Here is a 72,089-nt window from a genome sequence, read left to right on the forward strand (position 1 = left end):
AATTATTCTGAAACATTTTCCTAGTACCAGATCACTTGAAGTGCTCAGCTGTGAGTATTTAAAGATAAAGTTTGGAGGAAAGGGGTGTCTGAAGCTGATGTCACTTTTCCATAAATGTATTCAACCATTTAGTACTATAGTAGCTTGGGACTGATATAACTCAACAATAAAGAAATTTATTAAATAGTCCTGTAAAGCTGTTGTTTTATTTATAAATAAATGGAACACTTATTTAACAAATTTGTTCAAATAAATGCGCTGATGTAAATAACGTCTAGTGTTATGTTGTGAACATTAAATAGGGCAACAGGTTTCAGTTTTGCATTGGGAATAAAAATTACAAGGGAAAAATTCCAAGTTTTGTGAATGTTCTCAGTCTGCACAAGTGGCCACATAAAACTATTCCCCTTGACATGAATATCAATGTATTTGGGTGCAGATTTGTAATTTCTTTCATAAGGGCTGAAAAGCAGTACTTGATATTGTTTTGAAGGCTGAAAGGAGATGTAATGGGTACAGATAATGATCATAAATTTTCGAGCTATGGAGTTCTAAAGATTCCAGCTGTTGGAGGGCTAATTACTGCTAAAACATCAGTAGCTGCAGCAGTATTGTTTTCATATCATAAACTATGTTTTTTAACAAACTTGATCCAGCACAATATTTACATATGCAATATTGGAAAAGTACTAGTTTCATGGTTATCCATTACAGACTATGATTATTTCAGTGGCATCTCTGTATACTGCAGTGGATGAATAATGCCAGTTTTTGAAAAGAATTAACATTTATTTTGGTGTAAGTAGGTGTATTTACTGCAGAAATGTGTGCTAATACATGTTTTTAATACTGTGATAAATAAGGTACAGCTTACTATTTCACATTTTAATTAAATCTACAGTTATTAGGTACTGAAAGTCTAAAACTAAGGCAAATCAAAAGCCATATGTAATCCTTCACATCTCATTTGAATGGCTCCACTTATTGTATTTATTGTCTTCATGCTTATTTTTATTCCTTCTTACACTCATTCATCCTCAGAGGCACTAAAAATGATTCACAAATAATACGCTAGATATGCATATCATTTTTATTTCTTTAACCACCAACTGTTGACATTGTACTCTTTCATAACAAATATTTCTCACAAAAACCTTAAGAATGTAGTCAGCTTATTTACCTTCTCATTGTAGCTCATCACTTCAACAACATACTCATTCATTCATTCCTCATATGCTTCATTATTCATTAATAACAGATAAATATTCTTAGACAACAAAATATAATCCCCATCAAACATCAACATAATAATAATGTGGTTCAAAATGGCTCTGAGCACTATGGGACTTAACATCTATGGTCATCAGTCCCCTAGAACTTAGAACTACTTAAACCTAACTAACCTAAGGACATCACACAACACCCAGTCATCACGAGGCAGAGAAAATCCTTGACCCCGCTGGGAATCGAACCCGGGAAATAATGTGGTGCCACCTGGCACTTACACTCCATAACCACCAATAATATCATCCTCAAATTCATCACCTAGCATCATTAATCATTTCTATATATGACTTACCTCCTTCATTTAACCTAAATATTAAATCATTCACGCTCATCATACATTCATGCATTCTCATTCATACTGCTACATTCCTGTGACATACAGTGTTCAATCATTGTCTTCTCATCAGAGTGCCTCGAAAAATCAATTAGTTGTTTCTCGCGTCCATCGGCCGTCGTAATTTAATATATTATTATTGTTATTATTATTATTTTGATTGTTGCCAACTTACGTGGTGGGCCTTAATAAAAATGATATTTCATTTAATTTTGATTTTACGATTAAATGCTTTCCTGAAGTTCTCCTTTTTATCAATATTAATTACAAATTATTTGTTGCATTAATGAATGTTAGACTCGCTGAATCTTAAAACATGAGCATATAAGCTGAACAATGTAATAAATTTTTCATATTAATTTCCTCGGCTAGTCAGCTCACTTTAAAGCAAAAGATCTTTAGTTATTAATTACAATTGCGGCCCACACACGCGCGAGAGTATTTTTTCTTAACTCCGTTAACCATTGCCACGTAGTCGGAGTCCTGGCTCTGGCTCTCGGCTACGGTACTGAAAATAAGAATCTTAAAGCTACGTATTTCTGCAACTTCGTGCGGCTGTGGAGAAAAATTAAGATTATGTTAATAGCGGGCGAGTATTTCGCTTCCGCTAATTTTTCATAAGTTAATATCGCCACGTAATGGCGTCGTTGGCTGCATCGGCAGCTGCGATTGTTGAACTGTAAATTACTTGAATGCAGGCTAATTCAAAGAAGGTGGACATGAAATCAGGATCACCTCTTACAAATTAAAAGTGCACAATAATGTTAAATCAGTATATATATAATCTGTTTGACTCATACAAATATGCTTACTTTTGCCAGCACTCGCAAGATGTCCGTCTATACACAATCATGACAAGAGAAGAAGTGAAGACGACTAAAAAAAAAATTAACAGAAGAGTGTATCTTGTCGTCTCTTTATATCACTTTGTTATATTTCTTTGCATTGCATTTCTTTGCATTTCTTGACAGAGAAATTATAATTTTGCGGCTACATGATAAAAATATATTATTCAATTTTTAAATGTCTCTTCTTTATAAATACTGTTTTTTAAGTCTTTTCGTAATATAGCACTGGGGACGCTATATGTTCTCTCATCCTAACATTTATAGTTGCCAATAGCCATTGCGTGTGTAGTTTCTACTCTTATTCAAACATTCCTGCTCATTTAGTGTGGTTACTCACCTGTACATCCTTTGCTGTTCTTAATATATATTTATGACTTGCCATTCTATTCACGAAAATGCAAAACTGGAACTTTTTGCCGATGATACAAGTATAGCTATCCCTCCCAATAGACAAGAATTAACTGATGAAATTGCAAACAATGTTTTTCAGAAAATCATTAAGTGGTTCTCTGCAACTGGGCTCTCATTAACTTTGACAAAATACAGTATATACAGTTCCACACAATAAATGGAATGACACCATTAATAAATATAGACTTCGATCAGAAATCGGTAGGTAAGGTAGAATATTCAAATTTTCTAGGTGTATGTATCGACGAGGGGTTGAACTGGAAAAAACACACTGAAGATCTGCTGAAAAGTTTGAGTTCAGCTACTTATGCTACTAGGGTCATTGCAAATTTTGGCGATATACATCTTAGTAAATTAGCTTACCGTGCCTATTTTCGTTCTCTGCTTTCGTATGGCATCATATTCTGGGGTAACTCATCATTGAGTAAAAGAGTGTTCATTGCACAAAAGCGTGTAATCAGAATAATTGCTGGAACTCATCCAAGATCATCCAGCAGACACTTATTTAAAGAGCTAGGGATCTTCACTGTAGCCTCACAATATATATATATTCACTTATGAAATTTGTTATTAACAATCCGAACGAATTCAAAAGCAATTGCAGTGTGCAGGGCTACAACACTAGGAGAAAGGATGATCTTCACTACCCAAGGTTAAATCTAACTTTGGCTCATAAAGGGGTAAATTATGCTGCCACAAAAGTCTTTGGTCACTTACCTAATAGCATCAAAAGTCTGACAGATAACCATATAGCATTTAAAAGGAAATTAAAAGAATTTCTGAATGGCAACTCCTACTCATTAGATGAATTTTTGGATATAGTAAGTAAGTAATTTCCCCACCCCCACAAAAAAATTAATTTAAGTGTGTGTAATGTAATATCTTTAATAGACACCTTTTATTAACCTGACACATTCCACATCATTATGAAGTGTCATATTCATGATCTATGGAACAAGTACTCATCTAATCTCTCTAATCTACAGTTGGGTATGATTTGTAATTTCTTCTGTCACTAATTCATAATAGCTGAACTAATCCAAGATGGGAAAGAGTTGGTGTAACATACTCTGAGTCTGCAAAATGCATTCTAGTTGGCAAAATGAAAAGCAGATAACCTTGTGATTTATAACTCATAAATGAAGACTTTTGAGGTTTTAGGAAAAAAGTTGTTAATAAAGAGCTTACCTGGATTCTTGTTTCACTTATATGAAGAAAAAAATCACTTTCTTATTCCTGATACAGGTATTACCGAAAAAGTTTCATATAAATTATCAGTGAGCTATTCATTCATTTACTATGATGTTGTTCTCCATAGGAAACATGTCTAATAGGATACACCAGATTTTGGCTGCCTACAACACTATTGAAATTTTAAATCTAAGTAGTATAACCAGATAAGCTTCAGTTTCTTCATATGTAACAGTAAATCTCATTCAGAACAGTAATTCATATCATGGTAAAATATTGGTTGTCACTGTAAGGGCTTAACATGATTACTAAGTATATATTCATCTCTCGCCTCCTTCCTCCCCCCCCCCCCTCCCCGCAAACACACACACACACATACACCATCAAAAAATAAGCAAGCCTAGCCTAACCAAAATCCTGAAGGAAAATTTCTTATCAATTTCATGTTAAGTCACCTCTGACTTGGCTGCCTGATTCTCTAAAATTCTAGTCATCAGCATAAATAAGTCACAAACACAACAAAAAATAGTTTGGGTGTAACAGGTGACTGTTTACATTATTTGGTTGTTAAGACAGAACTACACTGTGAAGAGACTTTTTATTTAATCAACTTATACATAGAAGTGCTTCCAAACTGTGTAACAAACAGCACTGTTCACGATGTATCACTATTAATATTTTCACACACTTGATCCCTTTCTAGATCAGACACTATTCTGTAAATTTCGTCTTTAGCTTGTATTTGCCGCAATGGGGACAACCTTTTTATACTGGCACATATCCCTGAAAGAAAACTGTCAATGTGATCTTTCTTTGGCTGTGTCGCTAGAATATAATTCATCAGAGAAGCAGATGCAGAGTCTGTAATTCTCTTATTGCCACTTTGACTACGCTTTTGCATGACAGGCCTGCTTGTCTCTGACCTCAAATCACTGTTATTTTCAATGTCCGGAATAGGTGATGACACCTCGCTGTTTGATTCATCCTCTGAACAAATATCAACAGTTATATTAGAAACGGTTTCCCGCTCCAGCATGTACGGGCGCAGGAAAGCCGTAATCTCCTCATACTTCCATGGCTTCTTGGGTATGGCAGCTTGTCCACTCTTTGTTTTTTTAATAACACATTTTCTAAATTGGTCTCTCAGTGACACCCATCGTCGCTTGCATTCAGGGCCTGAAATAAGACAACATATACAGCTGTTAATAGAGTGCATGGAGTAGTCTAACGCTTTTTCAAAAAATAATTAGGGACTTCCCAAACTTTTAACGGGGACATAAACACGGTTTGCTTTCATTTATTTTTACAACAGCTTCCCAATAATATGAGGTACTTTTCATTTCCTATGCTGTTAATCAGCACATAGGCAATAGACACCATTTCTTGGAAATCATCCAGGTTTCTATAAAAACATACTTTTGTTCAAAAATTTTCATGAGTAAACACTCTCTACAATATGTTCAATTACAGCCTACACAAAGCTGAAGAAACTTTGTAAGCCTTATCTAGTAATGTACAAAACTGCTAACAAACATATTTGTATCCTGTGATCTTTTTCTAGCTCCAAATATATATCAGAATAAGGTAAGAGATTCTTTACATACTAGGTACAAGAATGACTGTCCATTTATTTCCTTTTCACATGAATCACTGTAGTAAGTGATTGTATAGTCTATCATCCCATTAAAAGGTTTTTTGGTAATTACCCAGTCACAATGTGTCTGTTTTACATAAAAGAAGTGTTGTTTCATTCTGATCAAACGTATAGAGCAATAACACTTTTGTAATTTAAAGAATACGAGTGGCCCAAGTGCATTGCCAGATTTTCTATATGGTGTGTTATTTACATAAATATTAAATTAGTGCAATATTTCGAAATTATAGCAACAGTGTTGCATTAGATACGATATATTTTACTTTGAGGCTTTATACACTGCACAGCACAAAAGTGTCTGCTAAATTACTTTGTGCTACTCCCTCAGATAAATACTGGAAATATACAGCCCAATAAAACTGACTGGAACTATTCTCCGTTACGTGTATACAGCATCCACGTGCAGTACATAATTTAAAGATCCTAAAATGCTAGGTGCACGTCAATACAACATAAATTCGGTCAACACCAGTGTATTTACGTTGCTGGAGTTTGTAAGTTTTAAAAAACACCTTGTACATAATATAATGTTTTTACCGTGGAACGCTGCACACGGTACTCCACTCAAATATTCATCGTTGTAGCGAAAACTTTCGCACATACTAACTACGTACCACTTAACAATCCTTAGTAGAAAGTAAAATTAAATTGCGTTTCATTTACCTGGACGCCCCACCTCTTCTCCAATTTCCTTCCACAGTGTTTCTTTCCAAACGGAATCACTATATCTCCTATCAGTCATATTATATAGCTCTGAATGAGAACGAACTAATTCAATCAAATACTCGTCGAACTCCATTATCTAAACAAAATAATAAATACAATAGAAAACACCGGAACTTACTTGTAATTAGAATAAATAACAAAGAGAAACTCGGAACTATAAAAAATTTATTCTTACATGTTAGGTACAAGCAAAGTTTTTGAACCACATCTACCTAACCTCACTCTTTCCAAAATATATAAACAGGGGCCGAATAAAAACATGGAGGCAGTCCTTCGAAAACCAGAGATTTACATCACGTCAACTCACCGTCATGACGGGAAACATTCTCCGAAAGAATGCGTGACGTTGACGTGACGGAGACGTTCCGGGACGCTGACGTCGAGTGTAAACACAGCCATTAGAAACACAGGGAAGAATGTTTTGACGTGACGGACGTGACGGAGACGTTCCGTTAACTGTGAATCGACCTTAAATCGAATAAGAAACGAGGCGACAGTTCCGTAAAGACAGGCTGTCAAGCAAGAAACGGCGTGAACACGAGCCGCGCACGGCTCAACCAGCCTAGCAACAGAAAAGTCTATCCTCGAAACAGTCCGACTGCACCAAGGGAAACAACCTTTCTTTGTGGGAGGTTGAAATACAGCTTCGCCGGTGGATCACGATCTTACTGTCTTAGTGGATGGTAAAACTGTTGACCTGTGCAGCTCTGGCGCCGACATTTATAGCGGCCGGTAGCGGAATACTAGCGGCACTGTTTTCTGTTCACGTGTGTGGCAGACGCGAACAGGTCCCATGCAAGAACCGGCCTCTGCTAGCGCTGTTGCCGCCTTGGTGTCGTCCGCTACTGAGACAGGGGGAGTCCTGACACTGAGGCATGCAGGGGCCATGTACTCTGTACGCGCGCCCGACGTGCTCGAATGGTTGCCTATTGCTTTTGCGAAAGTCGCCGGTATAACACTGCTCATGTTTGAATTTCATGTTCATGTTTGTCTTTCAATCAATAGATCTTATTGTATTACTCCACGTCAAAATTTTCTCTGTAGAACTACACAATACCCCTACATTTCTACCCGTCATTATTACAAAGCGCAAATAATAATGTCTTTTCATGCGAAGTTTAACCAGCTCAAAACGGGTGAACTGGGGCCGAATTAATTCAGAATCTTTCCTTGCATGTAAGTGATGTGCATCCTCATGAGTGTAGTATGCATCAGAGCTTCACTATGGTTCTGCCTTGCATGTCAGTTAGCGATACCTATACGCAACGACTGGCTAACTTCCACAAGTGCCAAGTGATAGTTCATACTTAGTAATGTGTTTGTGAAAAGTAAGAGCAGCTAAAGACAGGAAATCATACTACTTCCAAGGTGATGTAGAAGGATAGTTCTTTATACAGCGCACAAAGACAGGTGTATATATTTGATGTACACTCATGCTCATAAATTAAGGATATTGCTGATACATGGTCAAACAACGCTCTGATGGGCGGTTTGCGGGATTCAACCACCTCGGGGTATGACCATGCGGTGCATTTGACCTGTGGTCGTCGCACGGTGGAGCTGGCAGCAGTCCACATGCGCAGAGGCCTGTTGGTGCATGTCAGGGTACGGCGCAGCAAGTAAGTGTGCAGACGTTTTCATACGTGCTAATGGTGACTGTGTGTCGAAAATGGCTCAAAGAACACATATTGATGACTCTATGAGGGGTAGAATATGAGGGCGACTGGAGGCTGGTCAAACACAGCACGTCGTAGCACGGGCCCTCCGTATGCCAGAAAGTGTGATCTCCTGATTATGGCAACGATTCCAGCAGACAGGAAAGGTGTCTAGGCGATACAGTACGGGACGTCCACAGTGTACAACACCACAAGAAGATCGATATCACGCCATCAGTGCCCGCAGACGGCCACGGAGTACTGCAGGTAGCCTTGCTCGGGACCTTATGCAGTCACTGGAACAGTTGTCTCCAGATACACAGTCTACAGATGACTGAACAGACATGGTTCATTCGCTCCGAGACCTGCAAGGTGTATTCCACTGACCGTTGCTCACAGGAGAGCCCGTAAAGCCTGGTGTCAAGAACACAGTACATGGTCATTGGAACAGTGGTCCTAGGTTATGTTCACGGACGAGTCCAAGTATAGTCTGAACAGTGATTCTCGCCGGGTTTTCATCTGGCATGAATCAGGAACCAGAAACCAACCCCTTAATGTCCTTGAAAGGAACCTGTATGGAGGTCGTGGTTTGATGGTGTGGGGTGGGATTATGATTGCTGCACGTACACCAATGCATGTCTTTGACAGACGAACTGTAACAGGACGTCATTTTGCACCAGTATGTCCGCCTTTTCAGGGGTGCAGTGGGTCCCACCTTCCTCCTGATGGATGAGTACCTTGAAACAGAAGATATCAGGCGAATGGAGTTGCCTGCCTGTCCTCCAGACCTAAAACCCATCGAGCACGTCTGGAATGCTGTCGGTCGACGTATCCCTGCACGTCTTCAAACCCCTACATCACTTCAGGAGCTCCAACAGGCACTGGCGCAAGAATAGGAGACTATACCCCAGCAGCTGCTCGACCACATGATCCAGAGTATGCCAACCTGTTGTGCGGCCTGTGTACGTGTGCATGGTGATCATATCCCATACTGATGTCGGGGTACATGCGCAGGAAACAGTGGCGCTATGTAGCAAGTGTGTTTCGGGACGGTTTTCTCAACTTACCAGCAATACTGCGGACTTACGGATCTGTGTCCTGTGTGTTCCCTATGTGCCTATGCTATTAGCGCCTGTTTTGTGTAGTGCCACGTTGTTTCGCACGACATTCTGCAATTATCCTTAATTTATGAGCGTGGGTGTATAATGCTACGTGAGCCATACCTAAAAAGGGGAATCGGAAGCAGCTGCTGGTAGTGAGCTGAGAAAAGAGAGCCTTTCTAATATAAAAAGTAGTTTACATTCATAGCAGTTTTTTTTTTTTTTTGTAAAGCCTGTAAAAGACAATCTTTTAACAAACATAGCATCAATTTGCGTACCAGAAGTACTGATGACACATTCAAAACTATTTGACTATAGCACGGTTGTTAATGCGTGCTTTCTGATAGCTAGTGAGTCCTTGTTTTCCACATTTAAAAACAAGACGGAGACACTACCAGCCATCGGAGGCATTCCTCTGTCAAGACCTGATGTTGCAACAAAAATGGAATTAATTGGAGAAATTATTAAAGATCAACTGATAAAAGATTTTCAATCTTGCTTGTGTTCCTCATGTAGACGGAGTCGCTTCACCTCGAGTTATGATTTCTGTAAGATAGATAGTTTCCGGTTTTTGTGTAGAAGAAGACTTGCTTACGATTTTGACAATGAAAGACACTACACGAGGAGAAGTTTTTTACAGTGCATTCAAATACTTCATTTCTGAATATGATTTACCAGTTCAGAAACTTGCTTGCATTATTACAGTTGAGCGCTTTGCCTGGTGGGCAACCACAAAGGATTTGTAACATTGTGTGGGAACGATGAACCTTTCGCGGCTTTCAATTAATACCACTGCATTGTGCATCAGCAAGCGCTTTGTGAACATGTTTTGAAAGTGGTACCTCTTTTGAGTATTCTCACAAAATCGGTGAATTCAGTTCGCTAACAGTTCTACAGGGAGAAAAGTTTAGAGTGCTAATAAGGGAATCGGACATCCAGTATGGAGACCTGCTGTTGCACACAGAGGTTCGATGACTTGAGTAGAAGTATGGTTCTAAACAGATTTAGAGAATTCCTGTCACCGATGAAATCTTTTGTGTCTGAAAGAAAGGTAAGTTACTCACAAAATATGTTGAGTTAATTGTTGGATCTAGGATTTGATCTGATGTGACAGTTGAAATAAATGATTTAAACAAATTACTTCAAAGAAAAAACCCAACTGTCATAACTCTTATGTCTTCTATACAGTGTTTCTTGCAAAAACTTGACCTTTGGATAGCGAAGTTACTGAAGTTAAATGTTAAACATTTTCCTCAAATGCAATCAAACTGTCGCATCAACAAACATCATTTGATCAGGAAGCCGCAAAGAAGTATTGGGTCAATATCATAGCACTGAAGATGGAGTCTGAAAACCGACTTTCAGATTTCAAGGTAATTGAACCTGCTCTAGCTTTCACAGCTCAACTTTCCCAAAAAGTGGATGTGGAGCATATTTCAAGTGACATATGCACGCTTTTCTCTTGTAATGAGAACGAACATGAAGAGGAAATATTTCTATTTGAAAACGACATTTTCTTAAGGTCAGACTACAGTGAAGACAACTTGTGCATAATAATGAATTTAAATGTTATCCTAACATTGTAAAAGTGGTATCGTATGTTTTATGGTTTTTGGATCAACTTATTTATGTGAAGCAGCGTTTTCAACTGTGAACAGAGTGAAATCTAACACGGAAGGTGTGAGGTCGCAAGTTCAGTCTTTAGTAAGGCTCATTTGAAAATGTTGCATTAACAATTATGGCAGGAAAAATATTAGCTACTAATTGCTCACCAGATGCATCAGAAGGCGACAGAAAATTAGTGCGAGATCAACCTCCTATGGGATGTAAGTATTAAACTTCACAAAATGGGCATCATCGACATTCAATAAATGTTCAAAATAAACCATTAATTTTCATCATGTACACTGAATGAGACATGGCGCGCCACAGTGACCACAAAGATTCGCATCATTAAGATCGAAGGCGAACTCCTTGGGTGCTATAAACCGTGCAGGATGTTCAGCTAGATATACTCTCTTAAAGAATGCGTGGAGAAACATATTAGTTTAACGAGATGATGACAACTGATAGAATGTGATGGCATGCATCTGAATTCGAAACAGTCTGCGCGACTGCTACGGTCGCAGGTTCGAATCCTGCCTCGGGCGTGGATGTATGTGATGTCCTTAGGTTAGTTAGGTTTAACTAGTTCTAAGTTCTAGGGGACTAATGAACTCAGAAGTTGAGTCCCATAGTGCTCAGAGCCATTTGAACCAAACAGTCTGTCGTGGTGTTTATCGTGAAACTGGCTATCTTTAAGGAGTAGCTGCAGAAAGTGTGGTAACCTGTTTTATGGGCACGGGAAAAAACAAACAAGTGGCCAAAGACAGTGGTCATACCATAGTTGTAGTTCTCTTACGCCCATTTTCCCGCTTTCGCTTGCTGTGACATAAATACAGTTATTCTCTACTGCCCTTGCAAGGTCACGCGCATGAGAAAGAATCATAGGGAGGAGATGACCTCCAACTTCTCGCAGCACAATGAATAACTTTCCAGCCAATTTACCATCCAGATTAACGGTCGGCATAATTGTATACGAATCTGTTAAGGCACTTATGTTACTTGATTTTGATACAACTCCCTGGTACCTCTCGTTTCGACGGTTCCTTTCGTATGCATGTCCTATTTAAATCACGATTGATCAAAGTTGAAAACAAATTCCTTACTAAATGATGGGATAAGTTTGTTTATTTCATCCACAATTTTTCGGGCTGCGGCCACAGTTTGCTGTGCATCGTCAGCTTGACGCTTCGTTTGAAATTTCATTACCTTACGTCTTCCAATTTAATTGCACTATTACAAGATATGCACCGCTACACTGATTCCCTTGAAATCACTGTAATCTACTAGTATGTAGCGCGCTGTTTGATGTACATGACGTAGTAGGCCACTATCATACATATCCTGTAAACTATATCGAGCGTGCTTGAAACGCGTAAACAAGTGCGCCTTATCCTCTCTTTAACATCCGTAGTGTTTCTTATGCACGATAGGGTCATATTTCTGCGGACTAATCCGAAATATTTCCGTCATCGCTTTTTTACTATGCTGCGGGCGATCTTTCATGCACGCAATTGTATTTAGTACCCGCTCCTTGGACAACGATTGTCCTTAACTGGCAGGCTGGGGTGGCCGAGAGGTTCTAGGCGCTACAGTCTGGAACCGCGCGTCCTCTACGGTCACGGGTTCGAATCCTGCATCGGGCATGGATGTGTGTGATGTCCTTAGGTTAGTTAGGTTTAAGTAGTTCTAAGTTCTAGAGGCTGATGACCTCAGATGTTAAGTCCCACTGTGCTCAGAGCCATTTGAACCTTTTTTTTTTTTTTTTTTTGTCCTTAACTGCTTTTCATTGGAGGCTCAATTTGTGGCGCCTGTCCGACAAGAATAATAAACTACATGGTTGGACAACTGTTTCAGTATAACTTCCACTTATTATGCTCGCATCGTCATCATTGTGTTCCTCATGCACATTGTCCGCACAGTGGAGCATACCCGTCATCACACATTCCACTGACTCATCTTGTAGAAACGTTATTATTTCATCTGTAACTTCTTTGCGAAATCCCTTGGGTTCCTTCCTAACGAAATGACAACTTCTGCAACTGTTGTTTTAGATATAATGCAATGTTTTCTTTTTTTATCGTTGCTATTGCTCTGCTTTGTATCATACCACTAGCACTGTGGCACTGTTGCGAGTTATTCGTCTAGTAAGCCGTTCAACTATGCTCTGTAGCCTCAAGCTGTGCTCACCATTGGATACCTCCAGTCCCGCCCCCTGTTGCCATTAGCAGCCAATATTGGAGTTGCATGGTAGGCAATATGTGGGGCGTCTAACACCATAAACATCACTAGCTTTTTGTGATCTTTTTGCTTTGTAAGTGTAGAAATCAACTGACTGATTCTCATCTTTCAGAATGTGTAAGGTTGACTCTGACAAATTATTCACCAGATGATCATAAACTTGCCAATAGATTTGTTTTTGAGGAGGGTTCGCCTTGAGCAAAACACAATTTTTTTCTTTTATTTTTGTGTTTTCTTCAAGGCAGACCTTCTTCAAAAACAAATCTATTTGTAAGCACACAGCCAGAAGACCTTCAGCCTCAAAACTTGGCTGTAATAAGCAAAGCCATGTATCTCAGTAAACTCTTTTCCAGCATTTTCAATGTCGTATATTTTAATTTTTTCACATGAGCATTATCTTGAAAACTGAGGAGGAGGCCTACAACATTTGATGGAGACAAGATTGGCTTTTACGTATTTTGTATAATTAAAATGGTTCATTCCGGATATAGTGTTGTTTTGTGCCTACACCTTTCTGAATTTTCAAGTTACTATATCTCTAAGCTGTTTGTAGTAGATCTCAAGACTAAAAAGGTTGACCAACCCTTTTCTAAACAAACACTAGCCACTTTAATTCTGATGCTTCATCCTTTCGTACAAAATCTAATATAGTATTTTTTTTCCTTGCAAGTATTTTCTCTAGTCCGCTCGTAATGACTCGTTCATTCTGGCACTTTTTAAAATCAAAATCCATGTATGGAACACTGTAACTTTTGCTTGTCGACATTTCCTTGTACCCCCATCACCTTCTCTGTCCGCACTCTCACACCCTTTTCCGTTTTCACTGTTGTACTGTGCAGTGGGTACATCGATGGTTTCTTTGGTAGCGACATACCCGCTACTGCGAAGGTCTTTGGTGCCCGACTCGGGAACTGTGTTCGCCGGCTCGTGGAAGTGTGGCGGGAGGTGTTTATGAGAGGCCTGGGGAGAGCGACTCGGAAGAACGGGCAGAAAGGGAGAGAGAGAAATTCGGAAATTTGTGGTAAGCTCTTATTGGACCAAACTGCTGATGCCATCGGTCGCTAAGCTTACACAATATTTAAACTAACTTACGCTAAAGGACGACACAAACACTCATGCTGAGAGAGACAACCGTTGGGAAGTTAACGGTCGCGGTTGAAATTTGTGTATCGTGCTGCTACGGTACGTGTAATTGCCCTTGTTTCCTGACGGTTATGCTTGGCTGGTTCGTTGTTCCTGTTCATACACCGCTCGGAGTAGCCGCGCAACCTAGCGCCTTGTCACGGTTCGCGTGGCTGCCCCTGTCGGAGGTTCGAGTCCTCCCTCTGGCATGGTTGTGTGTGTCGTCCTTAGCGTAAGTTAGTGTAAGTTAGATTAATTAATGTTTAAGCCTAGGGACCGATTACCTCAGCAGTTTGGTCCCTTAGGAACGTACCACAAATTTACAACTTTACCTATCCTTATGTGGCACTAAGAATAGCTGAGGAATAGTATCTTTCGAAACTGAAGGCAGCAAAACCTGAGCTGCAGTAGTGGAAATCAGTATAAAAGCGTGGATATTTTTAGGAAAATTAACAGTGTCGGTTGGAATAGTTGTGCATGGTGTATATGCAATGGTATGAGATCTAGCATACCGACAAATGCGGTTAAATGCTACCGCATTTGACTAAACATCAACGATTCAGTTGGTAGAGGGTGGGACTCGGTAAAAAGGCAATCAGATCTGTGCGGTGTTAATGTGTATGCACGTGCCTCTGCTACAGATAGTAAACAGACCTCATTAGTGACAGTGCGTGTTGTATTCATAAATCACTACTGTGACAATGCCACGCGGAAAACAGTTATCGTTTGATTAAGAAACAAAACTCGGTGCATACAGGCAAATGGGACTGTCTAACTGTCGAATCGCGAACAAGTTGAACCGTTCAAGTACAGTGATTGATAATTTCGCTGAATGGCGAGCACGATTTGGACAGAAAGGAAAATGCGGGCAAAGTATAAAATTATTTAAGGCACCGAAACGATTGGGTTTCCGCGGAGGAATGGCTACAAACTGTTACTTTTCACAATTTGTTTCTTATTTACCGTTGCCAGTAACTGCCAGACGTGTACGACAAATTTTGCCGTATGACAGATACCTTACATTCAAGAAACGACTGCAGGAAATTAGTCTAACACCCAAATATAAACATGCTAGATTTGTGTTTGCAGAAAAATATGTGTTATAGACTTCAGAATGCGGTAAAGTGATTTTCAGTGACGAGAAAAGGTTTAATTTGGATGCGCCAGATGGATTTCAATATCACTGGCATAACCTGAGAACAGAGCAGCAGGTAAGACCGGGCATAAACTTTGGTGGTGGAAGTGTTATGATTTGGGTAGACTTCTGCGCTAAAGGCAAATCACGCGTTGCTTGTCTGCACACTAGAATGAACTCTAAGATGTAGACCGTGATGCTAGAGGCGGAACTGATGAGTAAGTATGAGGATGTAGGCAGTATGTATGAGGATGTAGGGGATGAAAGTCTAATGTTTCAATAAGATAATGCATCTGTGCATATTTCTGCTACAACCAAAATGTGGTTCTAAGATAATGGTATCGATCACTTGTCGTGGCCAGCACGTAGCCCGGATTTGAACACCGTGGAAAACCTTTGTGAATACTTACAAGGCTTGTTTATCGCAAATGGAAGGCAATTTGAGGCTGTATGTGGGTTGAAAAGAGCGATACGAGAAGGGTGGGCGATAATTTCACTGCAAGAACTACATATCCTAACAAAATGAGAGCTGAAGAGAACTTTTGAAGTAATTAGAAAGAACTGATGTTGGACAAAGTACCATTAAGCGACAACACGATAGTGAGTGCCTTTATACCAATTTCCAACCAGAAAACGCAAATGCCTTATTTTGTTACTCGTGTTATGAAAGGAACTACACAATTCCGTCATGATTGTTTATATCTTATACGTATGTACTGCTTTCATAATAAATTCGAGACATGCGTGTTTCAGATACAGTAGTATTATTTCCCTGCCTTTCTACTGATTTCCATTACTGCAGTGCTGCCTTTCCACTCACCACCGGAGTCACGCCGTAGCGTAAGTCTGTATGGAGCTCAGGTGCGGCACAATCATACGTCTTAATTAGCTCAGGAACTGTGTCTAATCTGACTTTCAGCTACAACTAGAACGCATTCTGTTGTCACCTGTGGTACTGAAGTGTGTTCTGTACTAACTGTTGCCATAACTGCAGGTGACGTTTATCCAAATTGTCCTAAAGATAATGTCGGCTCCAGTGTGTATTCCACGCTCGTGGCAACTGCTAAAGCTTGCATTACCATTTAATTTGGTGGTGTACTGAAATGTGCCGGTTAAACTATATCGGAAAAGATGATGAATTTTGTTTGATCTTGCTTACTAAACCCTGTCGTCTGGGTTTACTTAAGGCAGTTCAGGGTAAACGCTCAAATGCTGACTTTGTGATTCTAACCATGAGATCCTTATGGCTCCAATTAATGTGATTACCTGCATCACTGCTGAGATTAGTTTTGGAGCCACACAAATAGGTCCTTGATGGTTTTAGCATAACTGGGTGTTCCATGCTGTTTTACTTGCGTACTAGTACGAACCACTGGACTCATTCTACTTAGTGTGCGTGTGAGCTAAGGAACATTTTTTTTAAAGTTTTATTAAGTTGAGCTAAGGAACATTGCTTTAAAAAAATGTTTTATTAAGTCTTTTGCCTGCTGATGTGATTCGTGTCATGAGTAACTGATTGCACTTCCGCAATTCATTTAAATAAGTTCTGACAGCCTGCTTAGGCCGTATCGACTATATTATATATAAAAATCTGCGTTGGTAATCTTACTTTTTTTTTAATATAGAAATGTAATTCCAACGCTAAGCTTGTGCAGATGAAATTCCGGAATTTGTGACCAGTCGGGCTTTGTAGTTTTACTGTATCTCTAAATAGTGTTACATTGATATAATAAAGCATTCCATTTCGAACTTAAAAAATTAATTATTAGTAATTGTGCTGTTATTTACTAGTCAATACTGCAGACTAAATTATAACGGTGTGAAGCCATGCTAAACATATATAATTAGTTCCTTGATGGTACTGTGAATTAATGTTGTCTGTCTCGATGATGATAATTGGAACAACATATTTTAATGATTATAATGTTCTGATTCATCCGTGAATGTAGCTGCACGGATTTTTTAGGAAATTTTAGAGTAATATCAACTTGCTAGGAGATACAGCGGCTGTGTACTGTGATGTGAGGCCGCTTTTGAATTTTCTGTAATGTTGTGCAAATTGTTGCTTTATGTTGAGGTTGGTTGTGGAAGTCAGCTTCCATGTAAACTCACTTATCTGTGATCATTGCACTTCTATACTCGAGACACACTATCTATAAACAATGAATTTCTTCTTTAGAGGACTTTTCAAGCAAAAGCAAAAATACATTTAGCAAGGAACTTTTTAAAATTTTTTGGAAATTGTAATTTGTTAAGATTTAACTTGTCTGAAGGTGCTGGCTGCAGTTTATGTAAACGTCTTAAGTATTTGGTAGATTGCGTGTTGTGAACATTGTGTTGATGGAAAAATAAATGTTCGCTGTCATGTTGTTGTTTGTTCTTAGCAGCACCTTACCACTCCCCTCACCCGCTGTCCTGCCATTTCAGTTATTAGTAAAATTAATGATATTAAGAGCAAGTTGTCACGGCTTTCTGCGAGGATATTCTCCGCGATCACTTTTCACACTCGCACTGCGACGTAACAACGTGCGCTATTTTGAACTGGTACGTGAGTGTACTTAATCAGGTGAAATATTCCGTTCTCGCTACGGAAAGACAAACACTTCGCCTGGTCGAATAGCGCTCATCATTTCACAAAGTGTGCTGAAGCACTTGGAGAAGGCCGATTACTGGTGTTTGGACCTTTGTATTTGCTCACGACATACTGGTGAGGTTGTTTGCAAACTTTGTGTTTATGTCAGTCCTAAGCTGTGTTCTTATACGTAGACTGATGAACATAGGATGCATCAACAAACTGCACAGGTTCTCTACTGATACCTCCCCCTGCCACACCATTTACCTTACCTTCGTCTTTCGCAAGGTCTTCGAATCCATTTATTCTCGACCTATTCATCAATGCCTGAATCAACACAACTTCCTTCCCCTTAATCAGTGTGGTTTGCATCCCATCGTCTCTCTTGATGACCAGTTCCTGAACCTCGCACATCTACTATCCCTCCAGCTCAACACTTGTAAATCGGATTTTTTTTCCTCCCTCGATCTAGAGAAAGTCTACGACCGTGGACGGCATTCCCATCCACTTTTCGAACTCGACGCAATTCCTGCTACCTATATCCACCTTACTGCATCCTTCCTAATACCTCATCCTTTGTTACCATTAACAATACCAGTTGCCAAACCTTCCATCCCACTGCAGGTGTGTCCCAAGGCTTCGTCTCCTCCTCCATCTCCTCTACATGGCCGATATGTCCAAACCACATCCACCGGTCCATCATCGTCAGTATGCTGATAACACCGCTTTTATCGCCCCCTATCCAACACTCGAGAAATTCCAGCGGTCCCTCCAAATCCACGTCAAACAGTTTGTCCCCTGGTGTAATCAAAGACTCTTCAAGATCAACCCCTCCAGAACTCGAATTATAGGACGAACCATCTGCACTTACTGCCCCCACGACTTCTACCTTATGTGAGGTGTGCATGTCACCTTGGTCATTACAGAATTGTTAAATTCTTACTTTTATGTATCGATATGCACGAACCTAAGACCAAGCCATGCTAATCCGCGACCTTTGGTTGTGTTGTTACACAGAGAACAGTCACAAAATAAAAAACCCGCAATTTTGGTCATTGTGTCGACGTCTCTTTGGACCAGCCACACTCATTTCAGGCGTTTCCGTGCATGTACTCTTCGGCGTTCATCTCGTTGCAACGCAGCAATAGTCCGCCGTTACTGTACAGAGTGGCGAAGTTAAAAGTAGCCGGCCTCCCCTTTGAATATAAATACAATATTTCGACTCTGAAATAGAGTAAACAGCTACAAACATGGACAGTTTGTTTTTCAATAATCGATTGTTAGCGTTCTTGTGTCAGCATTTCAGTTTATTTCATCAGTGAGTTTAGACGTCTCTCTTTACGGTCTGCAGAATGACTTTCTCGATGGAAGGAAACTGTGGAAACATACATGAAAACAGGTTCGATTAAGGAAAGTCGCGAAATTTTTGGGTTCAAGTATCCGAATAGAGGACTACCAGCAATGAGAGCAGTACAGGCTCTGTATAAAAGCTGGAGCACCTACGGTTCTGTGGAAAATGTAAAATGGCGAAGAATTCCTTCAGTTCGCGCGATGGAAGTATCGCAGACATTCGACAAAGAATTATTCAGACAACAGAGAAGTATACAAGTAAACTGGCCCAAGAGGCGCATGTAGCTAAGAGGAGTTGCCAGCGAATACTGAAAAGTCTTAATTTGAAGCCGTGTCGTGTGGCAGGTGTGCACCAGTTTCCGGAGAATGACAGTCAGAAACCTGAAGTTTACTGCACGTGCTTTCGAATAACATCAACGATGGTTTGTTACACCCTTTCCATTACATCATGAGTGATGAAGAATGGTTTCATCTTTCCAGTCATGTGAATTTACAGAACACAGGGTACTTGGCAACTTAGAACTCTAACATTGAGTGTCAGCGACCACTACATGATGAAAAAATCGGCGTTTGGTGCGGTGTAACAGGAACGCACATCATTTGACCGATATTTTTTGACACTGTTTTCAACATTGTTACACATATGGAAATTTACGATAAATTTTGTGCTCAAGCAGACCATTGGAACGCCAGACCTAAAATCATGTTGTCACAAGAGTGATGAAAATTCCTGACTTTAACAAGGGTAATTTTTCTGCACCAGATACGTGCGGCGTAGGACACGCCAGGGTAGCCGAGAGCCCAAATGTGCTGCTTCCTGGACTCGGGTAGGTGCGCCGGCCCTGGATCCAATCCGCCTGGCAGATTAACGACGAGGGCCACTATGTCGGTCAGCCTGGATGTGGTTTTTAGGCGGTTTTCCACATCCCGCTAGGTGAATACCGGGCTGGTTCCCACGTTTCCCCTCAGTTAGACGACTAGCAGCCTTTTGAGAACGTTCGCACAATTTCATGACTTACACTAGACACAGACAGCTGGGGTACACTTATTCCGCCCTGGGGGGTTTGGGGTGGCGGCAGGAAGGGCATCCAACCACCCTCTGCCACTAACATTGCCAAATCCGTCACAACAAGGCCGACCCTGCGTTCAAGCGGCACAAAGGCCCAAAGGAAAGATGTGCGGCGTAAAAGCGCACTGCTCGGATTTCACTATGTAGTTAAATACTGAAGCCTTTGAAGGTATTACAGTCAGTCGTCTGGTAACCTCCGAACTGCTTCCATATGGAACTCCGAGGAATGCGGTACGTTTCAGTGTTGCTGCGTTGATAACGAGCCGATCAGCAATAGAATCTCAAGCCACCAAAAAGTCCACCATTTCCTCCTCTTATAAGACGTGCTGTTCCGCGTTTCACCATCACTCGGAAGTGACGTGTGATGCATTAGTTCCAGCTTAAATGTCTTGTTATTCTCGTGACAAATCCCTTAACTTGGCTCCAGATCAATTCTGTTGGGTGCAGATAGCAGTTGTACGGTGACAACTGTAAAAATGCAGTATTTGTACAATGTGCTCAACTACGTGAAAATTGTTTTCCGTGTTTCTAAGATGCTTATCACTCTGACTCGTGTGAGACCACATCTATTCTACGAAACCATAGGCATATTCAGACAAAGAGTATTTTATTTTTTTCATTTTTCTACAAAAAATTTAACTATTTAATGTTTTCTTAACTTCAAAATCTTTAGCAGTCTTTTATAATATATCGATAATTAAGAATGTGTATTTGCAATGAAAAGCAGAATTCTGCGTTTGATATGTGATTAGTAACTAGAAGACGCTCATTTTTCTATAAAAAGTGATGGTTAATTACCACATATTTGATAAATTTCATATTCAAATGATTTAGGTATTCAAACTGAACAAAAAGAAATTGTAGATCACAACGGAATTGGAACCGCCAGTCAGATGTACACCCGGTTGCCAACCTACGACCTCACCGATTTTATTACGAATATAATTCAGATACGGTCCCATATTTTTAGTACATCCTGTTTCTCTAAAAACGTCAAATCTGATTTTTTCTCTGTAATGTTGTGAAAAACATTAAGAACACTTGTTTCTAGCCATTAACGGTGTTCCGCGCGCGTGTTTCACTACGAAGCAGGAAGCAGTGTCATCCATTTTCGCGGTACACATGAACAGCGAGACAATCAGAGCACAAGTAGCCCTTACAGACATTGTGTACACGATTTTTGAAATAAAAATTACACAGCTGAAGTATGATTAACAAAAACGTTGATGGCTGTTGATACATCAGAAAGTCTTAAAGTTTCATGTACAGTGACATAGTAATAAGACATCTAATACACAATTTGGGGCTACTTCCAAGAGCGGAACAACACCAGGTACGAGAGATACGGCTGCTGACCAGTCATCGCTCTCGTGTTTGTTCGCATCAGGTTTATTCTTATAATGAACTAAGTATAATACCTGTGAATGGTTTTAATCCTTTTTTCGTGTGGTACTCTACGTTGTTTGCTCCCAACCTCTCATATACAGGGTGGTCCATTGATAGTGACCGATCCAAATATCTCACGAAATAAGCGTCAAACAAAAAAACTATAAAGAACGAAACTGGTCTAGCTTGAAGGGGGAAACCAGATAGCGCTTTGGTTGGCCCGCTAGATGGCGCTGCCATAGGTCAAACGGATATCAACTGCGTTTTGTTAAATAGGACCCTCATTTTTATTACACATTCATGTAGTACGTAAAGAAATATGAATGTTTTAGTTGCACCACTTTTTTCGCTTTGTGATAGATGGCGCTGTAATAGTCACAAACATATGGTTCACAATTTTAGACGAACATTTGGTAACAGGTAGGTTTTTTAAATTAAAGTACAGAACGTAGGTACGTTCGAACATTTTATTTCGGTTGTTCCAATGTGACACATGTACCTTTGTAAATTTATCATTTCTGAGAAGCTGAGAAGCTGTTACAGCGTGATTACCTGTAAATACCACATTAATGTAGTAAATGCTCAAAATGATGCCCATCAACCTGAATGCATTTGGCAATACGTGTAACGACATTCCTCTCAACAGCGAGTAGTTCGCCTTCCGTAATGTTCGCACTTACATTGACAATGCGCTGACGCATGTTGTCAGGCGTTGTCGGTGGATCACGATAGCAAATATCCTTCAACTTTCCCCACAGAAAGAAATCCGGGGACGTCAGATCCGGTGAACGTGTGGGCCATGGTATGGTGCTTCGACGACCGATCCACCTGTCGTGAAATATGCTATTCAATACCGCTTCAACCCCACGCGAGCTATGTGTCGGACATCCATTATGTTGGAAGTACATCGCCATTCTGTCATGCAATGAAACATCTTGTAGTCACATCGGTAGAACATTATGTAGGAAATCAGCATACATTGCACCATTTAGATTGCCACCGATAAAATGGGGGCCAATTACCCTTCCTTCCATAATGCCGCACCATACATTAACCCGCGAAGGTCGCTGATGTTCCACTTGTCGCAGGCATCGTGCATTTTCCGTTGCCCAATAGTGCATATTATGGCGGTTTACGTTACTGCTGTTGGTGAATGACGCTTCGTCGCTAAACAGAAAGCGTGCAAAAAATCTATCATCGTCCCGTAATTTCTCTTGTGCCCAGTGGCATAACTGAACACGGTGTTTAAAGAGTCCCGATTCTCGCTCAGTTTGTCTTTTACTGATGTGCGGATTAGCCGCGACAGCAGCTAAAACACCTACTTGGGCATCATCATTTGTTGCAGGTCGTGGTTGACGTTTCACATTTGGCTGAACACTTCCTGTTTCCTTAAATAACGTAACTATCCGGCGAACGGTCCGGACACTTGGATGATGTCGTCCGGGATACCGAGCACCATACATAGCATACGCCCGTTGGGCATTTTGATCACAATAGCCATACATCAACACGATATCGATCTTTTCCGCAATTGGTAAACGGTCCATTTTAACATGGCAGCGCTATCTAGCGGGCCAGCCACAGCGCCATCTGGTTTTCCCCTTCAAGTTAGATGAGTTTAGTTCTTTGTAGTTTTTTCGTTTGACGCTTATTTCGTGAGATATTTGGCCCGGTCACTATCAATGGACCACCCTGTATTTGACACCTTTCTTAATCCTTTACTTATAGCGAGTATTAGTGTTTAAAAGCTTCTTTCGTATGTGCTCTAGGATAGCTTGAAAATGACCATGTTGTCGAAATTCGCCGGCAGCAGAAAATGAAATAAGTTCATAAATGTAGGCTCTGCAGAATAATGCCTTCTTTCAACCTTTTTTAGGGGAACTGTAGACCCCAGTTAAAAGAAAACTGTTCTGAAATAAAAATTTGTAGAACATGAGTACCAGTCGTTACTGAGCATCTCTCATTCACTGTGTGAAATGTCACTTACGCTCTGAAATTTTGGTTGCGTAGGAGGTGAAACGAACTCCATGCTTCATTATTCCGAATCACTTTATACTCATATATTTTAAAATATCAAATTATCCATAAATTCGGCCAGATCAGCACAACGTATTTACCAAACTCGTAACATCCACTAGTATCATCCTGAAACTGCTGAGACAATGGACTGAGTAAGAGTACGCGAACCAGCTCCCTCTCTTTCCGATGTGACCTGAATTCAACATTGTACCACACGTAATGGGCGAAACGTAGGCACCGCCATCTTCACAAGCGTTTTTACGAACCAATAGCTCAGCTGCAGGTTGCGACATGTTAGATCTCTTTTTCCCCGTCACTAATACAAGTGCTAACGATATGACTGAGCAAAAAACGTAACGGATAACCTTTCTTGGAGAGTTGATAAAGACAGTCTTCATTCCTCACGTGGCGTTCAAAATATTTCAGTAACTGTAAGGTAAACTAGTTTATCAGGTGTATGCAGTGATATGTAAACAAGGTTCTTAGTGATAAGACAGAGAAGGAAAATGTGTTAAACGAAGGAGGAAACAAGAGAGTGTTGCTAAATCCCCTCTTATCGGTTAATTGCATTTGGTACAGAGGTCATTACAAAATATGTCTAAGAGGAAGATCCAAAGGACATCGTGATCGATGATGTAAACTCTTTCGGAATGTCCCCTTAATATGCGTTATTGACGGGGATGTCCCTCAACGCTTGTCTGCTGTTTCCACTGATTGTGCATCGCGATTAAATCGACGCTGGCGCAGACTGTCAAAACTGAATGAAATATTATTTCATAAGGAGACCCTGGAATTAATTCGTATGGTACGTCTCCAAAACAATCACTTTATCTTTGCACGAGTTGAAATCTTCTAGGCCATAATCCGATAGGGATGAGAGAAGAAGAGGAAAAAAGAAAGAAAGTGACTCGCATGGAAACAGAGTATGTGTACAATTTTGGGAATGTGTAATACCTATTATCTGCGGTGTTTCATAATGGCTGTCATCGGGTTTCTCAATCAAGAAAAACTACATCGCGCAAGGTGAAGTTGATTTACGGCGCGGAGTCGTAATTTATAGAACTCTAGTTTTAACCTGCTTCAGGTGCTGATGTTTTTTGTTTGAACCGAGCGGAATTCGAGTCAACGTTATTACCAAAAGACGTTTATGTAGAATTTCTGTTGAGAGAATTACAGAACGACAGCAATGGAATGAGCGTTGATAATAGAAACATACACCGTCTTTGTGAGCAAAGTAAATTTATTCGCCATCTCATGACTCCTTTAGGGAGCACGCACTCACTCGCTCTCTGACATGAAACGTACAGTATAAGAAAAGATATTAAAAAGCATACATTGCAACAACGCATTCAGTAACAGTATCGGTGCACAAACTGATATAGGTAGTTCTATGAGGTACAAAGAACGCAATTTTGCCAGTAGGTGGCGTTGATGACAGTGATGCCATGATGTTAAGCTTAACTGTTATATGACAACGCATATTTAAAAAAAATTCGTGTATTAATTGACCATTACACGTATACACCCATCAGTTACCTAACAGTCCTTACGTCCATCTTTGGTACGAAAAACAGCAGCAACACGACGTGGCATGGAAGCAGTGAGGCCTTGGTAGGTCACTGGCACCACATCTACACACACAAGTTACCTAATACCCGTAAATTCCGGCGCCACGTTCAATCACATTCCAGATATGTTCGATTGGGTTCAGATCTGGCGAAATGGGGGAGCAGCACCACTACTGGAACTTGCCACTGTGTTCCTCGAGCCACTTCATCACACTTCTGACCTTATGACACGTCGCGTCGCGATTATCTTGTTGAGAAATGCCACTGTCATCGGGAAACATGACCATCATGAAGCGGCGTACGTGGTCTTCAACCAGTGTGCGATACTCCTTGGCCGTCATGGTGCCTTGCACGAACTCCACTGGACGCATGGATGCCAATGTGAATGTTCCCCGGAGCATAATTGAGCCGCCACAAGCTTGTCTCCGCCCGCAGCACATGTGTCAAGCAGCTGTTCGACCGGAAGACGGCGGATTCGCTCCCTCCCGTCGGGACAATGAAGAAGATATCGGTATTCATCAGACCATGTAACGTTCTGCCACTGCGCCAACGTCCACTGCCGATGGTCACGAGCCCATTTCAGTCATAGTTGCTGATGTCGTGGTGTTAACTTTGGAACATACGTGGCCCGTCTTCGGTGCACTGTGCGTTCAGACACTGTTGTACCCTGCCCAGCTTTAAGTAGGCTGTTTAGGTTTTTATGTTGGTAACGTCACCTAGCGCTCTGTATGAAAATCATTGCCAGTGCTGTGTGCAGTCTGTGGCTGGTTGGCATTGTTGGAATATTCGCCATTGTAGTGTTGGGTAGTTGGCTGTTAACAGCGCGTAGCGTTGCGCAGTTTGGAGCTGAGCCGCCAGCAGTGGTGGATGTGGGGGGAGAGATCTCGGAGTTTTGAGAGCGGATGATCTGGACATGTGTCCATCAGAGACAGTAAATTTGTAAGAGTGTATGTCATGAACTGATGTATATATTACGACTTTTGAACACTATTAAGGTAAATACATTGTTTGTTCTCCATCAAAATCTTTCATCTGCTAACTATGCCCTTCAGTAGTTAGAATCTTTTATTTAGCTGGCAGTATTGGCGCTCGCTGTATTGCAGTACTTCGAGTAATGAAGATTTTTGTGAGGTAAGTGATTCATGAAAGGTATAGGTTATTGTTAGTCAGGGCCATTCTTTTGTGGGGATTATTGAAAGTCATATTGCGTTGCCCTAAACATATTGTGTGTCTGTTTAGTGTCGATCAGAATAAGTGAAGAGAGAAATGTCTGAGTACGTTCAGTGTTGCTCAGCTGTTTGAAAATCAAATAACGTAAGGGGTTTATCAGCACAGTAATTCACTGATTTTTCTAAGGGGACGTTTCACAGCATTAAAGTCTGGTGTTAGTTCCGCCACAGTACGCTGCCTGTCCTGCTTCACCATTCTACCCAGCCTACGACATCCGACATCCGTAATGAGGTGTGGCCGCCCAACCGCCGACGCCTGGACGTGGTTTCATTTTGGTTTCACAACGTATTGAAGACATTCACCGCAGCACTCCTCGAACACCTGACTAGTCGTGCGGTTTCCGAAATGCTCGTGCCGAGCCTCTTGGCCATCACAATCTGCCCACCGTCAAACTCAGACTGATCGCGCGCCTTCCCTTTTCTACACACGGACAACATGCACACTGAAACTACATGCACCGTGCGTGTCAATGACTAGCAGTCATTCCTCTCCAGATGACGCTGCTATCGGCTGGAAAGGTTTATATCGATAGTAGATCGGTGATCATAATGTTCTGGCTGATCACCGTACATAATAGTTGTTAATAAAAGAATGACATTGTGCTGACAAAGGCATAGCCCCTACATTCCAAAGCCGCCACATTCCTAAGCTGCTAGACTTTGAACGTAAGAAATGAAACAAATCGATATAACTCAGCAAATACATTACAGCCAAATCGTTAAAAGCAATATTAAATTGCAATAAATATAAAACTTAAAAATATGGCAGGGACACTTGAGTAGGTTAGAAGCATAACTCACATGCTCCAAAACCATAAATTTTTACAAATGACTAAAAACGTGTTTTACATGCTTCGTGCGCATGTCCCATATATTGACATTAGTATGTGCAAGAACAATGGCTATAAATCATTATGTATATTTCAGATTACGTTTGTTTATTTAGAAATAACAATTATTTAAGGTTGTATTATGGATCATATGAGTTTTGTTAATGAGCTATGGAGCATGTAAGTTTTGACAATCCCCATTTTGGGTCTTGTGAGTTTTGGTACTGAGCTGTTTGGACAATGTTGGTTTCGCGGGAACTATCGTGTTGCGGCTCGATATGCAACACTTTTTGGTTCCGACAGCAAGCCACTTTCTCTTCTACAGTGTATATATAATATTACATTCCGATGTTAATCGTGATAAATACCAAATAATCATCTTTTATGGACTTTGCTTGTGTTAGTTTACAAAAGATATTCTCTAGTTTGGAATACCGTTTGCAATTTCATAAAAGAAATGTCTACTATGTACATTTCTTCAGTTTAAAGATCAAAGAAATTTACAAAATTTCCATTCCTCTTTCTCCAACGCATGAAACGTTTTCTTCCATGACTTGTGTCTCAAATCAGTTTTATTCCAACCACTATATTGAATTATATTCCCCAAAATAACTGAACAGAACAGAAAACACACGCTACTGGGATCAATATTTACTACTACACAAAAAAATGGCCCCGAGTGAGCTAATCGCTGATTGGTCAAGATGAGGTACGGGACAAATCTCACAAGATCCCGCGGATCATGAGACTTTTGAAGCTAACCATGAAGTTTAACACCGGTTTTCTCAAGGATTTTGTGCCAAATGTGAATAACTGTTTCGTGAATTATGTTCTATGTATAAAGCTGTATGAGAATATGTCGGCATCTCAATTTTCATTATTTTGGAGCATGTGAGTTATGACTCTAACCTACACACTTATTAGTATTACGAGTAACCATTAACATTTATTGCCTATTAGCATGTAATGTTTTTAACAGCGTGATGTCCGCCCCTGGTTGCTGAGTTGTCAGCGCGACGGAATGTCACACGTAACGGCCCGTGTTCGATTACCGGCTGGGTCGGAGATTTTCTCCGCTAAGAGACTGGGTGTTGTGTTATCCCTATCATCATCATTTCATCCCCATCGACACGCAAGTCGTCGAAGTGGTGTCAACTCGAAAGACTTGCACCAGGCGAACGGTCTACCCGACGGGAGGCCCTAGCCACACGGCATTTCCATTTCCAACAGCGTGATCGGTCAGTACAAATACACCAGAAAAAAGTATCAGTAATTGAAGCTACTAACGCCTTCCAAAAAGGCTGTATTTTCTGTGCGTCAGGCTGATTGAATTGAATCTAGGATTACAATACGTAAATGCAATTACGTAATTTTAAAACGACCTGCTGCGGCGGCGCGGTTCCTTTCGCCCTTTTACCTGCACCTACTTGTGAACCCGTTGCAGCAGATCGCCGGTAGAAAAGCTGAGTAGAAACCTACCGTACTGCAAATCGCATCCGGCTGCATACAACGTAACTATTCTAAGAATCGGGAAAAGGTCTTAATTCTGAATGAAAGGTCAAAATACTCGCAAAACTTCGGTATATTCTGAAGTCGAGAATTACACGTTCACTGACAAGCCCGCGCTAGTCCTAACGCAGTCGTGCACAAACCCTCTCATTCAGTTAGCAAGTTTATAGTAACGTATTGCCCGAAATCTGAACAGCTACTAGGCACGGATTGTTCTTAAATGAAAATGCTCAACACTCCGTTCAGTTTAACAGTATCTAATGCACTCAAGTTTTTAGTCATCGATCTGCTCAATATGCCAAGCGGAATTACTGTCATTTCTCATACACAAAATTACTTAAAAATCCGTATTATCTAAAAACACACACCGGAATAAATATGCCTTCACTTTAAAGCACTTTTGATGCATGCAGCACAACCAAAACTGGCAAATTATAACTTCCTTAGGAGCTCATACTACACACGACCGTACCTTTGAAAGGCTGGGCTACGACTCCTTAAACTGCTGTAAGCATTCTCTACCTCCAAGAGAAAAGACGCGCCAAGAATACTCCGTTCATGACTAACCAATCAACAAATAACACGCTTTCGAACTGTACTTTTTCCCGAAAATAAATATTTAACATTCTCATATTTTGTTTATACTTTACGTTAGTAACTATTTTCATTTGCACTCGAATTAGCTTTCCTTTTACCATCAACTTACTTAACATATTATGATACAAACTTCCCTGTCGTCTGCATTCACCATGGAGGTAAGAATAGAGGGAGACGCCGTGACGTCACAGCTGTGAAGCTATGTGAAGCCGAGGGTAGCCATCTCAATCCGACCAAAACACTGCTGCTGTAAGCTTGTGTGCATAGGCTTGTCGCTCGGTTTTGGAAGGATTTTGGGCTATTATGGTGACTTGTGTGGTGTTCGGATGTACGAATCGTTCTGACTGTGATGCGAAATCGAAGGGAATAACATTTCATGTGTAAGTTGTCTCGTTAAGTGTGATTTTACAACTTCATTGTGAATGAACGTGTGCTACATCAGTATTTGTACTATAGCGTGTTGTATGATTTTAGATTTCCTAAAAATGAAAGTCGGAAAGCTCTGTGGGAGAATGCCGTGAGGAGGAAGAATTGGCGTGCGTCTAAATGGAGCACTATATGTTCTCAGCATTTCCGAGAAGAGGACATAGACCGAACAGTAAGGCTCCGAGAAAATGCTGTACCATCAGTTTTCCCTACACACCCAAAACATTTGCAAAAGGTATGTTAATTCAAAGAATTAAATTCTTAGTTTTCAAGTTCACGTTTCAGTATAATACGTACGTATCGTCGATAATCGAAGTGTTGCGTAACTCACTTTGTCTTCATCACGTACCAAATTAAAAGCTAACACTACATTAACTGGCGTAAAGTATAAGCCTAAACAGGACACTGTGTAGATTTGCCATTCTATGTACGGTGTTTCAGTAAATATTGGTGGTAATGAACAGTGTTTCCCAGTAGTGTAACGTAACTGAAATGTCCCAGTACGTATTACAAACAAGGTGTATTTATGGGGCTTTGGAGGGAGGGTATAGCTAACTTAGTTTTCAGTTTCTATTATTTCGTTTGTGATACACGTTTATTACTGAATTAACAAAATTGTATCGTTTACATTGAAGGCTAGCTATTCGTAATATTACATTAAAAACTATTTTTAATCAGAAGAAACACGGAATTTCGCCTTTACGAGATTTTATTTTAAACAAAAACTTTGAAACAACCAATCTGATGACGTTACATGCGTATATGGTGCAATTAGCGACTGTAATACACGCAGCGCTATAGCACACTGGCAATGTTTTGGTCAGAGTGTCATGGCAGCGAGCCACGCCCCCAGGCTTCAAAACGTAGTACGGCTGGGATACGTAGCGCCATCTCCCCTTATTCTTACCTCCATGGCACTCACACTGTCTTAAAAATTTCTCAGGTTAGTTCGTACAGCGTTTATCAGTAGAACAGTGATCTACATATTTACTTTCGACCACATTCACGCATCATTCACACTACTAAAAACATATACAAAACCGTACAAACATAAATGAACATAAAAGCCTTGGAGAAATAAATATAACAATTCACGAAAACATTCTCTTGACCCGTTTCTTGAATGTCTCTGTGCACTACTGTCCTCTAGCAGATGAAGATTAGAACTACGTACTCGATTGGACCCGCTTCCGACCACCTGCCACTGTACGCGCATGAGTCATTCTTCCGACACGCAAGCTCTAGACAAGAGCGATATAAGGCGCCACTCCTCAATATGTACGTAAAGGTACATAACAGTGAATGCAGTTTAAAAACAACACTACTTGACAATTAAAACGCAAGTGTTTTGCCATTTTGTGACAATATGGTGCCTGATCTACTGAGAGGCATTTTGTCCAAAATGACAGAACAGAGCCGGCCGGGTGGCCGAGCGGTTCTAGGCGCTACAGTCTGGAACCGCGCGACCGCTACGGTCGCACGTTCAAATCCTGCCTCGGGCATGGATGTGTGTGAAGTCCCTAGGTTAGTCAGGTTTAAGTAGTTCTAAGTTCTAGGGGACTGATGACCTCAGCAATTAAGTCCCATAGTGCTCAGAGCCATTTGAACCATTTTTTTTGATAGAACAGAAACCTGTTGGCGACGTGTCAGCCGCCCTTACGTACGTAAGTAGGATTTAGTAAGTCCCAGCACTGTTGTCATTACAACGCGCTGCTTCCCGAGCGGGAAGACGTGCCGGTCCCCGGCACGGATCCCCCCATGCGGATTAGTGTCGAGGTCCGGTGTGCCGGCCAGCCTGTGGATGGTTTTTAAGGCGGTTTTGCATCTACCTCGGCGAATGCAAACTGGTTCCCCTTATTCCGCCTCAGTTACTCTGTGTCGGCGATTGGTGCGCAAACACCATTTCCACGTACGCGTACACCATAATTATTCTACCACATAAACATTTGAGGTTACAGGCTGTGGCCTGTTGTGGGTTTGTGAACCACTGGGAGCTACGGGCGGGACGAAGCCTCTCCTACATGTGATTTTTTACTACCATCCTCAACAAAACTTGATGGTCCCAGTCCGTCAGCAGGTCTGAGTGATCTTGATTTTTGGATGTTTCTTCGCGTTTTCACGTGAGAATCGCATCACCAACAGTCGACTTGGGCAGTTTTTACATCTACATCTACCTGTATACTCCGCTAGCCACCAAGCGGTGTGTGGCGGAGGGCACTATTCGCGCCAAAGTCATATTTCGCCCCCTCCCTTCCACTCGCGTATCGCGCGAGGGAAAAACGACTGTCTGAACGCCTCAGTACGAGTTCTAATTTCCCTTATGTTTGAATGGTGATCATTGTGCGATTTCGAAGTTGGTAGTAATAATATATGCTCTACATCCTCGGCGAAGATCCGATTTTGGAATTTAGTGAGCAGCCCCTTCCGTTTAGCGCGTCGTCTACCTGCAAGTGTGTCCCTCTTCAAACTTTCTATGAGTTTTGTAACTCTCTCGTGATGGCTATATGTACCAGTCACGAATCTTGCTGCTCTTCTTTGGAGCTTCTCAGTCTCTTGAATCAGACCCAACTGGTAAGGGTCCCAAACAGACGAACAATACTCAAAGACTGGACGAATTAAAGTATTGTAAGCAATTTCCTTTGTTGAAGGACTACATCGCTTCTTCTTGTCAATATTTTCCATATATTCCTTTCCTCAATCATGGAACATCCTCATTCCTTTCCTCATTTAATACGAGCACTTCGTTTTTGGTCGTCCACTCATATTATTATCTCTTGGCTCTTGTGCGTATTGTATATTACCCTTCTTTCCCTATAGCTTACCCCTATTTTTCTCGGAATTTCGAACATCTTGTACCATTTAACACTGTCTAGGGCCTTCCCCAGGCCGTCAAATCCTACGAACATGTCTTGATTTTTCTTTATTCTTGCTTCCATTATCAACCGCAGCGTCAGAATTGCCACTCTGTTGCCTTTACCTTTCATACGGCCAAACTGTTCGTATCTCTCTGGTTATGATACTGTGAAAGATGATGGAATGTACCTCCACAAATTTCTTGCAGAAGCGATGTGACGATCGAATTGCTCGTAAACAGTGGCGCTCCTCCATAAAAAGAGAGAGTAAGGACATATGATGGGCGTCCGCAAGACGGAGAACTTGTCCCCTCTACCAGATGTATAAGTATGAAACCGGAATTTCTCTATAGGTATAGATTGTGCTAGCCGTCAGTGTAGGGCCCGTGAGACTGCGTCTGCAGCGCCGTCTGCTTCCTGTAGCGGCTGACGAGGAATGTCAACACAGTCACCCAAGTTCCATACATCGGTATTTGTTCAAATGGTTCAAATGGCTCTGAGCACTATGGGACTTAACATCTGTGGTCATCAGTCCCCTAGAACTTAGAACTACTTAAACCTAACTAACCTAAGGACATCACACACATCCATGCCCGAGGCAGGATTCGAACCTGCGACCGTAGCAGTCGCGCGGTTCCGGACTGCGCGCCTAGAACCGCTAGACCACCGCGGCCGGCTCGGTATTTGTTTCGAAGCCATAAACACGCCGAGTTTTGTGCCTACGAACTACGATTTGCGGACAGCATTGGTTTTCTGCTATCATTTGAAGAAAACTGCTGCAGAATCGCATCGAATGTCTGTCGAAACTTTCGGCGAAAATGCTCTTTGGAAAACACATTGTTTCGAGTGGTTGAAAAAATTGAAAAGTGGTGTTTTGACGTGAGAAACGACGAATGCTGGAAACTACCGAAAACGTTCGAATACAACGAACTGAAGGCGTTATTGGATGAGGATTGTAACCAATTTTTTGTTTGTCTTGGCATTCATAGCCTACCGGAGAGGTGGGAGAAATGTAGAAATAGCGATGGAGAGTATTTTGAACAAAATATTATTTATCAGTTTCAAACAACAGACGTTATTGCAACCAAATTTCGGTTTCATACTTCTACACCTGGTAATATGAGCTGCAGACGTTTTACTCATTACTTTAGTCTCAGATATCCCTAGATATGACTATCTGCGATTGTGTTAAACCGTAGATGTAGCACTGCAGAGATCGAGCAACAATGTTGTACGTTAAACAAAGACAATAGTGATGAAAAGAGAATAAAAGGACTTCGGGGGGGGGGGGGGGGGGGCTACATCTGCAACGAGAGAAAGATATAACAATGTTAGGCTAGTTGTAGTAACAATAAGATCGGGAAAGACAGATGGGATAGATGAAATAATTTTGGTCTGATACAACAGAATCAGTGTGGCTTTCGTCGTGACAGATCAACGCGGACCCATTTTTTAGTACGAGACTGTTGATAGGAAGTAATTAAGATTTCTTGACTTAGTATAGGCACATGATTGTTCTTCCAGGGAAAAGATATGGGATACCTTGGAGGGAAAGGGAGTTGTAACACAAACCACTGAAATTCTCCTAGCAAAGGATGACAAAAGCTTCAGTTGTTTCCAGACCCGAGTCCGAAAAATTGATTGGTTACGGAGCTGAGACAAGGAAGGGTGGTATCACCCGTTATTAATGTTGTGAAAGCGACAAAAGAAAGCTTATAGAGGAAGAGAGATGAAGCTTTTGTTATCTGCCGATGATATTGTGTTGTGGGGAACTAATAGCAAAGACGCGTTAGAACAACTTGAAAAAATAAATGAGAAAATTGAGAAATCGGTATGAAATACAGTGATGGGAAACGTAAGACAATGGTGGTAGCTGGAGGAGATAGAGAAGAAAAAGGACAAATTATTATTAAAGGGCAGTAAATTGAAATTCAAGACAATTTTAATTATTTAGTAAGTATAATGCAGAATGCACTAATGGAGGTGGAAACTAACAGAAGGGTGGAAAGTAGCAATGATGCATTTTACCAGTATGTGAAGAACTGAATCTGACAAAGCAACAGAAAAACATACGTTTAACATAGTTCTAACTGAAAAAAACTGACGATCACAGTAATTTCGATAAAAGTTCAAAAATTTAAAAAAATTCAAAGTACCTTATGAGATTCTGACCCACAACCATTTGCACGTGTGGACACACGCTAACCGTTTCGCCCCTGGTTTTAAAGCTGTAGAAGCTGTTTTTCGTCAGTTACTCGCAAACGAGGACGCACTATGTGAATGGTTGTAGGGTGTGATACCTTGTACCTTAACCTACGTCACCGTATAGGTCTATAGATTGGTTCAAAAATTCAGTCCCACAGCTGAGAACCTCTCCTTGTAACGCATTAACCCCCGCTTCCCTTCCCCCCACCCCACACACACACACACTCACTCACTTCCCTCCAATACTAAACTGGTGATATTTTGATATCTCAGAATGTCTCTTAACCGATTCGTACTTTTAGTCATGTCGTGCCACAAATTACTCATCTCCAATGTTCTATTTAGGATCTCCTCATTAGTTACGGCCATCCTGATTTACACTGAAAGAAACTGGTATACGCACGCGTGTTCAAATACAGAGATACGTTGCGGTCGGCAACGCCTGTATAAGACAACAAATGTCTGGCGCAGTTGTTAGATCAGTTGTTGCTGCTAAAATGACAGATTATCAAGATTTAAGTGAGTTAGAACATGGTGTTATAGTCGGTGGACGAGCGATGGGACACAGCATCTCTGAGGTAGCGATGCAATCGGAATATTCCCGTACGATCATTTCATGAGTGTACCGCGAATATCAGGAATCCGATAAAACATCAGATCTCCGACATAGCTGCAGCTGGAAAAAGATCCTGCAAGAACGGGACCAACGACTACTGAAGAGAATCGTTCAACGTGACAGAAATGCTAGCCTTCCGCGAATCGCAGCAGATTTCAATCTGGGCCATCAAAAAGTGTCAGCGTGCGAACCATTCAACGAAACATCATTGATATGGGCTTTCGGCTCGTCTGGGCCCTTCAACACCGACATTGAACTGCTAATGACTGGAAACATGTTGCCTGGTCGGACGAGTTTCGTTGCAAATTGTATCGAGCGGATCGACGTGTACGTGTTGGACCCAGCATGTCAGCAGGGGACAGTTCAAGCTGATTAAAGTATGTTACGTTCCACGTTTTAACAGACTACCGGACATCCTCGACCAGTTTCTAGCTATGGGGAAATTAAAAATCACTGGTGTATGCCCCACACATCGATAACGCGCAGATGTTACAGCAGCCTGTGACGAACGCACATGGCGCAGCTTGCATAGAGCCAGGCGTATTTCAAATAGTACGTGACTCATAGCAGAGAAGGGCTGAAGGATGTATCAGGAATCTTGGTAAGCACATGCAGCACATCCTAGAATGTCTGCTTCCACGTAACAGACAGCTGGAAATTAGAGGACAGATTGGCCAGTATCTCAACAGGTATTAGTTTCTTTGCATATCATTGTAGGAACTTTTAATTTTGACCAATACTACCCAGCATAGGTATATATCACACATTTTTAAAACACTCTGAGTGGAGATATTCATATTTAGTCACTGTGCTTAATACTGTCGTTTAGACTTGACTGTCAAGTGTTGTTTGTGTGCTGGTTTTCTTGTATACTCAATGAGAGCGAGTGGAAAATGTAACGAGAATATAATTACGCAAAGATTTGAGTTGCATTGCCTGTTCTAATTTTATTATACCAGCAAGCAATTTTTGTCATGAAATGCCGCCAAAATCTCATTTCATACACTTGATATTCATTTATCAGTAATGCTAATACTATAGCTCATAAATATCTGTCTGATCATTGTACTGAAAATGGTAGTGTTATTCTCTTTAGCACTACACTTCCATGCTTTTATGAAAGAAGATCAGACAGCTTAAAATAACATCAGATGTAGTCTTTTCCAAACAGTGGTAACAACTAACTGAAACTGCTACCAAAACTAGCATTCCAAATTCAGATTTTTAAATCTCTGAGAATCTATAACTGTAAAAAAAAGTTGTGTGAAACAAAGACGTTAGAAATTTACTTTCAGAATAATTATGGTATTGAAAAAATCGTTCAAATGGCTCTGAGCACTATGGAACTTAACATCTGAGGTCATCAGTCCCCTAGAACTTAGAACTAATTAAACCTAACTAACCTATGGACATCACACACATCCATGCCCGAGGCAGGATTCGAACCTGCGACTGTAGCAGTCGCACGGTTCCGGACTGAAGGGCCTAGAACCGCCCGGCCAGCTATGGTATTGACTTCGGAAATAAAAAGTATATATGTATGGTATAAATATGGCTACTCTCATTTACACAAAAAACCAAAAACAATCTCTTGAATTTCTTAACAAGTGATGCAGTGTCACATAGCAAAAACACACGAATATAGCCAAGATTCTAATGTACTTCTCACCTCAGATATAAGTGTGTAGCTAACCATCAAAAAGATAAACCACATTTAGCAGACTACTCGTTTTTGCCTTTTTTGATAGCAAACCTGCTCCAATATATCTTCCGTCGGTCAGTGTGTCTTCTTCTGAGCGAAGCGTCTATGTTGGTGAGCCTCTATCTTGTCAATATACTGGAACATACGAAATATGATGAATGACACCAACTGTGTTTAAGATTATTACAACCCTTATCGTGGTGATGAGTGGTCCTAACAAAATTATAGAAGGAGACAGATTTGGCAAGTGTAGCAACATGCGAAATAGAACTGCATTCCAGACTTTCAGGACTTATTCTACGCAGATGCTAGGACATTCATCCGTGCGTTCAGTAATGTTTGTGACGTTAAGCCCCCCCACCTTATCGCTGTCAAAGGCTCGTGTGAAAGGGTCATCTTGAGATGTGTGGAAATTTTATTGGTATAGGACTTTATCAGTTCTATAGCTCCGCATAGCTGCTAGTTAGAGGGGCAGTTGTGTGCAAGGCTCATAAACATAGCTAGGCTTTACTTACATGTTCTGTGCTTCGTCTTTTCAGGTAATAAGTTGGTATGCAAACGAGGAGGCAGTAACTTGAATCACAAAATTAAGATTATCCATTATGGTTGTTTCTGATTCCTTCACGGTTCATTCAACATAAAGAAAGAAAACTGCAACCAGTCATTGTTTTGAACTACTCGTTTATTCCAATAACGAGTCATTGAACTTTTTCAGGCTCATCTGAAGATGATAATATGTCCATTCTGGCTAAATTTAAGCCATGTGTTATTTACTAACCTACAAATAGTCATCTGCATCCGCATACTCAAGCAATGAACACATAGCCTTCAAACTGAGCCGTTACACATCATTTCGATAGAAAACTTACAAATGAACTATGGAACATGTAATTAACTAAATAACTAGCTCTGGTAGTGTTAATTTTTGTCATTGAAGAATTAAATTTTTCGTAGCATGAAATTGAAGACAAAATTTTCGACCGGAATGGTAGATATGTACAAAGTTTCCCAAGGTCTTGGGTTCCCATGAAGCTGTCACTAGCCCTCCTTTAGCCTGATGAATTTCAACAACTGAATGACTGACTCTATCCAACACTTGAACAGTAAATATTAGCAATAAAAATTCAACTGGGGGTCTCTTGTTGAAATATAGTTGGCAATCGTGGAGTACAACAAAAAAGTACGTATGTTACGATTCGTTTACGTGGGTCTCGTCAGTTGTCAAACTGTATGGAAATTTATTATGCTAACTGGTAAGTGTCACTGGGTGGGATGTCACTTCAACCTGCTGCAGAGTATCGTATTCAGATTTCACACAGGTAAAGTTGTAGCTTTAAATGAAATAAGGATTTTGTACCCGTCTCTCAGTAGCCCTAACTTATGAAATAATACGTATGGACACTGGGCGCACTTAGTAAAAAGCAAGTTTCACTTCAGACGATGAATGTTTGAAGACACTAGGAAGTTCAACCATATAGAATAATGAAGCAATGTTTACACAATTGACCCGCCATTTTTAAGCGTGATATCTCCAAAAGCATTGCTGTATTTTCTCTTACTCTTGCCTTCTTCTGATACTTTGTTGGTTATGTCACCGTTATCAGCCGCCTTCTCAGCAATTTCGTAACGTGATATCTCAAAAAAATTTTGCTGTATTATGTTTTCGTCGTGCCTCGTTGCGATACTTGGTTCGTTATGTCAGCGTTATCAGCTGCATACCCGCCGTCTCTACAAGGGAACAGCGGGCTATTTCTAGGAAACTGTTGCATATAGGAGTTTTTCTTGAGATATCTATGAAATTTGTAAGAGAGCTTACTGAACTTCAGTGTTCCCTTTTTCCAATCCAACAGCAATGAGGAAACCAGTTTGTGTATGAGACTCACAGAAGAAACAGAATGCGGCAGGTGTTCACAATATAACACGTTAGTCCACATGGTCTTTGTTAATTTCATTTATTTGGAAAATATATCAGCTTTTATGACTCATGGTGAGACGTTGTTACCACTGTAATGAAAATCACCTGAAAATTTCACCCCATAATCTACATTTCACATTGTGTGTATTATATATCATGTTCCAAAACGTAGCTAAACATGTATGCCACGCAGATGTTTCATAGAACTGCTGGCAAAATGATGGGTGTTACACTAGATGTGTAGTTAATACATAACACAGAGGAACTGGATTCCTGCTGCATGGTGCTCATGTTACCGCAGTGTGTGATACTGTATGCTATGGTTGACGAAGTTATTTATTGCTTACTTCCCATTCTTATTCGAAGTCTGACGATTGCTTACTGTTGTGTACATAGTTCCGCGTAGTCATCGCGTACACAACTTTCCCACCAGAGCGCGCCCCGCTAAGCACAACAGAGCAGACGCAGCGCTCGTCCGTCTCTGCACTACGAGATGGCGTTGCCTTAGAGAAGGACCAAGTTCTGCTTCCGCCAATCCGCGTATTAATATGTAACGCAGCCAATGAGATTGCTGCTAACGTAGAACCTTTTCTCCTTGTGGATCATACTCGCGCAGTGATACATGAATGCGTGAGGTATTATAACGAGTGTACAAACCTCCAATTAGTCAGTCTGCATTTGTCTGCACCTGTCTGTACCAGTCTACATTAGTCTGTACCAGTCTATAGTCAAGTTTCAGTCTGCACGTAAGAAGATTATCATATTCCTGTACATAGCCATGAAGATAAATGTATAGACACTTTGTCAAGTATCAGAGATATGTGAGAATAAGATTAACATACCACGACCAAAGGAACTTCAGATTGTCAATTGTAAATAGCATCCAGAATCAAGTTACATAATGTCTATGGTTTTTACTATTTTAATAAATGTGTGTGAAAATTAATCAAGTTCTGTTTAAAGTTGGTCACCGTCAATCTGCTACTTTAAGCGTGCAAGTGGCATTTCTATCGTCTGACCTAACGGCAGAAGATAAACACACCACGATAAGACCACGAGACATATTGCTGACACTCGCCTACTTCGTTAGAGTGACAAGTCAAATGATCTGATGGTGTGTGTACCGAAGGTCTTACAGTACGCACACCACACTTACTGACTCTTACTTATACAGAAATGTAACATCTTAACGATATTGGCTTCGGCGTCTTGTTTGTCCATTGACTAACATGTATAAATTTAAACTTTTACTCATCTTGATTATCACAAATGAAAGGAAATAAGTATTTAAAGGAAAGTTGAAAATTTTGCTTAATGCTGCAACTGGCTGTTAATATTGAATGTGGTGTATACCCTAATAATATAATGTATCCTAAAGAAAACTGTACATTCAAGTAAAATAGTTTCAAATATAGGTTACTGCTGTATTATCTTCACTGTCATACAGAAAAATCAAATATGAGTTACTGCTGCATGATTTTTACTGTAATGCAGAAAAATAAATATCAGACTCATATTTTTTTCTCCATATAACTATAAAATCAATTTAAATACTGATGTTTAAAAATTACAAAATTTAGTTAGTTGATTAGCTGGTTATTCATTTTTATAACATTTTGTAGCAATATTAGAGATATCAGCTTAAAACAACAACAAAGCATAGTTCAAACTTTACAAACATACAAGCTGGCATTAACAGCTCGAAACAGTGAGTAACCAGGGCACTCTCGTTGACACAGTAGATGGTACCCCAGTAACCACGCCACGGCTCTGCACAGAGTTGCAGAGCTGGGCTGAGTCATCCAGCCGACGCCGTCAGGACTAAGGACAGATGGCCAGAAACATCGGAGCATGTCCACAGGAACAGAAGACAGTTAGCAGTTACGCTCCTCCATGATGACGATTGTTGATTGCTCCCTGGAGCCACTGGTTAGGCCACCAGAAGGCGTCATAGTGGGTGTCGGCCACACCGCCCCCATCAATATTGGCCCAAAATGGCAGCACCGTGGGTGCCAGTAGCAATGTCCCCTGTCGCATCAGAGATTGAAGGTGGTCTCGACTAGCAGAAGATGGACCGACATAGATCCAATCCATAGTTTGTTTGGCTGCAAATCAGTACAAGTACATCATGCCACTGCACAGGAGTTATCTTTGTATAGAAACTGTACCATGTGTTGCTATTGTCAAGTGACAATGATTTCAGTTGGCCTTCTTTTCTTGACCAGTCAATCTTCTTGACACTCTGGCTGTAGATGAAAGGTGTCTCAACTTTGCCTTTCAGAGCCACTGGTGGGCATATTCTGCAGTGTCAGTTATCTGAATGACCGTTATTGTGTCTGATTTACCTCTTCTTGCTCCATTGTGCTTGGTCAACGCAATGGCAGCATCCTCCTCTCTCTATGATCTCATTCTGCAGCATTGGCATCTTGGACACCCAGTTCTTATATTGTGCACTAATTAGCTCTGTATTTTTTCGATATTAAATGTAATATCAGCAGTACTTTCTTACTGACATTCTGCCCAGTTGTTGTGCATTGACTTGCCTTACTCTTCTCTTGTATTACCAGAGGCAGACTTGAAAACTTCTGCCCCATTCCCAAGCCTGTTATTTCAAGCACTTCATTTCCCTTTCCCTTAAGAAATCCGCCTAGGATTTGACTCGAGGTGTTCCTAGAACACACGTTTACAAAAATGTTTTTACTGTGTGCTGACTCAAAGAGTCCTCACTGTTACGACGTATTCGAACTCCGGCGCAACCTTCGCCTTGTGAAGGTCAGAGTGGTGCTGTGGGCACTGTTACTGTTGCGGCTCCTAAGCGAAGTTGCCTGTAGTCGAGTGGAAACAGCAAACCTGAGATAGCAATGTGCTTTTGATGAAATGCAATTTGAAAGAAACGTATCACCCCTCCTCGACTCAGACCTCCAACTCATTTGACCTCTTTCACGTTGTAAATTTCAGTTGAACACGAATCCAAAGTTCCTCCGCTTAGTCACAACATTACTCCTCATTGTTTAGCTCACTGAGCAACTTGTCTTACTTTTACTTACATTTTCTAAGTCATTATTTGCTTATTAGCAGAATTTCTACTCATAACGTAGCCCATATACACTCAGTTCACAATCTCTTAGTGGAAATGAGCGTTTGTCGTCATTGGCCGGGAGGCCCTTTACGGGGCAGGTCCGGCCGCCTTGGTCCAGGTCTTATTACATTCGACGGCGCATTGGGCGACCTGCGTGTCGGATGACGGGAATCGAACCTGGGCCCCTTAGGGCGGCAGTCCGTCACGCTGACCATTCAGCCATCGGGGCGTACAATCTCTTAGTAGTAACCTATTTGTCTCGTTCTCAATTACTTCTTGTTCAGAGCTGATAAACCAATCACCTTCTCTCGCCCCCGCACGTAGTAAAATAAAATTATTAAAACTCTTTCTCCTCAGCAAATCATTCCACAGCAAATGGTTGCACGCAGTTATTTGTTATGTTTCACGCCTTTCCTTACCTGTGAGGTTGGTTTTTAACCCTCTGTTTTGAAACATCTCGAATTCTGTTTTTTAAAGGAAAATTTCCCTTTCCTAAAGACACACATCCGTAAAACTACTTACGGTACTTACACATGCAACATACTGGTCGGTAGCTCCAACAAATTCTATTATGTTACAGCTACTCACATATTGATTACACGCTGCAATGTCATGCTTCCTTATACCTTTCCCTTTCAGACACAACGTCCTTGTGTTCTTCGGCACTTTATCGTGTGCATCGAACCTTAGTGACGCTGCACGCAGTTTACGTGGTTCTGCTTTCATGATAATAGACCCTTACGATGATGTAACACATGCAGCTCTCTCTTTCACCCGAAACATATACTCCCCAAGCTTAACTGTGCCTTTAATAATACTTACACGGCGTGTTTTCTCACCTTCATCATTAACAACATTGAAAGTATCATCAAATTTACCGTTATCGTCAGGCACACATTCCTGATAGGATTCCGTCTTTTCGGCTCGATCATTAGCCTTACAAGCATTTTTCATCCTTCTTCCCTTCCTACCGCCTTCTTTGGAGAAAGTGGTGCCACCATAAGTGGCGACGAATCTACGTCATTCATAAATAAATTCCAGAGGTCACTCGCTTCATGTACTTAGCGGATACCATCCAACACACAGGACTGAACACAATCTCCAATACGGAAAAATGTTCAAGCTGCAAAAGGCGTACAAACTGACATGGACTCACTACAACAATAAATCGTTATCTCGTAATGCAAAACTACGACATTAAAACAGTTGTTTTACTAGAAGCCTCGTATGCGACAGAAACCACAGTAATTAGAAGGATGACAAAAATTGGTGACACAGAGAAACAAGAACAAAAAATTCTTGGAAAAATTTACGGGGCTGTTCTCCATGATGGATCTTGGTTCAGATGCCATAAAAAGTAACTCTACGAACACACAGACAACATCATGGATGAATTTAGGAAAAGGCGCCTACACTTCTACGAACACCTGTGTAAGACGGATGAAAAAAGACTCACTAACAAACATTAACATCGTTAATGTACTCAAATTGAAGACTAGTTTGATGAAAGAAATACAACAAGACTGCAAACAAGTGAAAATTTTGGAAGATGAAATTGAGGACAGGAAACAGTTCAGAAGCAAAATTGAAAAGAAGAAACCTGAGCAATACTCAACGAGAGAAACAACAGGGAAAAAATGGACAGGCAGCAGGAAGAAAAAACAGTCAATTAAAGAAGAGGTTTTGGGAACAAAACGAAGGAATAAAACTGAGCCGGCAGTTTTGGCCGAGCGGTTCTAGGTGTTCCAGTCCGGAACCGCGCTGCTGCTACGGTCGCAGGTTCGAATCCTGCCTCGGGCATGGATGTGTGTGATGAGGTCAGGCTTAAATAGCTCTAAGTCTAGGGGACTGATGACCTCGTATGTTAAGTCCCATAGTGCTCAGAGCCATTTGAAGAAAACTGAAGGATGTTGTGATGGCTCAAGTCAATATGCTCTCCTAAATGGAAATAATCGAGAGCAATAATAATAGTAAACGCCCCTGTACTGCTTCATTAACCACAACATTTGCAACACAACTAACGTCATCAGTAGCTTCCTGTGCGTTCTTCATCGTTCTTATTGTTGTGATCTTTTTCTTTTTCTTTAATCTCATTTTGTTCGTTTTCGTTCGTTTTATCTGCTGGGTGCGGACGTCGCAAGACACCCGTTTCAGCTTCAGTCTTAAGCCTGGTTTGATACAGCTCTCTATGCTAAGCTATCTTGTGCGAGCCTTTTCATCACCGACTAACTACTGACCGAGTGAGATGGTTACCACACTGGACTCACAGTCGGGAGGACGACGGTTCAAACCCCCTTCCGGCCACCATGACTTAGGTTTTCCGTGATTTCCCTAAATCGCTTCAGGCAAATGCCGGGATGGCTATTTTCAAATGGCTCAGCCGACCTCCTTCCCCAACCGAATGGTACCGATGACCTCGCTGTTTGGTTCCTTCCCCAAATCAATCACCAACCAACAGAGTAACTACTGCAAACTACACCCTTCTGAATTTACTTACTATATTCGTCTCTTGGTCTCTCTCTACGATGTTTACCCCCACACTTCCCTCCAGTACTAAATTGGTAATCCCTTGATGTCTCAGAATGTCTCCTACCAACCGATTCCCTCTTCTAGTCACGTTGTGCCACAAATTTCATTGCACCCCAGTTATATTCAGTACCTCTTCATTAGCAACGTGATCTTTCCATCTATTGTTCACCGTTCTTCTGTAGCAGCCGCGCGGGATTAGCCGAGCGGTCTAGGTCGCTGCAGTCATGGACTGTGCGGCTGGTCCCGGCGGAGGTTCGAGTCCTCCCTCGGGCATGGGTGTGTGTGTTTGTCCTTAGGATAATTTTGGTTAAGTAGTGTGTAAGCTTACGGACTAATGACCTTAGCAGTTAAGTCCCATAAGATTTCACACACATTTCTTCTGTAGCACCACATTTCAAACGCTTCGATTCTCTTCTCGTCTAAACTGTTTATCATCTATGTTTCACTTCCGTACATGGCTACACTCTAAACAAATACATTCAGAAAAGATTCCTGACACTTAAATCTATACTAGATGTTTTTAATTTCTCTTCTTCAGAAACGGTTTTCTTGTCATTGCCAGTCTGTATTTTACATCCTCTCTACTTCGGCCATCATCAGTTCTTTTTCTGCCTAAATAGCAAACCTCGTCTACTACTTTGTCTCATTTCCTATTCTAATTCCCTCAGCATCACCTGATTTAATTGGACTACATTCCATTATTCTCGTTTTGCTTTTGTTGCTGTTCATAATATCCTCCTTTCAAGACACTGTCCGCTCCGTTCAACTGCTCTTGCAAGTTCTTTGCTATGTCTAATCCAATTACAGTGTCATCGTCAAACCTCAAAGTTTTTATTTCTTCTCCGTGAACTTCAATTGCTACTTCAATATTTTTTTGTTTCCTTTACTGCTTGCTCAATGTACAGAGTGAATAACATTGGGGATAGTCTGCAGCCCTGTCTCAGTCCCTTTTCAACCACTGCTTCCCTTTCATCCTTCGTCATAGTATCTATCATAAAATCAGCGTCTACAGTAGCGTTCTGCAAGACGCAAAAATCGGTGACACATTCAGCACGTACTTCTAGCACAGGCTCCACGGCCCACAAACAACAATCATTATGACCCAGTGGCGTAGACTCTACTGCACCTAAATCAGTATTACCCATGAAGTGCTCATACATTCATTTCCTTCCGCAGAGCACACAATTACTCCATGTAACACTACAGGTACTTCGGACTCTGCATTTTCACAAGGTATTGCCGCTGATACTTTTACATTACACTACCTAACTTCCATAACGTCAGTACTTAGTACATTAAATAAGTTTCCATTACCAACTTCCTTCTCCATACTATGACCTTCCTCGCGTGTAATACACTCTTGATATGTCCTATTATTCTCAGTCCAGCTAGTCACGAAATCTTCCTGCCAGCCGTCTCATTCTTTCTCACTCCCAGAATGTAGACAGGTTTAACTATATCAAAGGTAGGTTGGACGTACGGCGGGAGTAAGTAAACTAGATAGAGACGTGTTTCCTCCCACAGCGCACTCAGTTTTCTAGTTGTCGGCTAAAGCTGCTATGTCTGCATTCCTAGCCCGTACTTGCTTCAAAGTATTCGCATTGCGTGCCTATAAAACAGCTACTTCAGCTGATAACATTCTCAATCTTTTCTCCATAGTTGGCCCTTGTGTTAGCAACAACAACAATGGATGATCCTTTAACAACTACATAAAACACAACAAGAGAGGAAACGAAGATGCAGACAGTTAATTATACTACTAATGCACACTTACTATAAGATAATTTTCTGACTGAATAGGAACTCATAGCTGTCATTATCACATATTTAAACACAATTAAATATACTCCTTGCCCGCAAGATACAGCATAGCCCGTTCAGAACTGTACAAACTGACATACATTCTCAGAACATCATCGGCGTTCCGTTCCTTAATCTTATACATACAAATACAACTAGACATCTGTCAAAACACCTGCTGATTGTCCGTAATCCTTGCAGTCAAACAAAAACACAAATAAATCACTGCACTCACCGTACAGTTCAAAAATGGTTCAAATGGCTCTGAGCACTCTGGGACTTAATATCTGAGGTCATCAGTGCCCTAGAACTTAGAACTACTTAAACCTAACCAACCAAAGAACATTACACACATCCATGCCCGAGGCAGGATTCGAACCTGCGACCGCAGCGGTCACGTGGTTCTAGACTGAAGCGCCTACAACCGCTCGGCCACATCGGCCGGCGTACAGGACGTGGACGAAATTACTGTCTTATAGTAATCGGGATTTTTTTCTTCGAGGTGGCGCAGTGGTTAGCACACTGGACTCGAATTCGGGAGAACGACGGTTCAAACCTGCATCCAGCCATCCTGATTTAAGTTCTCCGTGATTTCCCTAAATCGCCTCAGGCAAATGCCGCAATGGTTCCTTTGAAAGGGCATGGTCGACTTCCTTCCCCATCCTTCCCCAATCGGATGGGACTGATGACCTTGCTGTTTGGTCCCCTCCCCCAAATCAACCATCTTCTTCAAGGACTGCAGCAGGTGTGCTTCTTCTGACACCAAAATACAAAAGTAATCCTCTAGTGTTGTTGATCGTAGTGGTACAGTATACTGACAGGATGGCCTCCTGTTCGCCTCAGGGGGAGCTAACAAAAAATCACTAAGAAGCAAGCACTTACCGTACCAAAATACGCAGCAGGATTGGCGCATGCCTTGTCGGATTGCCCTGACACCAGCGGGCAGCATCCTCTCAGCCGCTGCAACGGTGTAGGCGTAGACTCAGCCTCCAGCAACGACACGCGACGCTGGCCGCAGGACGGCCGATGTTGTCCGCATTCCCCTCGTAGTAACAGCTCGGGGCAGCGGGTAACCAGGCTTCTCTTGTTGACGTTGCTCTTGTTGCCCCAGTAGGCACCCAATGGCGCTGCACGGAGTGTGCGAAGTAGGACTGAGTTACAAAATGGCCTGTGACAGGTGAGTAGCCGCTGTACAAATACGTCCAAAGGAATGGGAGTCTGGCGGTGGCTACGGCGCGCCCGTCTGCAATGACAATTGTTGTCTGCCCCCTGAGCCCAGGAGTTAAACCAGAAGGCCTGATGGTGGATGTCGCCGACAGCTTCCCACCAGTCTTGTCCATAGCAACACTGTGCCAATGTCCTCCAGGCTGAACTTACAGTTCCGTCAGACACTGCAGGTGGACAGCTGCAAATTGAGTACACGTAGATCAAGCCACTGGAAAGGAGCAAAATTTATGCAGGAACCCTCTCGTATACCTTGCTATTGTGTGGCGACAATGGCTTCACTTCTCTGTTGATGCGTTGTGGAAGTGGGACAGCTGCTGTTCAAATATTTAACAAAAAAATTCACCATACAGCCGTGCAAATTGAGAGGTTATTTTATTCTATTTTTGCTACCAGTTTCGGCAGTTGCATTCAAGTCTTCGAAGGAAGCACTTGAAAATTCACGACATCCAAAAAAGCAGAGGGCCCCAGTATACCAATATCGATAATTGTTGGAGATGCATATGGGGCCTGAAGATAGCTTATTGAATTGCCGAAACTGGTAGCGAATATAAAATAAAATAATTTCTCAATTTGCACGGCTGTTTGGCGATTTTTTTTATTTTTTATTTTTTTATTTTTTTCTAAATAAACGACTTCACTCGGCTTGCTTTTCTTGCCCAGTCAGCTCTATGGACGCTCCGAATGAGGCTGAAAGATCTCTTAGTTCCAGCTTTCACTATTCGGCATCATCAGTGCTCTGAATAACGGGTCTTACGTCTAACTTACGCCTTCTTACTTCACTCTGTGTCACGGCATCCTTCTCTCTCTCATGTCATTCCGCTAAATTACCGCCTTAGACATCTAGACTTTACATTGTCTGGCAATCAATCAACTCTATCTTGCGGCCGTAATACATGTAACATCAGCAGTCCTTCCATGTTGGCAGTCCACCCCGCTGTTGCTTACTGACCTGAGACAGCCTCCTGCGCTACCTTAGGTAAACTTGAGAAATTCTACTCAGTTTTCCCAAGCCTATTACTTTGGAACACTTTAACGTGTACAAATTTTACTGTTCTAGTTAACTGCAAAGCTAATGTCACACTATTCACTCACACTCTATCACGAGACACTGCACTGAATGAACACATCCTTTTGATTCATATCAAGACCATATTCATGTCCTAGCCTCTTCAGTACATTCTCTGTACATTCCCATTGAGTCAGCATCCACCCCCCTCCCCCCCCCCCCCCAATAGTTAAGGAGATATTGCTCTCATACTGGCGAATGGAGGTACCGGAAGCGATTTTTATTCCACTTTTTATGGCTTTTAAAAATTGTATTTATTGTGAACCTATTGTCTTTACTGCCAACACAACGATGGTATCAGCATTTAATTTGTTACATATTCTGCAGCACCAATAACAAGAATAATGTAAAATCATTGGTCAGATAAAGAAACGAATTAAATTTTAATTTTGACCATTACTTGCGACTGTTGACCCAAGTATAAACAAATACGTTATGGTTAGCTCAACTGAAGGCGACGCAAATTTATTGTCAGTTACTATGGGTTATCCGTCTTGAGCTGAGTGCAATTTAATGAAAGAGAATTACACCAGATGCATTCCGCTTGTATTTATAAAGCATCTTCTGTTGTTATTCTGCAAATTGGATACATACATTTGTAATTTTTTGGTTGTTTTAGATTAAAAATAGCGTTTTGTTTATAAAGTTGGTGTACAAGTTACTTAAGGTGTTTCTGTACTCATTCTGCTTCTTCCCTCCATGTTAGCAGTGGTTGACGTCGAAAGACTTCGATTCAAATGTGCACTTGGCAGTTTTTGCCATTCTGCAGTATTTCTGGTGCTACATCATTTGCACTTCACAAACCTGTTATAAATTTATACTCATTCACACATGCTCCCAAATGCACGGGCAGTACAGGAATGTATGTTTCCAACATTACATAAGAAATAGGTACATGAAAATGTTGACAGGTAGCACACGAAACATCAACGAACGAGTCAGTGAGGTACAAGGTACCTCGATGAGAATGAATCCCTTCATGCTAGCCAGCATTAATTCTAAAACATCAGTCATGCGAAACCCGACTGACACTTTTCTCACATAATGTCTTGAAAGCCATGAATCAACGCTGAAACAGGTGCAGCATTCCTACACTTCCAGAAAACATTTAATCCTGCACTACGTCACAAGAGGTTGCCACAAGAGACGAATTCGTGGAGGACCGTATCAAATCAGTCAGAAGGCGGGTGACTCAAAAAAAACACAAAGAACGGTCAAATGGAGTATCAAACGAAATTTGTGGCCGGAGTGAAGATTTCTTGGTAGCCGAGGACGAAACATTATCTTCAATAGAGTATCATCGGCCGAAGTAAAAGTAACTTCCGGCGTTCCCCAGGGAAGTGCTTTGGAACCCTTTTAGTTCATGTTGAGTAATAATGTCCTGGAAGACATAATTAATAGTAACATCACATTTTTACAGGTGATGCAGTTACCTATAATGAAATACTGTGTGACAAATCTGCACAAATATTCAATCAGATCGTTATAAGGTTTCAAACTGATACAAAGACTGGCAACTTGATTTAAATGTTCAGAAATATAAAATCGTCTACTTCAGAAAGAAAACAAATAAAAAACGTAGCATCTGATGACTATAATATCAGTGAGACACAAGTGCAGTCGTTCAGCTCGTACAAATACCTGAATGTAACGATCTAGATGGATGTGAAATGCGATGGTCACAGAGGTTCAGTCGTAGGTATGGCAGGTGGCGTGAACATCGGTTCATTAGTAGGATATTGGGAAATAATCAATGTCTGTAAATGGGACTGCTTACGAAACACACGTACGTCCAATCCCAGAATGTTGCCCAAGCGTTTGGGACACATTCCGAATGGGACTGCCAGTGTGCATCATGAGAAGATCGGATCGAATACCTCTGACCGACGTGTTGGCGTCACGGAAATACTGTAGCACCTGAGAACAGTTGCCAATTATCCCGCCAAGCCAGTATTAAGTGATGAATCTACCAGCTTATTGCAATTAATTGCGTTTCGCTCTCAGAGCAGCTGTGGAAACAAGACTAGGGTGAATTACGGCATGCACAGAAGCGCTGAAGCACACTATTCTCTAAGCATTCCATCCGCGAATGGGACGACAAGAAACCCCTATACGCGGTATAGTGGGTGGTACCCTTTGCATCCACGTCGCAGTAACATCACGCTCGCAGATATCTACATCTAGACACATACTGCACAAGCCACCACATGGCGCATAGCGGAGGGTACCTTGTACGACTACAAGTCCTTCCTTTTCCAGTTCCATTCGCAAATGGAGCGAGCGGAACTTACTGTCTATATGTCTCTGTACGAGCAACAATTTCCCTTATCTCGTCTTCGTGGTCCTTACTTTGGCCGCAGGAGAATCGTTCTGCAGTCGACCCCAATGCCGCTTTTCTTAATAGTGTTTCGTGAAAATAGCGTCGTCTTTCCTCCACGGTTTCCCATTCGAGTTCGCGAAATAATTCCGTAATGCTAGCGTTTTGAACGAACCTACTGGTAAAAAATGTAGCACTACACCTTTGAATTGCTTCGATGTCTTCCCTAATCCGACATGACAGCGATCCCAAATACTCGAGCAGTACTCAAGAATGGGTCACACTAGTGTTTCATATGCAGTATCATTTATAGATGGACTACGCTTTCCTATGATTTTCCAAGTAGTAAGTAGTAGGAAAGCAATGAGTATTCTGGCTACAAAATAACCTTGAACTCTATCGCCTGATTGCCATGTGAACACCAATGGCGTCAACAACCGGGCCCTCTTTGTCAGTTATACCGTTAGTCTTATTAGTGACGTCGTCAAGCCATGCCCCTTTTCCCCCTGCACCTCTCCTCTTCTCCTGAGCAAAATCCAAGATGGTGACACTAGCACAGCTTTGCTAGTGGAATAAAAATAAATCTTGCATATCTAACCCGACTGTACAATATTATAGCGTCTGAGTCGTTAAGAAGAAGTGCATCAGACATGCATGCATATCGGAAGGAATAGCTGTAGTGTCGGCAGACTTGCCAACACTACGCATACTAATTGAAAGAGGCGGCCAAGATGCACGCACTAACTCACGCAGGCGGGCGTTAGGTCTGAAACAGGATACGTAATGAATGCTATAAAGAAAAGTACGTAGCTGCTGGAATACTTAACTTTAATCCATCATTTGTATACAGCGTTCTTGATGTTACAAGTGAGACTCTCTCTAGATAAATGCAATATAATGCTAATGGCGCCTTGCTAGGTCGTAGCCATGGACTTAGCTGAAGGCTATTCTAACTATCTCTCGGCAAATGAGAGAAAGGCTTCGTCAGTGTAGTCGCTAGCAAAGTCGTCCGTACAACTGGGGCGAGAGCTAGTAAGTCTCTCGAGACCTGCCGTGTGGTGGCGCTCGGTCTGCGATCACTGACAGTGGCGACACGCGGGTCCGACATGTACTAATGGACCGCGGCCGATTTAAAGCTGCCACCTAGCAAGTGTGGTGTCTGGCGGTGACACCACAATAGGCACTGTGGCGACTACAGCCATTATGAAATACATGAAATGTATTCGCAGTTGCGAATAGGAAAAACCATCATCTCTATAATGGACCAGACGAGGACTCGAACTCAGGTTTCTCACTTTAGGCGAGCGGCCACCTCAATCGCTTTGGTTCTCCGTGCAAAACTCAGGGCCAGACCGATACTTGCATGTGTCGCGTTTTCTGCGTCACAATCTGCACTTGTACACAAATTACGAAATTCTCGTACTGGGGAGGACATTTTCATTGAAAGTCGCTGCCTAGCATAAGTGGATAAATACGATACTGAAGTTCTTGCACCATTAAGGAGAATGAATCCGTGTTCCTTCGGACATCATGCATGTTTCCTTACGCGATGTAAGTAACGAATTATTAATTGCTGAAACGAGTTTTACTTTAAGTAGTATTCCACAAAACTCCTAGATGCAAAATAAAATCAACTGCTGGGTTATGCTCATCTTGCTTGTCGCCACCAACAGATTCAAAAAATGGTTCAAATGGCTCTGAGCACTATGGGACTCAACATCTTAGGTCATAAGTCCCCTAGAACTTAGAACTACTTAAACCTAACTAACCTAAGGACATCACACACACCCATGCCCAAGGCAGGATTCGAACCTGCGACCGTAGCAGTCCCGCGGTTCCGGACTGCAGCGCCAGAACCGCTAGACCACCGCGGCCGGCTCCACCAACAGAAGAACTGAATGTTCAAATAACTTCAGTTCGCAGGCAAAACGTTAAATTTCACGTCATACGCATTTAAATGGTTCAAATGGCTCTGAGCACTATGGGACTCAACTGCTGAGGTCATTAGTCCCCTAGAACTTAGAACTAGTTAAACCGAACTAACCTAAGGACATCACAAACATCCATGCCCGAGGCAGGATTCGAACCTGCGACCGTAGCGGTCTTGCGGTTCCAGACTGCAGCGCCTTTAACCGCACGGCCACTTCGGCCGGCACGCGTTTACGGGAAGGAGGTGGCCTCAGATGTCCGAAGTTCCGACAAGCTGCATGGTAAGAGAGCCAAATTTTTAAGTTCTGTAGCCTTCTTCTTGAGTTTTCAGGACCACGGTATAATACCAAAATTTTCCAGAATGACACAGTCTATCGAAGACTACTGAGAAGGCTAATCACGCTACTGTAAAGAAAGCATTTGCTACACAAGACGGACACTGTATACTATTTCAGAAGAGTTTTATTAGTTGCGTCAAAAGGTTGCAGCAAATGTTTCTCCTGTACATGGGATCGGGTTCATGGAAGTGTTTTCAGCCAAGTTCGACTGGATTCATAAGGATACAGTTTTTCAGCAGATGTCGAAATTTGATCCTCTATTGGCACAGCATTCATCGCCACAAGAGATAACTACACGACGGTCCGTTGTCAGGTTCACGGGTAAAAATTTGCATCACGCAATGATGTCTGTATTAAGCAAGAGAATCAGTTTTGCATATACTCCTGGAACTCCGCCTTTAATAAGTTTCGTGAGTAGTGTTCAGGTAGGCGTACGATGTCTTCCTTAGGCTGCTGCAGAAAAAAAAGAAGGGAAACCTGGCGTGCACTTTGAATGCTTCTCCTCAATGCAGTAACTTAACATCTCATCTACGAGAGGATCCAGATGTTGTTGTACTGAATGCTAACACCGTATGCAACTGTTCTGTTACCTCGTTGAGTGTATGATGTTAAAACTGATGGTCTACTGAGTGAGTCTACCTAAAGCACGACCATACAGGACGTGTGAAACGCAAAACTTCTGCACTCCCGGATTCCCCCTCCTTACCTCAGGAGATCATCAAAAGGTTAATGCCAAATGGTTGGGCGCCACCAACACTTTATGGTCTTCCAAAAACTTACAAAGAAAATTTTCCTTTACGTCCAATACGTAGCAGCAGTGGAGCTCCTACATACGACTTCGTTAAACAGCTTGCTTCTTTGCTGAGACCATTTGTGGGCAAATGTTCACATCATATCCGCAACGCAGCTGACTGGATTCCCACCGTCTAAGCAGTTCAGATCGCTTACAATTGAGTGGGCGTAGGTTGATCCTTGACTGTTGCAGTGGGCTGGGCACGTCTGCTTCGCGCGGCTACCTCAACCAATAGCGCAACGCGATTTGTAAACGGCTCTACGGAAACACCTCAGTGTTGTCACGGCTCTGTTGACGGCTACTGTTTCCGCTTGCTGCTACTAGCGCTTCCCAGCTGCGCTGCGAACTGTCTGCGATCTTCTTACGCCATGTCGACTGTACCTAGTTTTGATGTGGAATCAGTTTTTAAAACGTCCCTCTTGCATATTCTTTGGTACTAAGTGGCGATAAATTTCATGTGGACAACAATGCATTGTTTCTGCATGCTGTTTCCTCATCCTATTCGGACTGAACGGCGTCGCCGTGGGCAGCTCTGTATCTCCCTTGGTGGCCAACCTTTTTCTGGAGGATTTCGAGGACAGAGTGCTGTTCATACCAACATTCGGTTCACCATAAAAATAGAGAAATACAGTAGTTATCTGCCTTAGTTGCGTGTCTTCGTTGGACGGAAAAATGATGGCTCTCTGGGACATTTAGTTTATCGTAAGATCACTTATACTGATTTGTGTTTATAAGCGTTGAGTTACCATCACCCATCGCTAACTGAGAGTGCTTAAACTACTTGCACGCGGAGTTCACACAGTCACGTATCCAGGTAGTTTGCTAAAGAGCTCGCCCACCTAAAGACAGTGAATATTCTGCTCGGTAGATTAACAGGGCGCTATCATTTAAAATCAAGAACCTGGAAGAGGATAAAGAGAAGAACGCCGGAAAAATTTTTAGCTTTTCTTCCTATTCTGGATAACATTTCTACATCTACATCGATACTCTGCAAATCATATTTAAGTGCCTGGCAGAGGGTTCATCGAACCAGCTTCACAATTCTCTGTTATTCCAACCTCGTAAAGCGCGTGGAAAGAACGAACACCTATATATTTCCTTACGAGCTCTGATTTCCCTTATTTTATCGTGGTAATCGTTTCTCTCTATGTAGGTTGGTGTTTAAGATAGCAAGAATCCTCCGCAAATTTCAGGTGAAAGTGGTTTTCCGCCCACCGTCAACGACTGCATACTTTCTGTGATCAGTGAAGGACGATCTGTTACTCCGAAAGGCCAGAATTTACGAAATACCTCGCCAGTATGGTATGGCTTATATAGATCAGACCAGACGTGCCGTGGAAGAACGCTGCACTCGGCTTTTGCAGTCAAGCAAGTCTGCTATTGCCGAACATTGTGTTTCCACTGGACGTTCAATGGAATATGACAAAAAAATGATTCTGGCCGCAGAAACATCTTTTTGGGACTCCGTTATTAAAGAATCCGTGGAAGTACGCCTGGCGGAAAAGTCGATGAACCATGACAGTGGCTATCAGTTCGACAGTGCATGAAACCGCACCATCTCCCAGATTTGTTTAGTCGAAGGCCACACACTGCGCCAACAATCGCGGCGAGCGATAACGCGCAGAACAGCTGAGTTCGTGGTTCCACCAACGTGGGCGCTGCCGCTGGCTAGTGTGGCCTGTCTGTCTTGTCAACTTTATTTTGACGCATATACGAAATACTCGCAGCGCGCTATATATCACGGAACGTAGGACGCCTTTGTCAATCTTCGATGGGCCACCTGAGGATGACAGACAGGGGCCCAGTTGAAATAACGTGGTGTGTGTTGAACGACGACCGGCTGCAAACCCGAAATTTGTTTGAACATTCAATTCACTAGAAAAATTTCAAAATTCTTATTCCCACCTCCTGTTAATCGACCATCACTGAGCCATTGACATCCATTTTCATGTTTCAGGTGGGTAGCAAATGAACTGCAGAAGATTTGAAATCGGCAAAACAAGCTGTTGCTGATGGTTTATCTTTTAGAAAGCCGTCAGAAAAATTTAGAATATATTTTGTCACACAGCATATCAGATTAAAGAGAGGAAATGAATTCAGTCCAAGGAGATCTGCATACCATGTTAAAACAAATGAAGCTACAGAGCGTTTGAAAAGGCGATTCAAGAAGCAAACGTCTTAACTTCCCATCAGACTCCATTCTCAGATATTGATACAAGGAGATCGACTATTTAAAAAGAAGACGACAGACCAAGGCAAAGAAGACGAAGACACCAAAGTCAAGGAAAGTAATGAGTTTGTGAAAGCAGACTGTGGAGAAGAAGAAGAGGATGACTGCAATGAAGACGATGATGGTGATGGAGATGATGATGAAGACAGAGATGATTACGTTAATGAAGATGGCGTCCATGATTGGAAGACGCTGTCTAAGAAAGGTGGAATGCTTTCCAGCTGCTGAACACTTTCTTGCTTTTGAAGTGTATAATAAGCATGAATAAAATCATTACACTAAAGTGATTCTGTTTGGGTATAACAAATTGGTTAATTGTTACATTAAGATGTGTTATTCATATTGTGTGCACAGAATCCAGCAGAATATGTCAAACATTTTGTACTGCAAGATAAATTTAATATCCTAGTGTGGAGTCGATGTCATGTTTGTATGACTCTGAAAGCATAGCAAACACATGTGTATTACTCCTATTCAGTATGATATTGCATCGAAGTGCCATATACTTTCCACTTCGATATCAGTTTTAGAGACGAGTTTTTGGCGTAAGTATAACATTGTTTACTTTGGAAATTCTCACTGATAAATGCACTTTAGACTGTACCTCTGGTCAGCAGTAATGCCCATGTGTGTGTGTTTTGCAGCCAATTTTAATGTGACTCGATGAATTTATTGTGTGGTACTAAGATCGAACTATGATCCTCTACTAACCTAATAATCAGTATATTCAATCTGGTTCAATAAGCGAGCTGTGTGTATACAGACAATTTACAAGTGAAAGCATTTAATTTGAAGGACCATTCTGCTTGTAGCATGGTTCAAAGCACACACTGGTAAGTCGTGGACCTGCGTTCGGTTCTTGCAGATGCCAACGACTTTTTATTTTTTTTAATTCCTCGAAATGTGAAACTACTACTTAAAACATTTGAACATATTTACATCGTTCAATTTATACACATGGAATTAATATACACTGAAAGGAAAAAAAATCGCAACACCAAAAATTAATTAACTTAGAGTAAAGAAATTTCCAGAATATTTCTCTGAGTAATATATTTAAGTGATTAACAGTGCAAGATCACAGCTTAATGTAAGCCCGAGATAAGTCATTGCTAATGTGAAATGCTGGTAGATTAATTACCAGTGTAACTGCTGGAATGTCGAACCCAAGCATGCAGACGTGCATGCATTGTATTGTGCCGCCAGTTTGTGGAATGGAGGTCCATGCTTGTTTCACTTGGAAGGTCAACACATGGACGGTTATTGCTGGTTGTGGATGGTGCTGGAGTTGTTGTCCCATGATCTACATCTACATCTACATCTACATGGATACTCTGCCAATCACACTTGACTGTCTAGCAGAGGGTTCATAGATCCATCTTCACAATAATCCTGTTATTCCACTCTCTAACAGCGCGCGGAAAAAACGAATGCCGGCCCTGCGACCGAGCGGTTCTAGGCGCTTCAGTCCGGAACCGCGCTGCTGCTATGGTCACAGGTTCGAATCCTGCCTCGGCCATGGATGTATGTGATGTCCTTAGATTAGTTAGCTTTATGTAGTTCTGAGTCTAGGGGACTGATGACCTCAGATGTTAAGTCTCATAGTGCTTAGAACCATTTGAAGCATTTTTTGAAAAAACGAGTACCTATATCTTTTGGTAAGAGCTCTGATTTCCCTTATTTTATTATGATGATCGTTCCTCTCTATGTAGGTCGGCGTCAGAAAAATATTTTCGCATTCGGAGAAGGAAGTTGGTCATTTAAATTTCGTGAGAAGATTCCGCCGCAACGAAAATCGCCTTTGTTTAAATGATGACAAACCTAAATCCTGTATCATGTCGGTGACGTTGTCTCCCCTATTTCTCGATAATACAAAAGTGCTCCTTTCATTGAACTTTCTAGATGTACCCTGTTCATTCTATCTAGTAAGAATCCCACAGCACGCAGCAGTACTCCAAAAGAGGACAGAGAAGCGCATTGTAACTACTCTCTCTAGTAGATCTGTTGCATCTTCTAAGAACTCTGCCGATAAATAGCAGTCTTTGGTTCGCCGTCCACACAACATTTTCTATGTGTTGTTTACAATTTAAGTTGTTCTTAATTGTAATTCCTATGTATTTGGTTGAAATAACAGTCTTTGGTTCGCCTTCCGCACAACATTTTCTATGCACTAATGTGGACGACCTCAAACGTTCCATTATTTAGGGTCAACTGCCGATTTTCGCACCACACAGATATCTTCATTAAATTGTTTTGCAATTTGTTATGATGTCTCATAAGTGCTCGATTGGAGACAGGTCCCTTGGTCGAGCCGGCCAAGGCAACAGGTGGATACTCTGTAGAGCATGTTGATTTACAACAGCCGAATGCTATTCGTGAATAACAACATAACAAGTCGAATTACCAAATTGACGCACAAATTTGCAGTCAGGGTGCGTGGGTTAACCACGAGAATGCTCCTGCTGTCATACGAAAGCGCACGCTAAGAGTACACATCCAGGTGTGGGTCCAGTGTGTCTAGATTGTAGAAACGTTGGTTGCAGTCCTTCACCTGGCCTCCTCCTAATCGTCAGACGGCCACCGCTGGCACCGAGGCAAAACCAGCTGCCATCAGAAAACGTATCAGATCACCACCTTGCTCTAAAAATGGTTCAAATGGCTCTGAGCACTATGGGACTTAACATCTGTGGTCATCAGTCCCCTAGAACTTAGAACTACTTAAACCTAACTAACCTAAGGACATCACACACATCCATGCCCGAGGCAGGATTCGAACCTGCGACCGTGGCAGTCGCGCGGTTCCGGACTGAGCGCCTAGAACCGCAAGACCACCGCGGCCGGCACCACCTTGCTCTCCAATGAGCTCTAGCTTGATTCCATTTTGAAGACGCAAATGATGGTGGTATGTGGTCAATGGAATGCACGCTACAGAGCGTTTACCTCGGAGCTGTCCTTACTTAACCGATTTCTAACATTTCATTGTGTCACTGTGGTGCCGACTGCTGCTCAGATTGCTATTCCAGATCCAATACGAAGCGCCAGAGCCGTACGCCATACACGACGGTTTTCTCTCTCGGTAGCGCCACGTGGTCGTCCGAAGCCTGGTCTTCTTGCGACCAAACATTCCCTTGACCACCGCTGCCAGCAAACATGTACTGTGGCTACAGTCCCCCCCCCCCCCCCAAGTCTTTCTACAATACCGCACAAGGAATATCCAGCTTCTCGCAGCCCTATTATGACCTGACCTCGCTGAAGTTCAGTGAGGTGCTGTAATGGCGTCTTTGTCGCCTTAGTGACACTCTTGACTAAAATCAACTCACCGCTTCCAACCTTAAAGGCAACTAACGCTGACGACCGTCATAGCGTGTATTTAAAGCAAACCAGATTTGCATCCTCATAGTAACACTAATTGCCCCAATCTTATGCGACTGGCGTGAAATCTGAATAGACATGATCTTTCAAATGAAGGAAAACGCCTTCCAACTTTCGTGGTGTGGTGGTGGTGTGTTGGGGCTTATGGGCGCTCAACATCGAGGTCATCAGCGCCCTGACACACATTAAAAGGAACGTATGTGGACAGACCTAAAAAAACTAAAGCACACCCTCAAACAAAGCAGGAAAAGAAGGAAAATGCTACCTAAGAAAGTAAAACCTAGGAAAGGGGAAACTTAGCAACAAGAATGTCACAGGAAATTGTTATTGGCTGGCCACTTACATAAAATATGGGCGAGCTTGCCACACAGTGAGCAAATTAAAATGCTCTCCCTAAAATCTTTGTAAAAACATTTGACAGGGCACAGAACTTTAAAACTTTAACCACATTCGTCCGAGTGTTGCCTAAAAGAGATGGCAGGTCCGCTGGCAAGTCAGCCGCGACCCGCTGGTCAGAAAATAAAACGCAATCCAATAAAACGTGGCGCACAGTGACCTGGACGCCGCAAGCACCACAAATTGGAGGGTCCTCTCGCCGGAGCAGGAAGCCGTGCGTCATAGTGCTGTGGCCTATTCGAAGCCGAGTGAGGAGAACCTCGACCCGTCGATGGGGCTGAAAGGAAGTACACCACACACGCGTTGTGGGCTTCACTATACGGAGCTTATTGTCAGTCACTTCCAGCCACTCATCCTCCCACCGACGCATGACCCTTGAGCTCAACAGCGAGGTGAGTGCGTGCGAGGGGATAGCACACTGAGATACTTGTGGGGCGAGACACGCCTCCTTGACTGCGAGATCTGCCCTTTCATTCCCAGCAATGCCAACATGCCCCGGAACCCAGCAGAGAGCTACAACCTCCCCCAGTCGCTGTAGTCGGAGGAGGGCATCCTGGATGGTCTGGACAATTTTGTCTGCCGGATACAAACGTTGCAATGAGTGAAGGGCACTGAGTGAATCGGAACAGACAAGAAATTTAGGAGAGGAAGAATGTCTCATGTGCTCCAGTGCCCGCAAGATCGCAGACAATTCTGCATCAAAGACAGTTAAAGTCTGAGGCAGTCGGACCTTGAGGACACGATATGGAAAAACAGCTGAGCAACCAACAGAATCCCCTTGTTTAGACCCATCCGTAAAAACAGCAACATAGTCGTGGTGCTCAGATAAAATGGCAGAAAATGCTGCATTAAAAACTGTGGCAGGAGTGCAATCTCTCTTGTACTGCAATAAATCTAAAATCACTCCGGGCCTCTTCAGCAACCAGGGTGGCAGGCGGTTAAAACCCTGGATTTGGGGTTGTACAGACTCCACACCGAGGGACTCTAGTACCTTCCAACTTTCGTTTATGTCGCACTACTCCTTCACGATGTTGTGATTTTTTTCCTTCAGTGTATTTAATTTAGTTACGGCTACTACCATTATCAGTCAACAGCGTATAGATCACCACATTGCAGAACATCCATTTCATTTTGCCCGTTCCGTTACTTCTCAAGATATAGCCAGTTTGTAACTGCAATATATTTCTTACTCTGTTGAACCTTTAAAATACGAGGATATCTCTTAATGTGTAGTCTATTGCAAAATTTAAATTTTTAAATTTGTCAGTGATTATATGAAATATTGAAAATCAATGTTTTGTTGCTACTGGATATTGTTACATGGACAACCTGCAACCGAAATTGTGCATCACGAACCATGAATCACGGATCGGATTATCCCTTTAATAATATACAGGGTGGTCCATCCGAAGTTTCGGATGAGATTATCTCGAAAACTATCCATCGGGTAAAAATAGTGGGTAAGACAAGTTCGTAAGCTCACAGGGGGACATCAGATGCTACTACACATGACCTCCAGCCCCAGCCCCCTTGGGTAGGGCGGGGGTCAACTTCTAAATCTTAAGTGGAAACACCCATTCTTTATTGCAGATTCGGATTCTGCATAAAAGGTAATCAAGTTTTGTCTGAAACATTTTAAAACCATTGACAGATGGCGCTGAAATCGAGAAAAAAGTAAAATTGGGGAAGAACTCTGATTTGTTTAGAATTATCTGAAAAAGACGTATCAAATCGATAAAAAATGTGCACCAATTCTCTCGTTGCGCCAAATTAAGCTATTTTTGTACAAAATGTACTGTATCCTACTTTTATCGTTACCCAGGAACAACGACATCGACGCTGTAGAATGATTTTCCCATGGGGTGCTTCATTAGTGTGAGTCCCCTTGCCTCTCACATGTTGGGGTGCTTCATTAGTGTGAGTCCACTTGCCGCTCACAATTTGGGGTGCTTAATTAATGAAATTAGCCACGAAGAAATTGTTCAAAATTATCCCCATCGGCTTCAATGCATAAAGTCAATCGTCTGCGAAAGTTGTCCACAGTTTTGAGCAGCACATGCCGTGGTATGGCTGCACACGCTATTCGAGTGCGTTACTCCATATCGTTTCGGGTTGTGGGCTGTCTTTCATAAACAATATTTTTTAAATAACCCCCCAAAAAAATTAGGAGATGTTAGGTCTGGTGAGCGTGGAGCCCACTGAATTGGTCCGCCGCGTCCTATCCACCGATCAGGGTACCGTAAATTTAAAACGTTCCGCACATTTTTAGGATAATGGGGAGCTGCTCCGTCCTGTTGGATCCACATTTCTTTCCTAGTTTCTAAATCAACATCTTCAATTAGCTCCAACAAATCATCGCGGAGAAGCTGTAAATAAGATTCCCCAGTAACACTTCGGTCAAAAAAATACGGTCCTATCAACTAACCGTTTAAAATTCCACACCAGACCATTAACGACAATTTGTATTGATTGACAACGGGTCTGTGCCATTGTGAATTGGCAGGCGACCAATAATGACTGACAATCATGACGATTTAATTCGCCATTGTTTTTGAATGTGACTTCATCTGTGAACATAACGTATCTAAAACAATCATTGTCACGTCTTACCAGTTCCAAGGCGCATTGGCAGAAATGCACGCGTATTTGCATATCTTTCGGCGTTAATGCCTGTGTCAAAAAAATGGTTCACATGTCTCTGAGCACTATGCGACTTAACTTCTGAGGTCATCAGTCGCCTAGAACTTAGAACTACTTAAACCTAACTAACCTAAGGACATCACACACATGCAGGATTCGAACCTGCGACCGTAGCGGTAGTTCGGTTCCAGACTGTAGCGCCTAGAACCGCACGGCCACTCCGGCCGGCTCCTGTGTCAGTGTGATATGATATATTTATGTGCGTTCAAAATCCTCAAAACAGTTTATTTTAGTATTCCAGTTTGTCTCTACATCTACATCTACATACATACTCCGAATCCACCATACGGTGCGTGGCGGAGGATACCTCGTACCACAACTAGCATCTTCTCTCCCTGTTCCACTCCCAAACAGAACGAGGGAAAAATGACTGCCTGTATGCCTCTGTAAGAGCCCTAATCTCTCTTATCTCTGTGGTCTTTCTGCGAAATATAAGTTGGCGGCAGTAAAATTGTACTGCAGTCAGCCTCAAATGCTGGTTCTCTAAATTTCCTCAGTAGCGATTCACGAAAAGGACGCCTCCTTTCCTCCAGAGACTCCCACCCGAGTTCCTGAAGCATTTCCGTAACACTCGCGTGATGATCAAACCTACCAGTAACAAATCTAGCAGCCCGCCTCTGAAGTGCTTCTATGTCCTCCCTCAATCCGACCTGATAGGGATCCCAAACGCTCGAGCAGTTCTCAAGAATAGGTCGTATTAGTGTTTTATAAGTGGTCTCCTTTACAGATGAACCACATCTTCCCAAAATTCTACCAATGAACCGAAGACGACTATCCGCCTTCCCCACAACTGCCATTACATGCTTGTCCCACTTCATATCGCTCTGCAATGTTACGCCCAAATATTTAATCGACGTGACTGTGTCAAGCGCTACACTACTAATGGAGTATTCAAACATTATGGGATTCTTTTTTCTATTCATCTGCATTAATTTACATTTATCGATATTTAGAGTTAGCTGCCATTCTTTACACCAATCACAAATCCTGTCCAAGTCATTTTGTATCCTCCTACAGTCACTCAACGACGACACCTTCTCGAACACCACAGCAAACAGCCGCACATTGCTATCCACCCTATCCAAGAGATCATTTATGTAGATAGAAAACAACAGCGGACTTGCCACACTTCCCTGGGGCACTCCAGATGATACCCTCACCTCCGGTGAACACTCAGCATAGAGGACAACGTACTGGGTTCTATTACTTAAGAATTCTTCGAACCATTCACATATTTGGGAACCAATCTCATATGCTCTTACCTTAGTTAGGAGTCTGCAGTGGGACACCGAGTCAAACTCTTTCCGCAAGTCAAGGAATATGGCATCCGCCTGATACCCTTCATCCATGGTTCGCAAGATATCATGTGAAAAAAGAGCGAGTTGCGTTTCGCAGGAGCGATGCTTTCTAAAGCCGTGCTGATGCATTGACAGCAACTTCTCTGTCTCAAGGAAATTCATTATATTCGAACTGAGGATATGTTCGAGAATCCTGCAACAAACCGATGTTAAGGATATTGGTCTGTAATTTCGAGAATCCGTCCTTCTACCCTTCTTATATACAGGCGTCACCTGCGCTTTTTTCCAGTCGCTCGGGACTTTACGTTGGGCAAGAGATTCGCCATAAATGCAAGCTATGTAAGGAGCCAATGCAGTAGAGTACTCTCCGTAAAACCGAATTGAAATCCCACCAGGACCTGACGACTTACTTATTTTCAACCCATTCAGCTGGTTCACAACCCCAAGGATGTCTATCACTAAGTCCTCCATATGGGAATCTGTACGAGACTCAAACGGTGGTATGTTTGTACGATCCTCCTGCGTGAAAGATTTCTCAAGTGCTAAAATTAAAATATCAGCTTTCGTTTTGCTGTCTTCCGTTGCCAGGCCAGACTGATCAGTGAGTGACTGGATGGAAGCCGTCGACCCGCTTACCGATTTTACGTAAGACCAGAATTTCTCTGGGTTTTCAGCAAGATCTTTTGCTGTGTGTGCGTGTATTTTTAAGGGACCAAACTGCTGAGATCATCGGTCCCTAGACTTACACACTATTTAAACTAACTTAACACTAAGGACAATACTCACCCCATGCCCGAGGGAGGACTCGAACCTCCGGCGGGAGGAGACACATGATTAGTAACATGGCGCCTCTAACCGCGCGGCCATTCCGTGCGACATTTGTCTCTGAATCGCACGACTACTCATTTCGGGATCCAGCTGAATACAGGCGAGAACGGTAAGGGTACGAGCGTCGTGTTCATTGTATTCGTTATGACGAGGTGGACGGTGCACGTATCCATTTCAAGCTCGTTGAGTGCAATTTCGAATAATGTTTTCGCTTGGATGTCGTCTGTTTGGGAAACGATCCGCATACAGTTCCGCAGCTGCAGCGTAATAGTTATAGCATTCTCCTAAAATCATATTAACAATCTCTGTAGGAGGATAGTGAGCCATATTTCACTAAAGAATAATTTACTTTCGTCAGTTGATGTTTACGGTTCACAGTCTGTAACTGAAGTGGTGTTTGATCGCATTGCATCGACGTTTATACTGAGCCATAGTTTGCAGGTTGGCGACGGTAGTGCCACAGTCGGGTGAGCAATGCAATTGTGAAGAGTTCCCTAAGGAGATTTTAATACCATACCGCCTCCCTCCATCAAAAACTGTGAGGGGTAGAATACAAATTGTAAAAAAAATAGCTTACCTTGGCGTAATGAAAGAATTGGTGCACATTTTGTACCGATTTGATGCGTCCTTCTCGGATCATTCTAAATAAATGGGCGCTCTTCCCCAATTTTAATTTTTCTCGATTTTAGCGCCATCTGTCAATGGGTTAAAAAATGTTTCAGACAAAACTATATCACGTTTTTATGGAGAATCCGAATCTGCATTTAAAAATGGGGGTTTCCATTTAAGATTGAAAATTTGCCCCCCAGCACATTCAAGGGGGTCAGTTGTAGTATCATTTGATGTCCCCTTTTGAGCTTACGAACTTGTCTTAGCCATTATTTTTACGCGATGTATAGTTTTCGAGATAGTCTCATCTGAAACTTCAGATGGACCACCCTGTAGATCAATACACAATATCTGGAGACCCGGATTACATACGAGCTTCCGATAAAATAGGTAAAATTGTTATAAAATATCAGCGTGTATCCTGTGTCCGTGCAAAGCTCTACTGGAACTCGAGTACATTTGTCATCTGCGTAGTGTCCTGCGGTCGGCAGGACTAACGATCAAGTTTTAACACACTTTATTTAACTAAAACGCCTTCTTGGCGTGCACTAATTTCCAAACTCAAGAACACCAAGAAATACAATAATTCTTGTCGTGGCAAAAGCCGGATAAAAATTACAAGACAATGAAAAGAAATAATGACAACCAAAATACTACACTACACAATTCCGAAGTGGCGTTACGCCCAACAAGATACAAATTTCTACAGAAGACTAAAGCGAATGTCTACTGGGCTAGAGCCGGCGTAGGTATTGGCCAGAGCTGTCCTAGCTGTAGGTACACACTGCCGGTCTGACCCTGCTGGCGTGCTTATAGGAGTGCTACACATAGTCACATTAGTTCCAATTGGTGGGTCTCTGTCACATGGCTTTTCACGAAGTAGTGCCGTGTTTATGCAGAAGATCTGTTGGTGTTTACGTCGCAGGTTCGAATCCTCCCTCGGTCATGGATGCGTGTGATGTCTTTAGGTTAGTTAGGTTTCAGTTGCTCCAAGTTCTAAATGACTTTTTTTTTTTTTTTTTTTTTTTTTTTTTTTTTTTTTTTTTTTTTTTTTTTTTTTTGAAGGGAGGTTAGCAGCCCACCTTGCTTGTCTCTTCTGCGGGCCCTCTAACACATTAGTCAAATAAATGCTATTCTTCACTATGATATAGGTTAGATAATAAATGAAAAATCAAATATCCATATACTCGTACATTGAGCGCTGTTTGCATTAGCATACTTTGATGGAGAAGACATGGAAATTTAAATACATTTGTTTTCTACTAAAGGTCTGATGAACAGATTATACACCTACCAAAGAAACTACGAGCCAGTTCATGTGCTCATATGTCATAACTGTTTTACTTGTTTATGGGAACTGTGATATTCATTTCATGAATTCTGCCTATACTTTATTCCTTGCACCTACATTGTCTGTTTTATACCTCAGCACTGACGAGGAAAATATAAGCGTAGTGCAGCTTCAACAATATTTCGCATGAACGCAGTCCACGCTTTCAGAATGTATAATTATTTTACTTGCGAGTATTTAATTACATCGCAGCCCTAAGCTGCATCCATTACATAAATTTCCTTTCCTTCATTATTAATGTAAGCTAACTTATGCAGCATTGAATGCGTATGAAAATTTGATTCTTCATTTATTATCTAGTCTATGTCACAGTGTAGAATAATGTTTATTTGGCTGTAATGTGGAGCAAGTTCCAGAAGATTCTCTATGATGTGGTACATCGCACCCATAATTTTGTTTTAGAAGATGGCTCTTATGAGCAGAATATACACTCCTGGAAATGGAAAAAAGAACACATTGACACCGGTGTGTCAGACCCACCATACTTGCTCCGGACACTGCGAGAGGGCTGTACAAGCAATGATCACACGCACGGCACAGCGGACACACCAGGAACCGCGGTGTTGGCCGTCGAATGGCGCTAGCTGCGCAGCATTTGTGCACCGCCGCCGTCAGTGTCAGCCAGTTTGCCGTGGCATACGGAGCTCCATCGCAGTCTTTAACACTGGTAGCATGCCGCGACAGCGTGGACGTGAACCGTATGTGCAGTTGACGGACTTTGAGCGAGGGCGTATAGTGGGCATGCGGGAGGCCGGGTGGACGTACCACCGAATTGCTCAACACGTGGGGCGTGAGGTCTCCACAGTACATCGATGTTGTCGCCAGTGGTCGGCGGAAGGTGCACGTGCCCGTCGACCTGGGACCGGACCGCAGCGACGCACGGATGCACGCCAAGACCGTAGGATCCTACGCAGTGCCGTAGGGGACCGCACCGCCACTTCCCAGCAAATTAGGGACACTGTTGCTCCTGGGGTATCGGCGAGGACCATTCGCAACCGTCTCCATGAAGCTGGGCTACGGTCCCGCACACCGTTAGGCCGTCTTCCGCTCACGCCCCAACATCGTGCAGCCCACCTCCAGTGGTGTCGCGACAGGCGTGAATGGAGGGACGAATGGAGACGTGTCGTCTTCAGCGATGAGAGTCGCTTCTGCCTTGGTGCCAATGATGGTCGTATGCGTGTTTGGCGCCGTGCAGGTGAGCGCCACAATCAGGACTGCATACGACCGAGGCACACAGGGCCAACACCCGGCATCATGGTGTGGGGAGCGATCTCCTACACTGGCCGTACACCACTGGTGATCGTCGAGGGGACATTGAATAGTGCACGGTACATCCAAACCGTCATCGAACCCATCGTTCTACCATTCCTAGACCGCCAAGGGAACTTGCTGTTCCAACAGGACAATGCACGTCCGCACGTATCCCGTGCCACCCAACGTGCTCTAGAAGGTGTAAGTCAACTACCCTGGCCAGCAAGAACTCCGGATCTGTCCCCCATCGAGCATGTTTGGGACTGGATGAAGCGTCGTCTTACGCGGTCTGCACGTCCAGCACGAACGCTGGTCCAACTGAGGCGCCAGGTGGAAATGGCATGGCAAGCCGTTCCACAGGACTACATCCAGCATCTCTACGATCGTCTCCATGGGAGAATAGCAGCCTGCATTGCTGCGAAAGGTGGATATACACTGTACTAGTGCCGACATTGTGCATGCTCTGTTGCCTGTGTCTATGTGCCTGTGGTTCTGTCAGTGTGATCATGTGATGTATCTGACCCCAGGAATGTGTCAATAAAGTTTCCCCTTCCTGGGACAATGAATTCACGGTGTTCTTATTTCAATTTCCAGGAGTGTATGTGCACTGGAGTTCCGATAGGGTATTGCACAGGTGCAGTATCCACGCTCATATTTTATAGCTATTTTACATATTTTTTCGGAAATTCATAGTATGTATCCTGAATCTCCACATGCTGTATATTAAATGAAACTAATGCATACAGCACTCAACATACATGGAGCTTTTTTGTGATCATTATTCTTTTTTTGTCGCAGTGCAGCATAATGTTTAATGACTTAACGTGTGGCAAGTTTCAAATGCTTTCATGTCATGGGCTCTATGTAGTACATCTTATCGATACTACTGTTTTTTACTTCAGCATGTAGGAGCAGCTTGCGTGCTTACAGAAGCTCAAACAGAGCCTTGCAAGGGCGCAGTTTATGCGCTCATGTTTTACATCTGTTTTACTTATTTTACTGAACCTACAAGCTATGTATGACGAGTTTTATCTGAAGTTTATTTACACAATCTTCTCTGTATATAAAATGCAATGTCCTGACTGATTTACTAACTGGCTGACTCACCATCGCCCAGCCCAGAGGGCTAAGAACAGAAACTTGAAGTTTGAAGAGAGTGTGAATCTTAAATTGTAGGCATCGTTTACGGAGGTATTGTCCTAAATTTCTCTCCTAATGGCGTGAAAAAGGGAATGAGAGGCTTTTTGAAAGTATGCTGCTCTTAAGGAAATTTTAAAGCTAGATCTACGAAAACTGGCATTTGGTTTGTCAGTTATAACTCGTGTTTCAACAGGTTTGGAAAGTCAACCACTAACAGCGTAAAATAGTGAGTGAAAGTTTTTAGACAAGAAATTATTACTAAAGAACTACTAAAGGTTTTTAAGACTACTTCTATGAAAACTGGTATTTGGCTTCTCGGTTTAAAAAAGAAAATTAAAAACGTGTTTCAGTGTTTCTGGAAATTCAGTTCCTGAGAGAGTGCAACACGGGATGAAAGTTCTTAAGAAAATATTTTGCGACATTAAAAAACTCTTAAAGCTGAATTCATGAAAATTGGTATTTCCCTTCTTGGTTATATATAAACTAATATTTGTTAGGAGAGGAAAGCTGCTATGGAAATATCTCCACAAGAGCGCAAAAGGCATGATTAACAAAAACTTTGGACTACAGCTACCAGAATCACTTTTTGGTCAGAAGTGCAATTGAAAAGACTATGTTTATATGGTCTTAATTAGCGTGAAAAGCTTCGAAGGTGTTGCAGTTTGTGAACAACATACAATTTCGATTAAATAAAGACAAAAAAATCTCGGCAAGCTATACAGTCGACGCGAGCGAAGCTAGTTGATATGTAAGGCTGTTACGCTTTGCAGCTTATGTGTGACTGTAGCCTCTCCGTCCCATGATGCTGCTGTTTTAGTTACTTAAATCTGTTTTTGTAATGATGCTAAATAAAATCTCCGTTCTCCTTATAATTATAGTAGAATACGCTAGCGCAAAGTTGAGGGCACTTACCAATTCTGTGCATTCGTTTATTAAATAAGTACTTCATTTTAAAGTCATGTGAGCTGTGCAGTAGCGACACCTAGGGTGCCGCACTTCAGCGGGGCCAAACGTCACTCAGTATGCTACCTCATATGTATTACAACTTTACTTACAATTGTAAAGATCTGTGACGAAGCTTATTTGGTTCCTTTTTGTGACTGGACCATTTTAGATATGCCGACTCGAAATGATTAACAAACTGTGTACTCAGGACTATTTCGTTTACTCTTAAACTGATTTCTGATACCTCAGTTTGTGATTTTAGAATATTTTGTACGAATTATTGCCTCTCTATATTATAGGTCGAAGATTGTTACTACAAGCCGAAATTAATTACCTAATCTATTAAACAAATTTTATCATCCGTAACGTAAATAAAATTTCAAAAACTACTGTTTTATTCAGTTTGAGTACTTAGTACTAAAGTTATCCAAAATAAATTCAACATAGTTTAAGAGAAATTTTGCAAAATACTTCCGAAATTGTAGTATAGGCACTAACGTCTACCAGTGGGACATAGCTCCTAGACAAAATAAAAATGTAGTATTTAAAGTGCAACAACGGTGATAGCAACTGTAACAATAATAATCGCAACGTACTGGCTGTCAATTACAATTTGAATACCGTATCAGATGTACCTCATTAGTTATGTATTGTGAAACGGTATAATTCTTCAAAATACTCCAAACATGCCATTCTAAGTTGCAACAAAACATGCTTTCATACACAGGGAAATGAGTTGGCTAAAAGAGCTGGGAAATTGTGCTTTTGTAATAAAATAATCCAGACATTATGCAACGAAAATCCATTAGAATTTCCAACAAAGTTGAAGTTAATCTTCACATATAATTTTCTCTCTTCTTAAAAGTTGCTACTTGAAAATTGTATGAAATTCAACGATACCAGTAACTACTAACAAATGTATTTTCCTTGATTACCTGTTGTCGCCTAGCAGGGAAAAAGCAGTTTGTTCATTCCTTCACCCAGCCTACGTCAAACGTTCGCGTTGTACTGCTGGCTTAAAAAAAAAATTTGGATATTTATTCAGTAGATCACGGAACATGATAAGGGAAGTCTGAATGTATTTCCTGCCCCATCTTCTTAAGTGGGCTTAACGTTATCGTCTTGCGGCAGCACTTGAAGCAGTCTTCGCAGTAGCCTCTCTTGAAAAACGACCGCAGATCCTCTGAGTTATTCGCCATAAACGTCAACGGCGATAATTGTTCTTCCTGGAAGCTCCTCGCGCATCACGACGCCATTTCTATCTTTAAAGAGCCTTAAAGTGAATGGACACCAGTTTTCGGAGAGCTGTCTTTCAGAGCGTGCCCATGCCCTTCATTATCTTTACGTTCACATACAAAATTCTGTCCATCAGTAACAATCTAAAATAAGAAAATAGTAGTTTGAGAATGTTAGATTGAGCAAAAGTCGGTACTATTGTTTTAGTGACAACACATCGTGGGAAAGGAGCTCAAATAATCACATCCGACTAATTCCAGTTTCAAGTCTAAGGCTTGCGGTAGAAAGTAATTTAAAATAAAAGTATTATCATGTTAGCTTTCCAGAGAATGCAGACCACCACACAAATAACAAAGCAAGGAGCTAAGGTGCAAGAATTTGTAAAAACTTGGAGAGAAATTTGATGAGCGTATCCATACTTATATGAGCGTGCTCCCTTTCACAGCAAATAAAACAATCATATTGATGATGGTGCACCGGTACGAAACATGTTTGTATAAAACG

This window comes from Schistocerca americana, chromosome 2 (assembly GCF_021461395.2).
Source record: "Schistocerca americana isolate TAMUIC-IGC-003095 chromosome 2, iqSchAmer2.1, whole genome shotgun sequence".
NCBI lineage: Eukaryota > Metazoa > Arthropoda > Insecta > Orthoptera > Acrididae > Schistocerca > Schistocerca americana.